Raw genomic sequence first — 60,155 nt, 5'->3', positions numbered from 1 at the left:
AAACGCAATCTTTCAGGTTTAATGTTCTTTGTTGGTTGGAATCGAACCCGTGATCATGGGTCGGACACCACCACTCCACTGATCTTCCGAGGAAGATAATTAACCATTGAACAATGGGTACGACCGCTGTAAAATTCAACAATGTTATTTAACGATTATAATGATGATGTTAATAATAATAATAATAATAATAATAATAATAATAATAATAATAATGGTGCATGGCATCTACATAGGCTTGGTGGTGACCTAATAAGGATAAAATGAATGGCGAAGACGTCATAAACACCCAGTTTCCAGGCCAGGGGAATTAACAGTATGAGGGGGTTGATTCTGAAAATTGAACCGGGGCCGTCGGACCAAAGGTAAGCATTCTATCCACTTAGCCTCAACTCGATTGATCAGCTGTTGAGTATTGGCGGTGGCAGAGGCCAGGGCAGTAGCTTGTGAAGCAGCCTTGACAACACAGCGGGTAGCTCCGTTGGCTGTTGGCTGCAACTCAAAATGCTTAAGGTTTGATGTTCCCTAAACCAACTATCGAAAAGGGGTAGCCTAAGTCTAGTGGTAGCTCACGTCTTGATACCAGCATACGCCACTGGTACATTCATAAATCTGACACAAAAACTCGTGGAGTAGTAACTTCTGAAAGGAGCGAAGGATCTTCATGCTAAAGGGGGCGTAACCAAATTGAAGTATGCAAGCATGCACTAAATATTAAAAATGAAGCATTTCCTATAGGATTTAAGAGTTTAAACTCTAGAATTACACTTATTACACATCAGTCGACGGGAAATGGAAACACACACACAAAAAAAAATCGTCTAGATTACCCGGTGGAAGGGAACTTGGTCCCCTTTTGAAGAATAAAAGTTACTTGATTTAGTGGAAAAATCACTGATGGTCATCATTACGTCGTTTTTGCAACCTATACTTGGTGTCAGTTTCAGCCTTCTTCTATTCTGATGTATCGCAACAGTCAAGATGCCTATGTAACGCATGCGTGAAACGAAATGTCTCGACCATTCATGAGAAGAGACGTAATTCCAGGTTGAGTTTTGTCTCAAACGGTCTCTGACACCAGAGTAGTGTCTCGGCTGATAAGCGGTTGATCCATAACAAACCATGTTAACTTCATTTTCGAATCAGTCTCAGACAACAATGACTCGTCTGAAGCTATCCAGTCTCTTCCGGTGTTTGGCTAGCCTTGAACTCGTAGCATTGGGATTATCAAGCCTTCCGTTGGAAAAAAAAAAAAAAAATAAATAAATAAACAAACTTGAAATCAAATCTGTGTGAAGGCCATTTCAACTTCTGAACATTTCTCACGATCGATCTTCTAAAGATAATTCGTTTAGTCGAGTATTCAAACATGAAAGTTAGCATTCAGTAGCAACACCTTCGACTTCCACATTTTTTCCGTAGCTGAGTCCGTATGGTCGGATTGCGTTTGAATTCGTCTCGGAACGAGTTGCTATCAATGGGGAAAATGTTATCGATTGAGTATAAGTCTTAACAAGACAAATTATATTATGATTTTCCATAAACTGACACACAAGGAATTACTGTACCGATAGTCACACAAACCGGTGCAGTACCTAGAGTTAGGTCCACAAAATTTGTAGGGTTAATCATTGATGAACTTCGTTCTAGGGAGGTAACACATACGAGGGCTATGTAGAAAAATTATACGAGCTATTGTAGTGCTCTATAGACTTTGGGCCATGCGGTTAGGGGCGCGCAGCTGTGAGCTTGCATCGATTTCCGTGCTTTCCCATTTTAACACCAAGCAAATGCTGGGGCTGTACCGGCCACGGCCGCTTCCTTCCCCTCCTAGGTCTTTCCTATCCCACCCTATCTGTGTCGATGTGACGTAAAGCAAGTTGTAAACATATATAGAGAGTTTGGTTCAGGCTATTAAAATTAATCTTTCATGCCTTGATTCAAAGTCATGAGACATGTTGTATCAAAGACTTATTTGAGAACGTAGAAATATTGCATAAAAGAGCGCTAATGATACTCTTTAGGCTCCCAATGTTAACTCCTACTGTGCAGTGCAATTGTGTAAGTACCGTAACATGCTATCACTCATAACACTGTCCGACTCGTTGGCTGAACGGTCAGCGTACTGGCCTTCGTTTCAGAGGGTCCCGGGTTCGATTCCCGGCCGGGTCGGGGATTTTAACCTTAATTGGTTAATTCCAATGGTACTGAGACTGGGTGTATGTGTTGTCTTCATCATCATTTCATCCTCATCACGACGCGCAGGTCGCCTACGGGAGTCAAATTGAAAGACCTGCACCTGGCGAGCCGAACCCGTCCAGGGATATCCCGGCACTAAAAGCCATACGACATTTCATTTCACTCATAATACTACGTAAGAATGCATCAGTAATTATGATTTATAAGATTAAAAAAAAAACTGGCATGATTCAACTCTACATTGTAACAGATGTAGATATCCACGAGTATAATACAAGAGAGAGAAGCAAGATTCATATTACGGCCATGAATGCTGTTAGATTTGGCAATACATCCTTGTGGTACTATTCCGTAAATATGTATAATGCACTTCCTGATCGCGTCAGAATGACTCCTTCACTATCTGTGTAAAATAAAATGTGGGCTTTATTTCCGTACTCAAATAATTTAAGGATATTGCCCAATTTAAATTTCAATACGCTTTTACTGCTACTCTAGTATGTAAAATAAAATAAAATAAAACAAAATAAAATAAAATAAAATAAAATAAAATAAAATAAATAAATAAATATGAACCCCCATCAGCAAACTTCACGAGCCGCCACTGAGTTCCAGACCATCTGGTGGGTGGGGCTGGGGTGTTGGGGGAGTGGAGATTGAGGCTCCGAGGAAATTTTACAAGTCAGAGTGACATGATTGTATAAGGCCTGTTATATACGGTTTTCCGTGGTTTCCCATTTTTACACCAGGCAAATGCTGGGGCTGAACCTTAACTAAGGACACGGCCGCTTACTTCCCATCCCTAGGCCTTTCCTATCCCATCGTCGCCATAAGACCTATCTGTGTCGGTGCGACGTAAAGCAAATAGCAAATAATAATAATAATAATAATAATAATAATAATAATAATAATAATTTTCCACAGACCTGCATTTATTGGTATCGCCCAGTTGGCAGATTCCCTATCAGTTGTTTACTTAGTCTTTTCTTAACTTCAAGGAAGTCGGAAATATATCGATAAATTATTCAATCCCTAATTCCTCTTCCTATGAACGTATATTTGTACCTCCTTCCAACTTTCCTACTTTAAAAAATTCCACTCAAGCTTATTCGTCTACTAATGTAATTCCACGCCATCTCTCCACTGACAGCTTGGTTGAGCAGCTCTTCTCCTCACTCCCAGATATTTCCAACCCAAAGACTGAAACATTTTCGTAACTCTACGCGTTTGTCCGAAATCACACAGAACAAATCGTGGTACTTTCCTTTGGACCTTTTCCAGTTCTCGTATCAAGTAATCCTGGAAACGTACTCTAATTGGGGTCTTACCAGTGAATTATATGTCCTATCCCTTACATCCTTACTACAATCCCTAAATACCCTCATAATCATATGAAAAGTTCTGTAAGCTTTATTTACAAACTCGTTAATGTGATTACCCCACTGAAGAGGCAGCACCAGAAGAAAAAACTCGAAGGAGGTAGCGGACTCTGATTGGCTCAGAGGGTGAAGTGCTGACCTTCTGAGCCCAATTTGGTGGGTTCGATTCCGTCTCAGTCCGGCGGTATTTGGAGATGGCCATTTACGCCAGCCTCGATAGAATTGCCGGCTTCATTAAAGGTCTCCTGACGAACAAAATTTTGGCATCTCGGGGTCTCAGAAAATCATAAATGTAGATAGAGGGACGAAAAAACTAGAAATATTTCAGTATTATGGAAAGGAGAAAGCGAGACGAAGTAAACGTATTGGTGTATCGAGTGTGTATGTGGACTATTTCAGTATTATTGAAAGGAGAAAGCGAGACGAAGTAAACCTATTGGTGTATCGAGTGCGTATGTGGACTACACTGAGTATATTGCGAAGTACATAAATTAGGTAATGAAAATCCACAGCCTGTTTCCAGTCATTCGACCGGGTCAGGAATGGAATTAATTAAGGAAGCCCTATCCAGTAGGGTTGGGCAGACCGGAACATTCACTTGTTCCGCAACATTAGGAACTTGAGGCGGAGTGCTTCGGTACAGAGTGCCGAGACACGGGACACAGGGCACAGGACTGTAACTGCGTCCTAGAGAGAACTTCCAGAGGCAACAGGACATGCTCCGCTTCAGCTGTAATGTGCCTGAACCGAACGTGCTGTGCCAAGACAGCACTATAGAGCGTTCCAACCTTAAATTGCAGTACAGCGTAGATGGAGCGCGCTGTTGCGAAATCGACTCGCGAGTGACTCAAACAGGGCGTCACAGTTCCACATTTTTCGTTTGTAATTTTGTAATTTTATGTTCATTCATAAATTAATATTTGTAGGATGGTAAAATAAATACAACATACTTTAATCACTGGCGTTGCTCTCAGACATTGGACGTACACCTTCTGTCATTTCTACAAGGCCTGATCTTCCCGCTTTGGAATGAACCGGGTTTGGGAGATGAACTTGAGGATGATCCGGACGATGAAGAAAGTCGCATTAAAAACTTTTCATCGTCGACATCGTCCTGTAATTCGTCTGGTTTTCACCAGTCTCTTTCATTTTTCTTTACTTCCTTCACGTAATTTGCCCAATTGCCTTATGTTTTTATGGCATAAACATGTTAATTCAGCATTTGGAACAAAACCATGTTCATTACCCGCGTGGACTAAGGCAAATCACGGTCCTCGGGTTTTCGGTGGCCTAAGTCCCGAACTCACTCCTTCAATGGCGTCCTGCCATGCACTTTTCACTGTCGTATCCTTCCATTCTTTTGTCACTGTCTGCCCAATATTTACCCACGATTCATCTGTGTAAATTATAGCTTTATTTTGTGCCCTCAAACGTTCTATCTTCCTGAGATATCTGTGCCTCCAATTAATTTCATCGGCGTCAATGAAAGCTGCTTTATTATCCCGGAAGCCTATATCATGTAAGAAGCGATACAGCGTAGTTTTGGAAAATCGTGGCAAAGAATCTTCTCCATTTACCCGACTCAAAATCACGTTTAATGTCGGTGGTATGTTAGCAAACAAAAGAGAGTGAACCACCCGACGCACTCCACTTCGCACAATTTCATCATATTTAATTTTCCTTGCATTTTTCTGCCGTCCTTCTGTGTTTTGCTTTTTTTTTACCTACGGAACGTTTCTTTTTAATTTGACGATCCATTGTACATCCTTCTGCACTTTTTCTTCGAACTAAGAACCCCCCGCACGAGCACGAGCACGAACTGACAACTACACAGACTACACAAACACAGCAGACACAATCCACTTGTCCTCAAGAACTATACATTTATCACTGACCTTGTCCGGCTCCATGGCTAAATGGTTAGCGTGCTGGCATTTGGTCCAGAGGGACCTGGGTTCGATTCCCGGCCGGGTCGGGGATTTTAACCTTCATTGGTTAATTCCAATGGTTCGGGGGCTGGGGTGTGTGTCGTCTTCAGCATTAGAATTCATCACAGGTAGGGCCCAATTCTTATAGACGCGCAGGTCGCTTATGCGTTGTCAACTCGAAAGGCCTGCACTCGTCCTCTTCGGACGCCACACGCCATTAAATATTATATATATACCACTGATCTTTATGTAATCAATCTTATAATACTGATTAAATGAACACCACTGCGCACGGCTGTCAGTATATTTAAAAGCTCAGCCAGCCGAGTCGATCGTGAAACGTAAACACACGAGACGTTCTCCCTGTCATAAATTAAGAGATAACGAGATAAGGACTTGAGGTATGATTTCATAATAACTTCCATGTCCGACGACCGTGTGCTTTGCTTTAACCACGCCATGATCCTTCTGCACTTTTTCTTCGAATTTAGATCCCCACGCACGAGCACAAACTCACGAACCACACAAACGAAATACACTTTCCCTCAAGAATTGTACATATGTCACTGATAGGTATTTAATTACTATTATACATACTACTGACGAAATGAGCACTGCACTGCATGCGACTGTCTGGAAATGTTAAAAGCGCATGTTTGGGAGATCACTACCGGCACTTCAGCCAGCCAGAGAGAGTCACGCGCGAAACCAAAATTAAAGGAGATATTCTTTCTGTCACAAATTAAGAACTAAGCAAGATAAGAACTTCGGGATTGTTTTTAAAATAACTTCCATATTTGAAGACCATTTGCCTCGCTTTGACCCCCCATACAAATTAAATAGGAAAGACGCTGGCCAACGACTGACTTTTTCGTACCTGTACATAACATTCCCTGAACATGACTGAAAATAAACGCATATACTGCATTTTTTTATCATTTAAATTTAAAAATAAACTTATCTGCATCGAGCTGAAATGCTTCTTTACTAGCAGTGAAACAATTAGGAAAGTAATGAATATAAAATAGGAGTTATGACATGATAAGTTCTATGCAATGAAGATTTTGCATTTGGCGAAACTTTCCATTATATTACCATTTTCACACTAAATTATTTTTTTACATTTTATTTGTTAACGGCATCGAATGCGCCTTGAAATTCTGTACATAACACGATATTTACCCATTTTAACCGATAACATTCTGATTTACGGATATTTGGCAAACCCGCTGCATTAGAGTAGGACAGCGCTACCCGCAAAACATGGGAGAAGGAAAGAGACGGAATTATCCCATTACTGCTGTACTGCAATTTAAGGTTGGAACGCTCTATAGATAGATTAATTGGCCTTGGCTGTGTCTGCCTGTCGATACCGGCTGTGTGCCGCCCTGTGTTGAAGTGTCAACATTTTTTCATCCAGTTATATCTTTAATTCCAAAGCGACGACCCGTATTTTTCTTGGGCTTAAAAGTTTCCTTAAAATCCAAATTAATTTTTAACATCAATCCCCGAGAAAGTGTTGAGGGAAATTTTCGAGATATTGAAGAAAGTAAATGGAAGTTGAGAGGGAAGGAATTCGAAGTGCAGAGAGCACATTGGAACGCAGGCGAAGCAGCTAAAGCAGTGCAGCGCAGAGCAGATTTTTGTAATCCACACAAATCATTGCACCATCGCAAGTTGACAGACACGGCAGGACAGAGCAGAGCAGGCCGGTTCTGCACGTACTTCCGCCTACCACGCGATGTCTTCGAAACACAGTTTCCTGCGCACGTGTCACGCAGTTAAGAAATGGAGGAGAAAATTACCACAGCCATTCAGTCTCGCCATGATTTGTAGGTACTATGTGAATCATGTGGACTGCAATGCAGTATGTACGTATACATGTATGTATGTATGTATGTATGTTCGTGAGAAAATGGCTGAACAGAATTTAATTAAAATCGGTATGTAAATTCGGGGAATAAGGCACTACAGTCCAGGCTATAAATCATTTTATTCACGCTGCGTAACAAGGTAGTTTAGAGAAAGGTCTAAAATGTAATCCAGCGAGCAAGTGGCCGTGCGGTTAGGGTCGCGCATCTGTGAGCTTGCATTCGGGAGATAGTGGGTTCGAACCCCACTGTCGGCAGCCCTGAAGATGGTTTTCGGTGGTTTCCTATTTTCACACTAGGCAAATGCTGGGGCTGTACCTTAATTAAGGCCACACCCGCTACCTTCCCAATCTTCCACCCTTCTTCCGTCGCCGAAAACCTTCGATATGTTAGTGCGACGTTAAACAAAAGCATGTAATCCTCATATATCTATGAAACAATCCATGACCCAAGTTCTCGCAACATATAGAATTTAAGACAAAGTTCTAATGTTGATTATGGAGAGCATCATCGCCGACTCCGTCGCCGTCATCCATCATCACATTTATGTGAAGAGATAAATACGGAAAATCATTTATCATGTCTTGTCAAATATAAATGCAAACGCGTTCACAACAGATTGTCAATGTCGATTGATTTTAGTATCTTGTGTCTTGTGACAACTAGATGAAAATCTAGCAGTACATTTGTAAAATCCTTTTTTTCCCTCTCCCCCACTGTGATCCTATTAATGAATTTACCATGCAAGTTGGTCGTGCGGTTAGGATCGCCTTGCTATGAGCTTGCATTCGGGAGATAGGGGGTTCGAACCCCTCTGTCGGCAACCGTGAAGATAGTTTTCCGTGGTTTCCCATTTTGACACCAGGCTAATGCTGGGGGGGGGGGCTGTACCTTAATTAAGGCCTCGGTCGCTTCCTTCCCATTCCTAGCCCTTTCCTATTCCATCGTTGCCATAAGACCTATCTGTGTCGGTGCGACGTAAAAAATATAAAAAATAATAATGAATTAAATTCTTTGCTTAGTCCATATGAACGCCGAATATCGGTAACAGAAATATTGTTCAGTCTTGTAAACTGCCGAAGGTGGTTGTTTTTATTGCGATTGTCTTAAGCTGAATAACCGCGTTGCCATCAGCACAAGGGAAATTGTGAAGATGACTAACAAAATGAGAAAAATCGCGAATGCTTGAAGAAAAAGAAAAAAGAGCCTCTTTATACTGGATGCCCCAGTATCACAGAGTCTAAAGAAAACATGTTATTTCTGAAAACCGACGAGAGCCTGCGTGGCAATGTGCGCTCACGTCCACTTCGCAATTTCGTAAGGTTCGCGGTGTTCTGCTCTGCTCTTCCCTGCTCTGCGGCCAACTGCTTCTCAATGTGCGCCCGGCCTAACAGCAGGAAAGTACAACAATGTATTCATCCAGTTATATTTTTAATTCCAAAGCGACGATCCATATTTTTCTTGGGCTTAAAAGTTTCCTTAAAGTCCAAATTAATGTTTAACGTCAATCCCCGAGAAAGTGTTGAGGGAAATTTTCGAGATAGTCTATTAATTACTCACAATACAGGCCAATACATTCAACTGGTAAAAATATTCTTGAATTGGTTACTTTTAAACACCTGCACTGCCATTGTAACCGTGTTATGAGTATTTTATATTGACCGGAAAAATCTTAACCTAATAGCAGCCTTTAACGTTGATTATTGGGCGCGAATTTCAGTGTTCCGACTGTTCGTTCACGTTCCCTGCAGCTTTATGCTGGACCATGGCCGTAACTACACACAGGCACACACCACACAGCACGTTCCCTACAGGCACACTCCCAGTTCCCACTGGCGCGGAGCATGTAATGTTGCCTCTCGAAGTTCTCTCTACACTGCGCAGTTGCAGTCCCGCGTCCCGTGCGCCCGCTGCACAGTTCAGCTAGTAGGCGAAGGGCAGTGCATAGCGGCGCTTCTGATGGGACAGCGAGTCAGTGTCTCCGGCTCGCTTGAGAATGTTTCGGAACAATTGACACTCGGTGTTCTGGAACAACGGAACGTAACTGTGCACCGGCACCTTGTGCCGAAACAGGGACATAGTGCCCAACCCTACTATCCAGCGGTGAGGATAGGAATTGTGCCAGCTGCCGAAGCCTGTTGCACTCCTCTGGGGCAATGATTAATGAATGACAGATGAAATGAAATGATACTGGAGTGTGTTGCTGTAATGAAAGATGACAGGAAAAACCGTAGTACCCGGAGAAAAACCTGCCCCGCCTCCGCTTTGTCCAGCACAAATCTCACATGGAGTGACCGGGATTTGAACCAGGGTATCCAGCGGTGAGAGGCCGGGGCGCTGCCGCCTGAGCCACGGAGACTCCGCAGGCTAATAATAATAATAATAATAATTAATACGTTCATGTCGTATCGACCAACTTTGGTTCACCTCATTTCAACTGGCTACTTCTGACTTTGATACCTGCCCAATACTTCCGCATGCGTTCTCTGTGTCGCTCTTTCCTCTCCTGCGTCCATGCCTTTCCAGTTTTTAATTTTGGCTTGTTTCGGAAACCCTGGAATGCTTGCAGTTTCTTCTTAAGTGGGACACGCTCCTGGATGTCATTATGCGTGATTCTCTCTTCTTCAAGGTCTATCCTTCTCAATGAACCAATCCCCTTTGGTTTTCTTCTGCTGAAAGAAGGTAATAATGCGGCTGGTCAGTCTTGTTGGGGGCATTCGTGTCACATGCACATAAAAGAAGATAATTATACTTTTTCGGATGGTATAGGTAATCTTCTCTATGTGGTTGTATAGTTCGTCGTTGTTCCTTCTTCTTCTTCTGACAATAATAATAATAATAATAATAATAATAATAATAATAATAATAATAATAATAATAATTACCGAGCGAGTGGCTGCGTATTTTGAGTCACATAGCTATCGGTTTGTATTTGGTAGATAGTCGACAGACTTGAAGATGGTTTTCCGTGGTTTCCCATTTTTACGCCAGGCAAAAGCAGGGGCTGTACATTAATAAATTATAGCCATAGTCACTTCCCACTCTCTTCTAGCAATTTCCTGTCCCATCGTAGCCATAAGACCTATCTATGTCGGTGTGACGTAAAGCAAATTGTTAATGATGATGATGATGATAATAATAATAATAATAATAATAATAATAATGGCGTGTTGCCTCCGTAGAGGCAGGCTGTATAGGCAACCTGTGAGGAGAGGGCCCTACCTGAGATGAAATCTAATGCTGAAAACGTCACAAAAACTCCCAATATTCCTTGGACCAAAAGCCAGCATGCTAACCATTGATCCGTGGAGCTGGGGGAAAAGATGTTCGCAATACTGGGGACCTTTGTGATCAAGGGTAGATTATTAAAATCAAGCAAAGGCATTTATGTTGACAATTGGACTGCAATGAGAATTGATGGTAGAATGAGTTCTTGGTTCAGGGTACTTACAGGGGTTAGATAAGGCTTTAATCTTTTACCTTTGTTGTTCGTAGTTTACATGGATCATCTGCTGAAAGGTATGAAGTGGCAGGTAGAGATTCAGTTAGGTGGAAATTTAGCAAGTTAGTCTGGCCTATGCTGACGACTTGGTCTTAATGGCAGATTGTGCCGAAAGCCTGCAGTTTAATATCTTGCAACTTGAAAATAGGTGCAATGAGTATGGTATAAAAATTAGCCTTTCCAAAACTAAATCGATGTGAGTAGGTAAGAAATCCAAGAGAATTGAATGTCATATTGGTGATACAAAGCTGGAACAGGTAGGTAATTTCAAGTATTTAGGTTGTGTATTCTCCCAGGATGGTAATGTAGTTAGTGAGATTGAATCAAGGTGCAGTAAAGCTAACGCAGTGAGCTCGCAGCTACGATCACCACTGTTCTGTACTAAGTATAAGTCAGCTCCCGGACGAAACCATCTTTACATCGGTCTGTTTTCAGACCAAATTTGCTTTACGGGAGTGAAAGCTGGGTGGACTCAGGATATCTTATTCGTAAGTTAGAAGTTACAGACATGAAAGTAGCGAGAATGATTGCTGGTACAAACAGGTGGGAACAATGGCAGGATACTCGGAATGAGGAGATAAAGGCTAAGTTAGGAATTAATTCGTTGGATGAAGCTGTACGCATAAACCGGCTTCGGTGGTGGGGTCATGTGAGGCGAATGGAGGAGGATAGGTTACCTAGAAGAATAATGGACTCGGGTATGGATGGTAAGGGAATTAGACGGGAGACCAAGACGACGATGGTTAGACTCAGTTTGTAACGATTTAAAGATAAGAGGTATAGAACTAAATGAGGTCACAGCACTAGTTGCAAATAGAGGATTGTAGCGACATTTAGTAAATTCACAGAGGCTTGCAGACTGAACGCTGAAAGGCATAACGGTTTATAATGATGATGTATATATATATGTGTATGTATAAAGGATAGTGTCGGTTCATGCACTTGCTCACCTTTTGATCACGCAGAGATTACGTCAGTTGATTCTCAGTAGTTTCTCTCGGTAAACTGCTGATACGCAACTCTCGAATGTAGCAGAATGTAGACGAGCAGTCAGCGGAACGCAGCTTATAATATGTAGACTGCAAGTGCAGAGTTGGCAAGTTGAGGGCTTAAACCATCAACGTACGCATTTTTTCAAAAGTGATTAAGGAATCTTCATGGGAAATTGCTGCATTTAAGAAATACATCTTGGATAACAAAGTTATTCGAAACTGCACATTACAGTTTAAAGAATAACATGTTAAAATGTACATTTAATTTATAGAAGTGTCGATTGTGAATTGCGTCACTTAAGTCATATGACTCTCGTGATTCCCCCCTTCATAAGAGAACCATGCATATTACACAAAGCAAATGCAGTGCGATAGACACAGGGCACGAGGGCACGTGTCACAATTAACTCTCACTACGTTATTAACATCAGACTCATCATCATCATCATCATCGGTTTGGCGGGTCAAGGCGTTTCCCCCACCCCCATAATGATCTTAGGGAGCAGAGTGGCATCCCCCCACCCCAAAAAAACCATTCTAGATGCTAACTCCCCTTAAAACATGGAGTTTGCTAGTCTTCGGACGCTTTTCATTGATAGAATCAGCTGATCGACCACAGTACTCCCACTAAATTGTCCTTGAAACTTTGTTTTGACCACAATATTAATTTCATTTTGTCTTTGGGTATTATTTTTTCCTTTTTGTAATTTATCAAATATTAATTCAAATGAACTAACATTGTTGGGTGCACTTCTTCAACATTCAATTGTTCTGGGTATAGTAGTGTTTACTTTTAATTTCAATCTTTTGTGCAGTTCTAAAATAGTGTTTTAACCCATTCATATTATCAAACCTTCATTTCAAATTGAACTATGCATATTATTTCATACTGGTACCTCTGTTCTATTTGCAGAAAATTACGAAAAATGGCCTATTATTAAGGCCCGGTTTCACAGTATATGCTTAAGCCTTGAATCGGGCTTAAGCGGGAGCTTAAACTCTGGACGAGTTTCACAGTGGGGAGTGCAAGTGGTAAGCCGAGCTTATCTGTGACTGGCTTAGGGCCGGTATTATAATAGTGGTTTAAACTGTTGGTTCAGTTTAAACTTCGGTTTATCTGTTAGTAGCGTATTATAAAACTTAATCTTAAGTTTAACTAGAGATTAATTTTACTGCCACTCATCTACCGTTTAAACTGAAGTTTAAGAATACATAACCTTACAACATGGCAGAACGAATGGATCTCGAAGATATTTTTGAGGTGTTTGAAGAAATACTAAGCGATGATGAAGAAGTGGTTCAAATTATCGAACGACCACGAGCACCATGAGTTTTTCGAGCAAGGGCACGTCACTTTCATACATAGAACAAAATAGAGTTTTTAAATAGTTTTAGGCTTACAAAACAGACTGTCATAACCCTATTTCAGCAAATAGGTGCTAGGATAAAATATGCAACGAAAAGTTAAGAATGTAAAAATGACTTTTTGAACTGTTTGAATGTCAAAAGTGTAAAAAATAAAGTAACTTCCTTTATATAGTGAATATTTCTGTACTAATTGCACAAGCAATTCTATTTCCTTACAAGTAAAATTAGGACAACGTTTATTGTTTTTATCCGCTATTTTACCTACAAGAAGTAAACGAAACATTATCGATAGTCATCTTTTCTTGCAAGTCACTGCAAAACATTATCGACAGTCATCTTTTCTCGCAAGTCACTGCTACCAAGACCGTATATTTCCTTCTTCACCTCAGTTTAACTTAGGCCGGCCATTATAAGACTGAACATCGGTTTAAACTCAAGTTACAGTTTAACTCAATCTTCAGTTTAAACCTTCATTATAATACCGGCCCTTAAGCTGTATGAAACTGAGGTTTAAGCTAAGGATTCAGTTCAGATGGTAGAGCGCTGGCCTTCTTATAGCCCAACTTGGCAGGTTCGATCCTGTCTCAGTCCTGTGGTGAAGGTGCTCAAATTCATAGTTAGTGGGACGTAAAACCAATAACATTAACATTAAATAAATTATATTTCTGAGTATATTTCGAGGCTCGTGAAATAATAGTTTCCGTTTTCCGATATACAGTAAAAGAGACAAAAATGTCGGTCGGTCACTTGCTTTCTTGGCTTACGCTGCGTGAACCAACGATAGACCCCAAGTGTAAGCGTACGAATTGTAGAGCATAGAAACCTCTACAAAAAAAGTCCGCGATGGTATATACCTATTCCCAATCGTTTGCTCTCTAGAAGCGATTTTATTCTATACTCAGCGGTAAAAAAATATAACTCCTTAACATTAAATAAATATTTCGATATTATCCTCGAATTCCTCATTGAAATAAATTGTTTGACCTCCTCCAGTATTTTATAAGGATTACAATAACCTTGTCAGGACATTATTTGCATGAATGGTTCAGAAGTTATGGCTATTTTAGACTGTAGTGTTAATACGTGTCAGCAGGACGGGCGAGTGACCTTTTTTAAACTTTATTTTTGTTACTATTATTATAATCACATTTTCCGTTCATTTTTCTAAATTATCTTGGCTGATAAACGATGTATAACCTACAAGTCAATCAATCATAGGCTACGGTTGTAAACAAAGATCAGAATTGAATCATTCCGCATGCGCAAGCATTACCAACTTCGGAGATGTTCAGCTTAGTAAAGCTGCACATGGTCCCCCTACTGTGAAACTCGTAGTGTTTAAGCCAAAGAGTAAGCCTTGCTTAAGCGGCGTGCGTGGCTTACTAAAGCTTCGGCTTCAACTGAAACTGTTAAACCGGGCCTAAAGTGCGGCCAGTGATCATGAAGAAGGTTTCCAATGTGGCCCCGGAAACAAACTGGAAACTCCCGTTCTAGCCACTCTACAGTTATGCCGGTGAGTTGCATAAATTTTAGGGGTTCTGATAGTTCAGATCACTAGTATTTATGCAAATAACTTTAAAGAACCGTCGTGCGGGCTAGAGGACGCTTGCGCCTTGGTTAAATACGTTTGCATTCTAACCTATTAGTGTCTAAAAATCCTTTCGCTAGAGGTTAATTCCTTTGGCTCGGGGACGAGCGGTTTGTGTTCATTTTAATAAACACCACTGCTTGTGCTTGTCTCCACTAATAGATACATTTGCCAGAATAATGGATTGTAGGATGGACTTAATTCATCCATGTTGCTTAAACCGTTAAATGGAGAGGTGGAAAGGTACGTCTGTTATTCTGTTCATGTGCATACCTGTGTATAGGGCCTATGACAGTTGCGGCTGATGGTATCTGAAGCTGGATGTTGCACCAAATTTTTCAATGTCACATTTTTTATGAAAAGCTAACAGAAATAACAGGAAAGTAATGAAGAACGTTCGTGTTAAAACTGACATATAACCGGCAATTAAAACACAGGAAATAAGAGGCTAATTATGCAGTATTAATACAGTTATCCTTACCTCAACTGAGTTGAAAATTTGCCCTCCTGTTTGTCATTGATGCAAAATGTTGGTATTATTGTGGGTTGACCGGTATGACGTACCCTGGTAGGAAAGAAATTATAGTTGCCAGAAGACAGAAAGCAGGAATTAAGACATCCCCGCCGAGTGGTGCAATCTAACGGGGAGATTTGGAGTTATTTCTCGATAGGGAGTTTGTGGGTCCTGTGCAACACCCAAGGACCGGTACTGGCCAGCGTGGTACCTGATGCTACGTACAGGCTTTGGCGTAGCGCTTGGGAGTTGCCGTAGGAAAGCAAACCCCCTGAGTTTGATTCGAAGTCGGCAGCGTTTATTGTCCATTACGAAGCATTAGTACATCTAACGACCAGAGATGGTTGATTTTAACATTTTGTAGAATATACAGTGTATTATGAAAGAGAGTAAGAGAGAGAGGGAACGTGAGTATGAAAGAGAGGAATGTTGCACACCCATCTGAATAGACCACAAGCTGCCACTGCTGGTCACTTTCTCAGGCATGACTCTCTTGTCCAGTTAAAATTATTTATTGATCACGTTGAATGAGATCACGGGGAGGACCAAAGAAATCCTGTAAGGTATTAAGAACACCGCAATACACCGATATAAAGAAGATAGCAGTGGACCGTCAGATATGGTTGCAGCGACAAGTCCTTGCTTTAAATATTTGCTTTACGTCCCACTAACTACTTTTACGATTTTCGGAGACGCCGAGGTGCCGAAATTTAGTCCCGCCGTTCTTTTATATGCCAATAAATCTACGGACACGAGGCTGACATATTTGAGCACCTCCAAATACCACCGAACTGAGCCGCGATCGAACCTGTCAAGTTCGGGTCAGAAGGGTAGCGCCTCAACCGTCTGAGCCACTCATCCTGGCAACCTTTAAATGATGATGATGATTTGTCTGTTCACATCAAGCTGGTAATCAAACGTATATTTACAGTGTCAATATATACACAATATACCCTCTACAAAATCAATTTTTCTTTATCTTCATGTGCGGCTGTTTTCTCGAAAACATTCTTCTACAGCAGTAACATAGAAGTAGGATAGGAATTAGTATTGCTGCCACGAGGGTGACTATGACATCTATCAGTAGATACTGGTACCAAGCTAGGTCCATGGCTGCAGAACGTAAATGATGTGCTCCTTTGTGTCTTATAACGTATTCACACCAGAAGATGAAGCGTTGTAGAGGATTGTCGATCTGATCTCGGAATTTTACTGATAACTCCTGCATGTTCTTTGCGTAGCTGTAACAAAAAAGACAATGGTTTATGTTTATTTGAAAAATGTTGATGACGAAGAGTACTTAAAATGTGCAGGATGGAAGGTAACGGTACCGTCATAATCCGTAAGATTTTTCCACATAGTACATGTAACAAAACAAGTATGACACTTTCCTGGGATAAAGCACCATTGAACTGGAGAAAAAAAAAATCAAATTTTTAATGTAGAAGTTGTCTTAAAAACAGTACGTCGGACTGCTGTTGTAAATGCACTTATTTAGGCATAAATAAAGTCTGAAATACTGCGTAACTTGCCTAATTACATCTTGCAACCTTGGAGCCAATGTCGTGTGCCTTGCACGAGCTCAGGCAGCGAGTGGAGGGGCCGAGATGTGCTAAGGGGAAGACGGCACTAGGCGTTGTGTTGTTTACGTATGACACAAGCACTTAGCCTCTGGATACCCCACAGCTGGCTGGCGCGAGTATACTTACAAGGGAACATCGGCAATGGGTAAGTCGCCGATCGCGATGAAACTTGGAAAACACATTGAGGTACACGTAAAAATGATGTCGGCATCAATTTTGGGTGCCAACATTCATTAGAGCGTTAACTACGGGGCCTAAAAGTTGCGACATTTCAAATTCCGCGTGATCAGCGATGAATACCTGCTGGCCAATGCTAAGCTGGCACACTGTGTACTTGGAGACACGCCTCTGCACCTCCTCCCCTGCCCGCTCCAATTGGTTCGCCACCGCACATTTCCCTTCTTCCCGCGCTTGCCGGCTGCGGTTGGAGAACCAATTGGAGCGAGGAGGGGAGGAGGTGCAGAGGCGTGTCTCCAAGTACGCAGTGTGCCAGCTTAGCATTGGCCAGCAGATATTCATCGCTGATCGCGCGGAATTTGAAATGTCGCAACTTTTAGGCCCCGTAGTTAACGCTCTAATGAATGTTGGCACCCAAAATTGATGCCGACATCATTTTTACGTGTACCTCAATGTGTTTTCCAAGTTTAATCGCGATCGGCGACTAACCCATTGCCGATGTTTCCTTGTTAGGGACAAAACACGACGACCTCACCTCACACCACTACTCTCCAGCGACAGTCCGGTGTCGATTAGCGGCTAACAGGATTTACAACGTCTACTGCAGCCGGAGTTGCCAAATCGTCGACTGCACTCGACATGAAGAAAGGATAAAGACTGAAGAGTGTGAAAAAAGTGACTTGGCAACATCTCCACACCAATCAGGGAACGCTTAGAACTCCTCATGTCAGCAGGGTGGGATCGACTGGTGGCTTCCAGCTCGCTTCCAGGAACTGAGGCTGTCATGTTTTGTCCCCAAGTATAGCAGAGAAGTTGCCGAAACGCTACCATACCCTTCCCGCCAAAAATGGCGCTGCTCAGATGACGTCACAATGCACTACACTTACAAATGTCGACGCAGTAAACCACGTAACACAGCTGCGCATTCTACGTTCGAATGTAGACAAAACTGAAATGAATCTGCATTTCTTTTCGTGCGGACAAGACCAGCGGTCTTCTTACATCAGGTCAGGCGAATGAATTACCATTTGTTTGGTTAGATTAGGACCATTGGTCTGCTTTAGTTAGTTCTGCTGAGTGACAGACCACATTTGTATGACAAGCAAAGTGGGGCCTGAAGCTATAAACCCCGTTAAGTGATGAAGAGATCTCTAGTGTCCCCTAGACAAGACCATTGGTCTGCTATGGGTAAGTCCGGCGAGTGACAAGACTATTGGTCGGCACGCGGCAGCCCTGTGGTCAGACAAGATGTGAGCTCTATGGGAGGCAGTACGAACATTGTCTTCATCACAGCCTGTCACTAGCAACACAGATAATGGTCGCATTTCGAGGTTTACACTGTCTTGCTTCTAATTCTTCTACACTGGCGGAAAAAATATCCAAACACCAAGAAGGGAGCGTGTTTATACATCTGAAAGATGACGTTGATTCACATTTCCCGCAAGTCACATTAGCTTAGTGCTAGTAGCGGCCCCGTGACATCGTACATCAGGTTCGCTTTAAATACGGGCTGTACTGTGCGAGAGCATTAGTTACCTGTGAGATTTGACGAAGTGACTGTGAGTGGATCAAGAATTCCTTTACGACGAGGAGGCCAGTATCAGCAGCTCACTGCGGTTGAACGACGCCGCATAATTGGGCTACGTGAAGGTAGATTTTCCTTCCTGTGCTACTGCAGAACGACTTAGCAGGAATGTCTCCACTGTGCATATGTGCTGGCAGCAGTGGTCCCAAGAAAGTACGCTCCCAAGAAGACCGGGCTCCGGACGTCCCCATGGCACCACCGAGAGGGAGGACCGCCGTATTTGGCGTATGGCTTTGGCGCAGCGGACTGCGTCTACAGCAGCAATTTGAGCGTCAGTTAGCACCACAGTGAAGCAACGAACTGTTCGAAATCGGTTTCTTGGAGGACAGTTCCTAGCCAGACGCCCTGCGGCGTGCATTCAATTTACCCCAAACCACCGCGATCTGCGACTTCAGTGGTGTCAAGAGAGAGCTCATTGGAGGATGGAGTAGAGGTCCGTTGTGTTTTCCGATGAAAGTCGATTCTGCCTTGGTGCCAGCGATGGCCGTGTGTTGCCTAGAAGGAAGTGAGCACCTGCATTCCACCTGTCTGCGGCGTCGACACACTGGACCTACAACGGGAGTTCTGGTCTTGGGAGCAATTTCATATTACAGCAGGAGAACTCTCGTGGTTATCCCTCACACCCTGACTGCAGATGTGTACGTCCGTCCGTCCGTCTGGTGATTCGCCCTGTTGTGCTGCCATTAATGAACAGCATTCCCGGGGGTGTTTTCCAACAGGATAATGCACGTTCCCATGCCGCTGTTGTAACCCAACGTGCTCTACAGAGCGTCGACATGTTGCCTTGGCCTGCTCGATTCCCCGATCTGTCCCAATCGAGCACGTATTTTGGGACATCATTGGAAGACAACTCCAGCGTCATCCACAACCGGCATTAACCGTTCCCGTATTGACCGATCAGGAGCAACAGGGATGGAACTACATCCCACAAGCTGACATCTGGCACCTGTACGATACAATACATGCAAGTTTGCATGCCTGCATTCATCAGTCAGGCGATTACACCGGTTATTAATGAACCAGCATTGCACATTTGCGATGGCTTTTCTCACGCGGATATTAACCTGTAGTTTTGTACCTTTAATCAATCAAATATATTGCCAAAATTTCCGTATTCTGCATTCCTTATTTCATGGTATTTGGACATATTTTTTCGCCACTCTATGAGTAGGAATTGGCTCACACGAAGTCCGCAACTTTTACCTGCTCAACACCCGAACTGCGCAACTTGCCCAAAACTACCCTTACTAGCAGTGCATAAACTTCGCAACTAGCAACAGGCCTGTGATTTTCTTTTGACCACGTCCCGCAACACATCAGTGAGTTATATAATAACGAGATTCAATTGCAAGTACTTTTATTCAGAAGATTTTTAATCTACCGCAACGATAACATTAAAACTTTGCACGAAACACATTTCAAAAAGTGCAATCCGTCCATTTCGCCATATTTCCATTGCACAATTTTCTTCTGGATGTCATTCTTTGGTTTTGCTGCCAGTTTTTGGTACGGAACCAGGGTCGACTTTATGTGGCCGAATGTAACATTCTGCTTGTACTCTACTCAAGACGGATCATGAGTGTGATTTCCCACACGTCTGGACAAAACATGATCACTCCTCAGTGTTGAAAGTTTGGCATTACAGTTCTTTTTCAAGCATCTCCAGGCCTGTTCACCAGTAGATTTCACTTTCCTATCATGTCTGAATGTGATTTTTTATGAAGTAGGAGTGTCTGACCCCTTTCACTATACATTGCATTTTCACCGTTCTCCATCTTCAGTATCACAGTCTTCCACGTGTAACAGGACTTTTCAGTATCGTACTTTCTCGGCACTAGATTGACCTCTACTATGCTCTTTTCTGCCGCCAACTACAAGCTAGCCGGACGCTCCTGTTTTTCTACCTGAAAGGCAAGTTGCGGAATTTGGGTAAGGGAGTTAGTGGACACTTCCTCGACCTTTTCTGAATTACGGAGTTCGTCCCCGTCCGTAGAAATACTTCTTGAGGAGGGCTAGTGGGTCTCTGGCAAGTATATACAGCACTACCATAAATATTCGGCCACTGATAAAATCGGCGAAAAAGTGATGACAATACCGCAGCCATGAGCAGAATGTGAAAACAAATGTGTCCAAGTCATGGAACTACATGTGGTTGCTTTTGCCGAAGAGGAATCACGGGGCATTGATGTACAGTATGCAGTAAAAGAAAGGACATTGCGCACATGGGTGAAATGACACGCCTCAAATATATTCGGTCACTCGGATAGGTCGGGATTGCCGCTGTGTTCGTTGACAGCGACAGGGCAGATAGCGTTGAAAAACGTTCAGTTCAGTAGCGCGGTGCCGCAAGACACGTCGTGCCGAAGTCATTTGCTGAAGTATTGCGGACTGGTATCAAATGGGGAGCAAAAGACAACACTATACCACGTTTGAACAACGCCAGCTCGTGATATTCCATCATGCTCGAGATAAAGATATCGCACATGCTTAACATAAGCAGAACAACAGTTGCATACATAATAAGACGATTCAAAAATGAAGACAGAATTGATTCAGTTTTCCAGACAGGCAGACCAAGAAGGTTGACAGAACGAGAGGAGCGGTTTGTGCTTCGCAATGTGAAACGAAATCCGTAAATGAGTGCCCCGAAACTGCTAGCAAGTACTTTTGAGGAGTGTGGAAAGAAAGTAGGTACTGAAACCGTGCGAAAAGCACTGCGAAGGAATGGGTTCTTTGGGAGAAGAGCTAGGAGGAAACCATACATTATTGCGATAAATAAAAAGAAGCGGCTAGAGTTCGCGAAAACCTATGTAAACAAACCCAGTGCTTGCTGGGAGGATGTGTTACTTGTTGATGAGTCAAAGTTCAACGTCTTCGAGTCCGATGGAAAGCAATATGTGTGGCGGAAACGTAACGAGGAACGGAAAACAAGCAATTTACAAGCAACGGTAAAACATGGTGGAGGAAGTGCGATGATGTGGGGATGTGTTGCATCGAACGGGGTTGGTGCACTGACTTTCATAGAATATACTTCGACAAATGAGGGCTATTTGGCTATCCTCAAAAAGAATTTGTGACAATCTGCGGAAAAACTTGATTTACAACGAGCTTTCAAATTCTACCAAGATAGTTCACCCTTTCCACACTCCTCTAAAACAGCTGCTAGTAGTTGCGGGGCACTAATTTTCGGATTTCGTTTCACATTCCGAAGTACAAACCGCTCCTGTCGTTCTGTCAACCTTCTTAGTCTGCCGGTCTGGGGAACTGAATCAATTCTGTCTTCATTTTTGAATCGTCTTATTATATGCCCAATGTTCACCCAAAGCACAAGTCGTACAGGGTCAGGGAGTGGTTGCTGTACAACTGCCCTAATGTTTTGGTGACTCCACCACAATCACCCGACCTGAACCCCTTCGAGAATGTGTGGAGTCAAATGAGGGCAGCTCTGCAATTGCGGCCGCCAAGTTCCCTCACAGACTTGAAGAGGAGACTGCTACAAGCATGGGCGGCATTAAGCCCTGATTATATAAAGAAATTTATCGCCAGTATGCCGAATCGACTGGAAGAGGTCATAAAACATCAAGGTGGCCCCACAAAGTACTGAACGTGTAACAAGGTTGTGAAATGAGTGAGTTTATGTTGCTTTTTGTATAGTGGCCGAATATTTTTGAGGCGGTACTGGAATTATTGCTTTTATTTTTGTACAACAGGTGGCGTACAAATATTTGTTTCTTGTCAGGATTAGATATGTAATATTTATTTCTCAACGTAAATATAATATTAGAATAGTTTAGATATTAGGTTATTAGACTGATTGAAACATTAAGAAAAAACATGCGTAAACATTTGCCACTGTAATTGGGATTGGAAATCCTGTAGTGCGCAGTAAATAAATAAATGTCAGAAGAGTTTGTGGAACATGTTATTATGTTTTCCTACATGTTTCGTTGTATTATACGTTGTTATTATTATAGTGTAAGAATAACTACCCAATAAAAATGTGTCACAAATCAGAGTGGCCGAATATTTATGGGGGTATCTGTAGGAGAATTCTCCTTTTTGCTACTTCAAGTATCGTATAACATTTTTTTTCTATGATTCTCCTGCTTCCCAGATATACGGGAATGGTATAGCACCGAAGGTGCAATTGACAATGCAGAGCAACCATTATTTCTTGAAAATTATTACTACAGACACGGAACTTAGTAGTGTTCATTCCTCCTGCCAAAATCTACTAGAGATGTTATCCTGGCGGCGGAGAAACTTCCATCCCGGATAATTAGTTCTTATTGCAATGACACGATCATCCACATACACCATTGCTGAGATGTTCACCTCAAATAACTCATTAGCCATTAAAATAATCGAAAGCCTGTTACAAGAGTGTTTATAATCGAACTTGCAGTACGTTTACAGGAAGTCAACATCTGCAGAGGTAACGGTACTGGCTTTAGTTTTCTACACCTAACAGTAGAGTCATGGACACTGTAAATTCATTAGTGTGATTATTTTTAAAATCCAAGAAGTAGTTCTCGGGGAAATGGAATGTCTTCAAAACATGATTCGTTCGGATAGGACGGTCCACCGATGGCAGCCAAAGCACGCGCTACACATGAAGCCTGAACCTGATGATAAATAGAGGACCTTCACTCGCTTCTGGTAACTAGGTATTCACTCCAATGCTCACACTGTGATAACACAGTATTATTTAAAACGCGACTTTTTAACCAATGCCACTTAAGTGTTTCAAAATAACCAAAATTTTATTTATTGGGGAATAACATAACATGAGTAAGGAAAACAATATTAAAGGTACATAATGACCAGGTCAACGGTTAATATTAAACGTCAAGATAATATTGTTGTCCCGTCATAACCACGTTTACGTGATTTTTTTGCTTTACGTCGCACGGACACAGATATGTCTTATGGCGACGATGGGATAGGAAAAGCCTAGGACGGTCGTGGCCTTAATTAAAGTACAGACCCAGCTTTTGCCTGGTGTGAAAATGGGAAACCACGGAAAACCATCTTCAGGGCTGCCGACAGTGAGGTTCGAACCCACTATCTCCCGATTACTGGATACTGGCCGCACTTAAGCGACTGCAGCTATCGAGCTCGGTACTTTACCTGTTATCTATGACAATATGAAAATTAAAAATAAAACAAAGAGTCCGCCTCTGCGGTGTAGTGGTTAGCGTGTTTGGCTGCCACTCCTAGAGGCCCGAGTTCGATTCCCGGCTCTGCCACGAAATTTGGAAAGTGATACGAGGACTGAAACGGCGTCCACTCAGCCTCGGGAGGTCAACTGAGTAGAGTGGGGTTCGATTTCCACCTCGACCATCTTCGAAGTGGTTTTCTGTGGTTTCCCACTTCTCCTCCATGCAAATGCCGGGATGGTACCTAACTTAAGGCCACGGCCGCTTCCTTCCCTCTTCCTTGTCTATCCCTTCCAATCCTCCCATTCCCTACAAGGCCCCTGTTCAGCATAGCAGGTGAGGCCGCGTGGGCGATGTACTGGTCCTCCTCCCCAGTTGTATCCCCCGACCCAAAGTCTCACGCTGCAGGACATTGGGCTTGAGGCGGTAGAGGTGGGATCCCTGGCTGAGTCCGAGATAAGCACGGAATAATAATAATAATAATAATAATAATAATAATAATAATAATAATAATAAAACAAAGTACCATTACCTCGACAGATATTGACACACCGGAAAAGTACTGTTTGTTTGATTATGAGCCCTTGGAAACATTGCTCAAAATTACAACGTATTTTCTATATGTTAAACTACATGTAATTTGAGATGCACATTGTAGCCGACTCACTCTGCTTATCTTAAAGAAATAAAATAATTCTGATATTTTTAATTTTCTTTACAACTTACCTTGGATTATCTAGCACAGTACGTATAGCTTTCAGAACAGTCTCTCTTGTGATATGCTTATAAGCAAGTTTTAATCCAACGCCATGCATGACGGCTTTGTGGATATTGGTCTGCTGATCAGCGAAAAATGGAATACCCACTATAGGTACTCCTCTGTAAATGGCTTCTTGTGTACTCAGTAGGCCGGAGTGAGTGATGAACAAACGTACGTTTGGATGAGCTGAAAGGAATCAACACCATTACTGTCAATGATTTTAAATATACTGTTCTACAAGAATGTAATATTTTTAGTATTCATATTGCAACCTTCAGTTATTGATATCGCACGTAGTCTTGGTGTTGTTTGTGATAATATAGACTTAATGGTAACCCAGTGGAAAAATATTAACTTACACCAAATAGCAAAATATTTGAATTTTGAGGTGGAGGAAGAAAATCCCTATCAAGAACTTGTAATCTTGGTATTTCCTTTATTAAGACTAGCATATTGAAATCCTGATGTAGAACGTGTCTTTGGTCACGTTAATATTGTAAAATCAAGAAAAAAGAATGACGACACAAACATTAGATGCCATTCTGTTTGTACGTTTTGGCCCCGGAAGAACCAATGGCTGCTGGCCATTCATACAAACTTCCTACAAGTGTGCTTAAAATAATTGGCACCACAGCAGCATACTCTTTCGCGGGTGCTTCTAATACTTCTACTGTATCCTCTGCTACCTCTAGTAGTGCCGTAGGAGACTAAGAGCAGGATGAAGAGACCATATTTTTCAATAATTGGGCGAGTTCGTCTAGCCTTTTTTTAAGCTATTTCAGTCTAAAATTTTAGCCACTTTTAGCTATATTTTGAATGCAGTTTATTACTTTTTGTGTTTGTGAATTGGCAACGCTGCTAGGCCACTCAGCTGCTGCCCATGATTCACTGACTAATATGTGACTACTGTAATCTTCATCATGAACCTGGCCATAAATTAATTTGTTTGTCTTTATTTTATTTTTCGCTATTGCTGTTGTATTAAACCCGTGCTTGTGCAGACCATAAGTTTCTCTAATCAGCATTATGTGAGATTTATAAACTATTAATTAACTGAGTGTTACTTATCGTATATCCTTCCTCACGTTCTGATGTAATTATCGGATATCCCTGTTTACGGTGACGGAGTGCTGGTTCAGTCTATTTCTTCATCCGTGTCGGGAGGAGTTGCAGTACTGCTATTAACAAAACCAATTATATATTTTTTAGAAGTGTTGAAATTAGCGTATATGATTTTCCTGAAAGTACTGTGCGTTTTATTATATTGGTGCTTTATGTGTTTATCATAATTCTTAAACTTAACGCTAAGAAAAGCAAATAAAAGCTCGGGTGGCACAAGAAAAGGAGGGAAAGTAGTTTTTCGTAGTCATTCTCAAAACATAATAATTTGGGTGTACAAAAGTTGTTTTTATTTTTTCGAATGCTTCAGTGAAGAACTCAGAACTCATTTTTCCCAGCTAAAGCGTGTGAGCGTGTGACGACTTTTTGGCCTCCTGACATGAAGGTGATATGCTGATTTTATTTACACCACACGCTGTACTTGACCGGTTGGATTAAATTGTTAAGGTATGTTGTGTTTAATAATGTATAATATTGCATTGTTTACTGTTGCTTGCGGTTCTTATTTACAGGCAGATCTGCGGACATGAAATCTATTTCTTGACAAGATCTTAGGATAATAAAGCAGATCTTAGATTGAATGCTCGCGCAAATTACCGTATTATCGTACATCGTCATGTATAACCATGTTAGCAGAAATGTTAGTGGCTTAGCAGTAAATTGTTCATGAGAAAATTTGTAGTATTCCAGCAAGATATGGCAGATATCTTGGATTCAGGAAATCAGATGGTCTGTATCGCGATTGACCTATCTAAGGCATGGGTACCGACAAAAGAGTGACTGAATGGGTGGCTGTATTTCTAAACAATAGAATTCAGAGAATTAGAATAGGTGAAGCGTTATCTGATCCTGTTATCATCATCCTAATCATTTTACAGTTTCCTGGGTACTGTTGGGGAGCATTTTCCATTCTGTCTTATTGAGATACTTTCTGTTGTTAATGACGTCCTCCAGTGTCCTTCCCCGATCTGCAATGTTCATCTTTACGATGTCCATCCAATGGGTTCTTGGTCTTCCCACCATCCGTTTTCCTGCCACATGCCTCTCCAAGTTAACATACAGTAAGCTGTCATTATTGGCTCCATCCTCATTTCATACCCAAACCACCTCAGTCTAGACATGCTGACCCGATCCAACAATGTCGTCTCAATCCCAGCTTCCTTTCTAACCACATCACTCCTTAACTTGTCCAGTTTGGTTTTTTGAATTGTGGACCTAAGGAACTTCATCTCAGATGCCTGCAACTTTGATGAGTTTTTCTTAGTGACGGGTGCAGGTTTCGATACCGTAGGTTAAGATTGGTATGAAGTACTGATTGAACATCACCAGCTTTGATTTTGTTGGTACTTTGGGATCCCAGAGGAGTGTTCGTACTTGCTGGTAAACGTGAGAGCTCTTCTGCACTCTATATGCCACCTCCTTTGTGGCTAGTGAATCTAGAGATATTACACTGCTGAGGTAAGTAAAGTTTCCCACAGTTTCTAGTGGATGGTTTCCTAGCATGATTATATGAGTATATATGATTATATAAGTAAATTCTATGCACTGATTTTCTGATATAACTATGATATCTTTAGCATGAAGGCTTTGCAAAGTTAAATGGAATATTACAGGTTGAAATGAAATTCAGTGTGTAAAACTATACATTTGGGAAACAAAATAAAGTTAGATGCCGTTTTCTTTACTGAATCGTTAACTAAGAGTTTCCAGAACCATATATTTTCAGAAAAATGACCGAAATATTTGGTTTTTTTTTTTAATTTCCAAGCTCTCTGTAAATAATCTTTGATGCATTCGGGAGATGGTGAATTCGAATACTATCGCTGGCAGTCCTGGAGATATAATAATGAAATAATGAGATCAGCTGTAGTCTCGTCGTCCGCTATAGTGAGTGCAAGTGTTTCCAGTTGATTATATCTTCAAGTTCATCTAACTACATTGAAAAACAAATGGCCAAATATGATGACTACGGTATTCCTGGTAATGGTTATTTTGCAAGGGGTAAGACAGCGGAGTTGTGAGCATTTTTCATCGTTAATCATTGGGTTGTCGAAGAAGAAGAAGAAGAGTATCGGCTAAGCAGCGTGTTTCAGCCTTTGTTCGACTTGTACTGTAGTTTCAAAATATGTACGTTCTCAGGCACTCTGAATGCCATTACTACTTAGCACTGCCCATATCTCAGGAGCTAATTATGAGATTGATTCTTCAGTGGGAGGCATTTTAAAATACATTTTGCTATAGCGTGTGGCCAGAAACAGATGCTAAAGTACTGCGTTCATCAAGAAGTAACAATGGACGATATAAAAGAGTTACTAAAAAATACGAGCCTCCGTGGCTCAGGCGGAAGCACGTCGGCCTATTAACGCTGGGTTTCGTGGTTCAAATCCCGGTCACTCCATGTGAGATTTGTGCTGGAGAAAGTGGAGGCGGGACAGGTTTTGTTTTTTCGGTTACTCCGGTTTTCCCTGACATCTTTAATTCTAGCAACAGTCTCCAATATCATTTCATCTATCGGTCAATAATCATTTCCCCAGAGGAGTGCGATCCCTGCATTGTTAACCATGCAGAGCAAGCCACATCGTATACTTTAAATGCTGTGCCAGTCAACACATGAATGAAGCTTAGTTCCCTGGACACTTACACACTAAAGTACATAAACACAACAACACACAAAACACACACATACAGCTAAAACACAATTATAATGACACAAACAGAATTGCGTATTCGCAGTTAAGCAACATCGGGCGTGGTCACTCACTGGATGGGTGACCTACACCTGCACCTTTACTGTTCACTAATAATTAACAACTTATAAAACTACCTAAACTGACTCAAAACTGCGTGATGACACACACATCACACACTCATTACAGACCGACAGAGGAGTGCAGAAAGCGCACCGGTATCTTCATCTATGAAGCAAACAGATCCCAGGAGAGAGGCTTCGGCAGCTGGCATAATTCCTATCCTCGCCGCTAGATGGGGGCTTCATTCATTCCATTCCATTCCTGACCCGGTCGAATGGCTGGAAACAGGCTGTGAATTTTCCCTTTCATTTTCACTAAAAAATACGAGGTCTACAACCCGTTAGGAGTTGTTCATTATTACCCAATAAGGAAGGATCAGCACCAACCCTGGCAGGGAGAATATAGTCCATTTAGAGCAAGGGTAATATCTACCCGTCATTTCTTTCTTAATCTGCTTACGGTCCAGGGTCGGTTTTTCACTCGGACTCAGCGAGGGATCCCACCTCTACCGCCTCAAGGGCAGTGTCCTGGAGCTTCAGACATCGGGTCGTGAGATACAACTCGGGAGGATGACCAGTACCTCGCCCAGGCGGCCTCACCTGCTATGCTGAACAGGGGCTTGGTGGGGGATGGGAAGATTGGAAGGGATAGACAAGGAAGAGGGAAGGAAGCGGCCGTGGCCTTAAGTTAGGTAACATCCCGGCATTTGCCTGGAGGAGAAGTGGGAAACCACGGAAAACCACTTGCAGGATGGCTGAGTTGGGAATCGAACCCACCTCTACTCAGTTGACTTCCCGAGGCTGAGTGGACCCCGTTCCAGCCCTCGTACCCCTTTTCAAATTTCGTGGCAGAGCCGGGAATCGAACCCGGACCTCCGGGGGTGGCAACTAATCACACTAACCACTACACCACAGAGGCGGACTCGACCCGTCATTACTCTCGTTTATTCACACACCCTTGGCAATATGTTTTCCCCAAACTATGGGGTCGGGGACGAAGCACTACAGGTTATTGACCGTGAAGCCATTAACTATTGCTAGTAAACATTGCTTACCTAGAATATCCTTCTGTGGTAGCCATTTTCCTACTTTAACATTTTTGGGTTGTCCAGGTAAAGTATCCGACTCCCATTTCAACAGAACTTTGTAAGGAAGTTGGGCAAACGCTTCCAGGAGAGCTCTTCTCTTATCTTCCTGTAGCTTGTCGCTTCGAACGTTACTGCCCAGGCTGAAGTAGATAACTCCTTCCTTGGCCTCGTCGAGGAACACTTGTAGATCCTATGGATTAATAATAATATGTACTGGCGTTCGTCAAGTTGACGACATCTCCCCTATTCTGTTTAACTTACTTCTAGGCAAAGTTATTAGAGAATAGGAAAGGGACGTCAAAGGTGTGAGCATCGGGAATTTTGGAAGCAAAGTCAAGGTGAAATATTTAGCCTTAGCAATCATTACTAAGACCGGAGATGACTGATTGCACCATGTTTGGAAAATCTTTTAGTGACATGTGGTGTCTGTGCAATAACCACAGAGTGCTAATGATTTTTTTTTATGGTGTTGGTATCCCAAGTAGTCCCTATATAGTTTCTCTTTGACTTCCTGCTATTACTTGTATTGGTCCTTTATGCTTTCTTATATATATCAATGATATGTGTAAAGAAGTGGAATCAGTGATGAGGATTTTTGCAGATGATGTTATTCTGTACAGAGTAATAAAGAAGTTACAAGATTGTGAGCAACTGCAAAATGACCTCGATAATGTTGTAAAGTGGACAGCAGGCAATGCTATCATGATAAACGGGGTTAAAAGTCAGGTTGTGAGTTTCACAAATAGGAAAAGTCCTCTCAGTTTTAATTACTACGTTGGGGGGGGGGGGTGAAAGTTCCTTATGGGGATCACTGTAAGTATCTAGGTGTTAATATAAGGAAAGATCTTCATTGGAGCAATCATATAAATGGGATTGTAAATAAAGGGTACAGATCTCTGCACATGGTTATGAGGGCGTTCAGGGGTTGTACTAAAGATGTAAAGGAGAGGGCATATAAGTCTCTGGTAATACCCCAACTAGAGTATTGTTCCAGTGTATGGGGCCCTCACCAGGATTATTTGATTCAAGAACTGCAAAAATCCAAAGAAAAGCAGCTCGATTTGCTCTGGGTGATTTCCGACAAAAGAGTAGGGTTACAAAGATGTTGCAAAGTTTGGGCTGGGAAGACCTGGGAGAAAGAAGACGAGCTGCTCGTCTAAGTGGTATGTTCCGAGATGTCAGTGGAGAGACGGCGTGGAATGACATCAGTAGACGAATAAGTTTGAGTGGTGTCTTTAAAAGTAAGAAAGATCACAATATGAAGATAAAGTTGGAATACAAGAGGACAAATTTGGGCAAATATTCGTTTATAGGAAGGGGAGTTAGGGATTGGAACAACTTACCAAGGGAGATGTTCAATAAATATCCAGTTTCTTTGAAATCATTAAAGTATGAAAGCTTTCACGGCTGGTGTCATCAATATAATAAAAATCTTCCGGGCTATTATGCCGTGGTCCACTCCTCTCGTTTCTTCCAGACGTTTCGACTACTGCTGCGGTAATTATCTTCTGTGGCGTAGTGTAGATACGCTCTCCTGTATCCCGCTGGCGACGTCTGGAAGAAACGGCATAATAGCCCGGAAGATTTTTATTATATTCTTTGAAATCATTTAAGAAAAGGCTAGGAAGACAACAGATAGGGTATCTGCCACCTGGGCGACTGTCCTAAATGCTGATCAGCATTGATTGATTGATTGATTGATTGGCATGTCAAAATGAGGAACAATTATTAACACAAACATTCCAATTTAATGACAATACTCACAAACCACAATAATAGAGCCGTCTCTCAAGTACATTTTTGAACGAGTCTTACGTTCTGAGTTGTCTATAATATTCACAAGTAAACAGAAAAATAGGACTTGATTTACAAATATTTTGAAGGAGTGTTTTTATACGAAGCTATCGAAAATAATCACAAGTAAAAAATGTAGAACTTGCTTCATAGATACATTTTCTTAATAAATGTCCTGTTACTGTATATTAAGCTTTTCATAATACGAAATGTGAAAAGCTCTGCCACCAGATGAACCGCCTGAACTGTCTCCATTGAGAAATGTAGTTCTCTGAAGGAATGCCCGCTTTCTAATCTCATTTAAAAAATATAAAACCATCTAGCACCTTCTCCAGATTTAACGCCTTAGCAGCCTCCGGAGACTACCAAACTCCACGTTTTGAGGGGACTTGACATCTAGAAGGAGATTTTATTTTGGGAGGGGGGGGGGTGTGTGTGCAAAATATCACTCTGCAGAAAACGCCTTGCTCCCTCAAAGTCGGCGCCATTGTGTATTTCTATCCAGTCTCTTTTACTTTGTTAAGTGTGTAGTCAAATACTAAATGATTTTTAATTGTATAATCACACCATACTTCTGTTTAATTGTGGTACATGTGCAACTACTGTTCCTTTGGTGAAAATTTAATTATTACGGTATTGGATGAAAATATCAAAAATATATTATTACCGTAGTTAAGTTGATAGACTGAACCTTTACTTACTATTTTGTAGCTATTTTTTTCCTTCAATTTTTGTCTACCTCCGCCTGTTATATCCCACAAACCCCGGTACTTATTGTTGTCTATACATTTGTGTGCATCCCCTCCCATTTCTAATTCCCAATCGACGCTGCTGATTTTCGGTTTGAACTGTTTCATTTGTGGAATTAGAAACCTGGGGAGAATTCAGCCGCTCCGTTGTTTCTAGGATGAACACGAGGGCGTTTTTTCAGGCTACTTCCTGCTCTTATTTCTCCCCGCATCGAATGTAACCAACAAGATTGTAAGCAAGTGTCTGCTCGTGGAACCTCTGGAACATTTACCAGGATGTACTCCTCTTCCAGCCACTGCCACGTTTTCATTGATGGTTGCCTACGGGCGTCATATCAAAAGACCTGCACCTGGCGAGCCGAACCCGTCCTGGGATCTCCGGGCACTAATAAAGCCATACGCCATTTCATTTTTTTTTCATTGATTTTCAGGAAAATATTAGTTTGTTATTTGGACTTCGGTTTCTTGTGCCCCAGCGTGAAATAAACGTTGAGTTTTTACTTCGCGTATTGAAAAATACTTTCGAGTTTTTTATAAACCCTTCATATATCGAAAACTCCACTCTATAACACCCATAAGGTCTCTGAAAATAATTACAAAACACGTAATATGCATTCGTTCGCAACAAACTCTTTGCAGATCCGAAATCTGCTTTAAATTCCCTTACTGTAATAGCAAAATGACAAAGCAGTACTTCCTACGTAATTCTCCAGTAGAGTCTACAAACAGTCTCTTTCGGCTTAATACAAGGTGTTTTTCTTTCTGTCTGTCTTTCTTTCGTAATCCGTTTATCGTCCAGGGTTGATTTTTCCCTCGGACTCAGAGAGGGATCCCGCCTCTACCGCATGAACGGCGGTGTCTTGGAGCGTGAGATATTTGGTTGGGGATCCAACTGGGGTAGAGGACGAGTACCTCGTCCAGGCGGCCTCACCTGTTATGCTGAACAGGGGCCTTATGGGGGGTGGGAAGGTTGGAAGGGATAGACAAGGAAGAGGGAAGAAAGCGGCCGTGGCCTTAAGTTAGGTACCCTCCCGGGATGGAGTAGAAGTGGGAAACCACAGAAAATAATTTCGAGGATGGCTGAGGTGGGAATCGAGCCCCCCTCTACTCACTTGACCTCCCTAGGCTGAGTAGATCCCGTTCCAGCCCTCGTACCGTTTTTCGAATTTCGTGGCAGAGCCGGAAATCGAACCCGGGCCTCTGGGGGTGGCAGCTAATCACTCCAACTACTACACCATAGAGGTGGACCAAGGTGTTTATTACTCTACCTGAATGGCTAAATTGATTAATAAAGCTCATACCGAATGAACAAACCTTAGAAACCTTTGTTTTAGGATTCCATCGCGATGCGAGGGGTGTGTCTTTGCACAAACTAATCGCTTGAATTTTGTGCACATAGGAACACTGTGCGATGTTCTCTGTTGATATCAGATATTTGGAGTTTTCTATTTTAAATTTGGATTAAATTGGTTTACAACGTAAACAACTGTAATACTTACTTTTGGAAGTGGTTGTGGTTCTTTGATGTGGATGCCAGCGATTTCAATAAATGAAGGCAGCAAAGGTCGTGGGTAATCAAAGCTAGGGTGTGTGTTGACAAACATCATGCTAATTTTACGTAATTCTTCGGTTGGAACGGCGCCTGCTGGTCCTAAGTAGCGCTTTACAATTTCTGAAAAGAAAAAAAAAAGATCAGATTATAATATTCTTCTTGATGCCATATTGTTTTCTTAGATACTAAAAATTAATCTGAGGTAGTAATATTATTCTTTCTTCCTTTCGTAATCCGTGTACCCTCCAGGGTTGGTTTTTCCTTCGGATTCAGCGAGGGATCCCACTTCTACCGCCTGAAGGGCAGTGTCCTGAAGCTTGAGACTTTGGGTCAGGGGGATACAACTGGTAAGCAGGACCAGTACATCGCCCATGAGGCCTTACTGCCTTGTGTGGGGAATAGGAAGATCGGAAGGAATAGACAAGGACGAGAGAAGGGAGCGGTGCGGTCGTGGCCTTAAGTTAGGTGCCATCCTGGCATTTCCCTGGAGGAGTGGGTAACTACGAAAAACAATTTCGAGGATGGCTGAGATGGGAATCGAACCCCCCTCTACTCAGTTGACCTGCCGAGGCTGAGTGGACCCCATTCCAGCCCTCGTACCACTTTTCAAATTTCGTGGCAGAGCCGGGAATCGAAACCTGCCTCCGGGGCCGGCAGCTAATCACACTAACCACTACACCACAGAGGCGGTCAGTATATTGTACTTATTAAAATTAATAACAGACTATATCAGCACATATTAAAATATTTTAATTGAAAACCGGTTTTCGGAATCTTAGTTCCATCATCAGTGAGTAATCAAAATTAAAATATTAAAATCCACACAATTGTATAGTTGCCGAAAAATACGATTATATACATAAAAACCACATGCAAGCTACTTTTAAGTTTCACGATTATGTGTGATTACTTGGCAGTAAATATAAGTGAATCCCTCTCGGTTGTTGTATGTGACAGCCTTCTGACGATTGGGAGAAGTAATTCTCACATGTATGTAGTCGAAGTGACCTATAATTCCATGGAAATTACTCCGTGTATATAATAACATATATCGGTTGCCAAGAATTGTATTCAATTTGACAGTTACCGGACTGTCCCTTCGTCAGTCTCAAGAAACAAGTTTCTTGAAAAGCGAAACCTTATTTTAAGATCTATCTCCCAGTCAGTACATGTCAAATGAATTGCTGCGATTTAGCAACGGGTGACCCACCGAGATGCCGTCGGACTAACCTTTCTTCCCGGAATCGTCTCAACATGATAATACAAATTACATGTTTCATGGTACATACCTCTGATTATGATTCACCCCTCTCATTTGAAGTTAGACATTGCTCTCGGCAGTGTTTAAACATGACCGGTTGAACATCGGTTTTAGACAGTGTCTAAGTGATAAATAACGTCTCTGCAATGCGGTAACCAACGCAGCCAACACCGTTTCTGCAATCGGCCCTATATTTTTAAACTGGCACTTGAAGGATTGTCATTACGAAAGATTGGACAGCTGGTCAATAGAACAGATTCTACGGTGCAATATGTGGTTCATAAATTTAAATACAAAGGCACTATTGAGAACAAGCCAAGAAAACCCAGGAGAAAGTGTTTAACTGAAAGGGAAGAACGGTTTGTCGTTCGGCTGATAAAATCTGATTCCAAATGAAGTGCACCAGCTTTGAGGCAACTCACGGAGGAACGAACTGGAAAAAAGATCAGCAACTTCACCATCCGTCGGATCCTGTATCGGCATGGGTACTACGGAAGAATACCTCGGAAAAGGCCATGCGTAATTAGAAAAAACAGACGGTTTATACTGACATTCGCTAAGGAGCATATAAATAAGTCTAGGGGACATTCCACCATATACTAACATGTTCCAGGAACCCTTTATTTTTTGTTTATTCCAAGTGTTCAGTTTGCTTGTACGAATAGGAAAGATACAAGATTATGGGCGCGCTTTTCTGTTTTAGAAGCTGTATGTTTTGTTATAATGGTTGCATACAGATATAGTAGATATATGTTTTCTGAAGGTTTTGTTGAATATACGTTCAGTGAATAAAATCATTTTTCAGTTTATTTTTTTCTGGCAGTGCGTTGAGGTTCTAAAGCAAACAGCCCGTACGAATAGAATAGCTTCATACTATGTAAATAAATGCCTTTGATCGCCTGAAATAATCTTGAGACTTGATGTATTGACGGACTGAAAGACCGCTTAAAACTGATCTTAGAAACTCGAGAATTGCGACAATTCGTTTTCAAGTGAACTTCCACTCCCAAGTCTATTGTATAATAAAATGGTGAAGAATATAAGCTGATATTTGAGAAGTGCTAACAATGCTTACCGTCTATCTCAGGTAAAGTCTTGATATGCCACATATAGTTCGTATATAAGTAAAATATGACGTTATGTAGTCTTTCAAAGAACGTCATATGATCGGTGTAGGTCAGGAATAAATGGGGAGTATACGCCGGATGATTTGGATTTGCAATGTATTCATTTAACCAGTGTGGATGGCTGAAACTGCTCACTGCCACGACAGGGGGTGACCTACAAATAGAAAACATAATTTGCATTTTAATAATGTGGCAAGACAAAAGTGGACAAGAAAGATGTATGAAGCGAAACTAAATAAATCAATATTTAAACTTTTCAGAAGAAAGATAAACTGATTATTTTAATTTGTATCATCCGTAGTAGCTGGAGAGGGGCCAGGACGGACACTGCCCGTAGCTCAGATGCAATTAGTAGGATACCAATACTGTATATATGATTGCTGGGTATGATTTAACTATGGTTTTGGCCTGTAACCGACGGAAAAATTCCAAGATGTTTTCATTTTTCAATTTTTATTCCAGGAAAATATCGGAATATGTAGGCAATTTTAATGACGATGCAGACCTTTGTTTCGAGGTATTTCGTGGCTAAACGGTAGGTCGTATCACAAAACGGATGGCACAATCTCAGTTCAATTCGGAGTGATCTACTACTTTGGCCCTATGACTTTTTTTCGTATCTCTATCCCTTACGCGTTAGATTTGGTTGTATTTCTCGACTGTGCGTAAATTTTGCAGTTTTTACACGTATAATTCATAGTTTGACACACTTACAAGAAAGACAGAACCATCAAATTTGCCACGAACATTAGCTCTCCCAGTAGCATATGTGAGCCAAATTCTAAGTTTCTAGCTGTCACATAAGTATCCGAAAAGTAATGCAGTGTGTAAAAACCTTACCCAAGTTTACCCCTGTTCCACGTTTCTAACTCAGTCTAACCCATAAATAGAGGAGATACCAGAAAATTTCATAACATCTACCATTTATACCGCTAAAAGAGGCTTCTTATGGTGCAATCAGTTTGTCGATATAACGTACCGTTTACCAGCAGTTAATCTGTAAATGAAGGTCTGCAATATTGTGAACGCGCATATACTTTCGTATGTCGATATATATGTATATTCACTGAAGTCAGTTTGTAGCGATCTGGAAGGGGTATTTTTAAGGACCCATTATATCGGAACATCATAATTAATCAAATACTGTTGTGAAAACTTCGTTAACCTCATTTTACCCTAAACAATGTATATATACCACCACACATTAATAATGTATGCAATGTATTTTTAACAAGGTATATATATACCACTGTTTTAGTTATGTGTCCAATTTAACAAGATTATCCAATGCCTATGCTCAACAAAACAAATAGTTTTCTAAAAGTTCAACCCTATTCCAAGACATAAAATAACAATAATAGGCTTTATAAACTGATACTTTAGTATTTAAGATATATGCCAACAAGGTATTGCATACTAATATTTTAATCACAAGTGTCCAAACCAATAATTCTACATTTTCATATGACTGATCAATAATCAATTAATGTAATTTAAGAACCAATTTTTAATGTATATTACTGAACTTACTACTATTAATTTACACAAATGTATGTATATCTCATTCCACATTGTACAACCCAAATTAGATAGTGATAACATGAAAAATAGCATGTAATTTCATGGATGATGTATATTAGTTAACTACTTACCTTGACACTGTATGCTGGGAAACTTAGGATTGACACATACAATAGCTCAAATGTACCAAGACATACATACCAACATTTATGATCAGTTGGACTTAATTTAAGTTTTAATCATTATATGTGATGTTTTTGTAAAATATATCTTTTATGCATGTCAACTGAAGATGACCCCCTAGGGGTCGAAACCGGTCTTGACCATATTTACTAGCTGAATGTGAATAAATTTTGTATTGATAAGGTGGTGACTTATATTTATATTGTTTTTGTAAAGGGGTGAGTCTGCCATTATAATTAACTAGCAAATGTACCCGTGCTTCGCTACGGTACTCTACATTGTATACGGATATCGAAGTAAATTAGAGCACATTAAGTGAATAAGATTTTTAAATTGGGTTTGTCTTGGCTTTATCCGAGAATCAGTATTGTGAAAACCACAGACGTTGTTTCCAATGAAAGTGTGATTTGCGGAATTGCGATGATAACGGCAAGTCCACTTGTTTACTGCAATTCACAACGAAGAAAGTAATTTTCATTTAACGGCAGACCCCATTGCCTAGTGCGCGGCCAAAATCGATTTGGGGAGGTTTCATTATAATGGCAGACCCCAATTCCTACTTTCAGATAGATTACAGTTGAGGAACTTTTATTTTATTTGCAAGGACCTTCCTTACTGCCAGTCAAAAGTGAGTTGCGTTCTTATCTTTATAATGGCAGACGCATTTTCTAATGCCAGTCAGCTTCCTGCCAGTCACACCGAGTGGGTGAGATTCCATTATAATTAGCAGGCCACTATGCCTATCGTCAGTCACATTTTAGACGGGTCAATTTATTTAAAATGGAAGACACGCTCCCTAGAGTTCTGCTAGTCCAATCGAGAAGGGATTTATGCATTAAAATAGTGCACAAGAGATGGAGGACGACCCCATTCTTATTGCCTGTCAAAGTCGATGTGGGGAGGACTGAAAACAATAGCAGAAGTCCTCCTTCTGAGAGTCACTATCGATTTGCAATGTATTTAATACCAATGGCAGACAAACCCTTTCTCGATTGCTACAAATCGACGTCAATGAAAGAATATAGTCGTCATACGGAAGTATAAGGATGTTAACCATCATTTACAGAATAACTGCTGCTAAACGGTACATCAAATCGAAAAACAGATTGTACGATAAGACGAACTTTCTGGCCATATCTTGGGGTCATCAGCTTACCCGTACCAAGTTTCACATATCCGAGATTTCTGGAAGTGCCTCATTAATTCACGTCTTTTTTCATTTTTAAATATTTATATATACATCGCTCCAGCCCGACTTGCTTTTATATATAGAGATGACGGATAAGCATGAGCACGTTGAAAAGTGCAGACTCCCACTTCGAGATTCATATCTCCTAAACGGTATATGATATTAAGAAACGGTTTGCGCCATCAGACGCCTCATTTATCGCTCTACATGTTTGTTTCTAAACCATATCCTCGTATCTCCCACATTAAGGGGGTAAATTGAGTTCAAATTTTGAATAGGGTGAAATTTGGGTGCATTTTTAACATTTTACATTACTTTTTGCCTACTCATGTATAAGCTAGAATCATGAAATTTGGTACACATATGTCCCTTAATCGTGCCAATGTGCGCACCCAACGTGATGATCCTATCATTCTTATAAGTGTGTCAAACAATGAAATATACGTGTAAAAATCACCAAATTAACGAACAATCCAGAAATACGGCCAAATTTAACGTATAAGGGAGAGAGATACGACAAAATGTCACAGGACCAAAGTTGTAGATCACTCCGAATTGAAGCGACGTTGTGCCATCCGTTTTGTGATACGACTTACCGTTTAGCCACAAAATAGCTCAAAAGGAATGTCTGCACAGTCATTAAAATTGCCTCCATATTTCGATATCTTTGGGGGTAAAAAGTGAAAAATTTGAACATCTTGGAATTTTCCCGTCGGTTAGGGACCAAAAGCTATAATTTCACCAAATTTCAATTGTCTACCTCGTCTGGCAGGTTGTGCCGCCATCTTGATTCGGGGGGATGGGGGATAAAAATGAGGAAATTCCCGAAAATTTTTAAGCCCACGAAACCTATAGGTTATCGTTTTGGATATACTATACGATTGTGTTCTTATGCTGAGTCCAAAATTTGAGCCCCCCCCCTGGCGTGCCCCCTTTAGGGAATTTTGAGAATTTCCGATTTTTCTAGGGATCCTGGGGTCATCAGTTTCTCCCGTACCAAGTTTCAAATTTCTGAGATTTCTGGAAGTGCCTCATTAATTCACGTCTTTTTTCATTTTTAAATATTTATATATACATCGCTCTAGCCCGACTTGCTTTTATATATATAGATACTGTACAAATCGATACTGACTGTCAGCAAGAGGGCGTCTGTATTGTGATCGATTCTCCCCACATCGACTTTGACAGGCAATAGGAATGGGGTCCTTCTCCAACTCCTGTGCAACTGGAATTAATAAAGAGGGTCTACCATTGTAGTGAATAATTCCCTTCTCGATTTGACTGGCAGAAGGCAGTTTTCTTCACAACTCCCTTACCAGATTGTGTCTGGAAGTAGGAAAGGGGACCTACCACTGTAAAGGAAACTCGCCAAATCAATTGTAACCGCACAGTAGACAAGGGAGCAAACTTCCAAACTCGATTGTGAATGGCAGTCGGCAAGTGAGCCTTCCGTTAACATCACAACTCCGCAACTCGCACTTTACATTAGAAACAACGTATTCTGTTTCTTGGATAACGCTAAAAGACATGCAATTTTTAAAAAATCTTATGGACTGCGTGTATAGTAATTTACTTCGATATCCGTGTACAATGTAGAATAGCGCAGCGAAACACGGGTACATTTGCTAATATTCCTATAATTCCCATGTTGTATCCCTAAATCAATGAAAGAATGCTTTATTTATTCTGTGAAACTGGGATATTTGCCGACTCGTTTTTAGTGTCTTGAGCAGTATATTCTTCAAATACTTTTGAAATAAAATCTAAAAATCGGGAAGCTGTAAATTATAGCCTACTCCCCGGAATTCCTTAAGAACCTCCCAAAGTACACGGCCTTAGTCAGTGCCGTGAGTGAAAGCAAAGTGCCGGCTTCCAAGTCATCTTTAATTAAAAGGTTACAGCAGGGTGCGAATTCGCGCGGGGGGGGGGGGGGACGGGGGGGGGAGGAAAATGCAGAACACATAAAATATATTGCTTAAATTAATGATTATACTATGCACGGGTGAGTCCATCTGAGACTCGGGTAAAAATATAACTTACTTGAAGCCCTTCTACAAGTAGCTCAAGCTTACACCACTCCTGTACTTCTTGGAGAGGGTATGTTTCCGATAGGTAGCCAACAGGACAATAAGGAGTGTACAAACTGACAAATTGACAAATTCTTTCAGTCAGCACATAGCCCTGATAGAGGAAGGATCCACTAATAAAGCAATAAATCGGGGCAAATCACGCCCTCGTCTGACCTTTCTTAATAAAGGGACAGTCTCTCAGCTAATTGGAACAAATTGTTAATATGTATCATCCTTGTTTTAACAACATAATTCAAACAAAAAGATTTAAAATATACATTTTTGTGGGGAAGAGGTTAATTTACTTACAGGTGAATTAAACACCTCTCCCGACGGGTGCTGTCTGAAATAAACAATAGTAGTTAAGCCCTATGATCCTTCTCCCCCCTCCCCCACCGCCACCATTTCTTTCTGATTTTGCACCATGGATTACAGGGGTTTTCACATTTCACATCGGCTGGTAAAATTATAAGTACTCACCCGAATTTCTTCACAACTGCTAAAAGACATTCTCCACTTGTAGGTTCAAATATTATTAAATCAAATTTGAAATCATCTGGGTAATTCATGAGAGTCTTCATTCCCTTGTTCTCCATGGAGAACTGACAGAAGCCCTTCATCCACCCTGTGAACAGTGCTAGCAACGTGTATGGAGACATGTCGCTCATATCTTCCATGACGTAGTCTTCTTGTTGCTCCAAGAACTCGTATATTCCTTCAAGCACGATGTCAGTGTGGTTAGGTACTGGTTCCTTCAAAGCCCTTGTGCTTAGAACGGTTACATTGTGGCCCCTCTCGGCTAAGGCTGTGAGGTGAACGCTGTTCCAGAGGTGTATGCTTGGTGATGGTATGTTCAAAAGTGCTAGAATGTTGGCACCATTGGCGATGGTTACTGAACATATCAGTATGGTCACTAGTGTAATTGGAAGTTCCATTGCAGTTTATCTGGAAGTATGAAAAAAACAAAACATTAAACAGTTTTTATTTTATACAGAATGGTCAAAATAAAACTTATCAAGACTGACGTGGAATTGACCCTTGTTAATGAATAGGATAACTGCCCATCACAGGAAATGCTGGAAACCGTGATATCGGTGCACCAATCGGTTGCTGTCTCATGTCTACGCGTGCGCATCTCCCCGGGTACTTCGCTGTGTCATTACATGTGAATGAGTGAGAGGAACAGGCGTGTTTAGTCAACAGTTGAATGAAACACGAAATGGTGCTCTGTTCATTGTAGAGTGTTATACGAAGCACGATTTGTGGAACTTGGTAGCAAAATGGCGTGAAGGGAAGCCTGGAACGAAGTCCGACGAAACCTCAACACCATTTATCTGTGCAAGTGGGAATTAAGAGATTGTCGTATTGAAACATTATCAGAAAAGACTTGCATCTCTATCCTTACAAATTTACTTTTGTGCATACTGTTACGTATCAGCCCCTTGGTAGCTCCTTTAGGTATTTCCAGGAAGGGGCTGGTGACTCAAACGACCTGGAATCTCCCAGCCGGTCTGTGCGATGGGGCCGGCCTTCCCGTGTATTGTTCTCGCCGGCCGGCTTACATGCGAGTTTCCTTGAGATTCAGCGGGAATGTTCTGCCTCCAGTGACATCGTGAAATTTCTCGATCAAATTAGGTGAGATATAAGACCCAGAGGAATATGAGAAAAACCCCAGGCGCCGGCTCAACTATAAAGCAGCCAACTGGGGCAAATTCGAACGCAAGCTAGACACACTCCTACAGGGAAGCGAAGGCATGCTAATAGATAGCACAGCCCAAATTGACGAAGCAGTCAAAACCCTCGTAGAAGCAATTCAAACAGCCACAACTGCGAGCATACCGCTAAGCAAACACACAGAATCACCTCTTTTCGAGATTCCAGCGCACATAAAAGAGTTAATACGCAGGCGCAACAGCCACAGACGTAACTGGGCTCGACATCACAGAGACGAAGACCGCGAGATGAAAAACGAACTAAACACGGAAATACAAACTCAACTACTGGAATACAGGTCGGAAAAGTGGAACAACCACCTCAAACTTTTCGACACCAACACCAGGCCAGTGTGGAACTTAGCGAGACACTTCACGCGAGAATCACACAACATCCCTACCATCAAGGGACCTAACGGCCCGGTATACGAGAACCGTGACAAAGCCGAAATCATAGCGGACTCCATAGAGGCGGCTTTCACTCCAAACGAAATACCATCTGACCCAGCCTTCATTAGGCAAACTGAGGCAAAGGTAGCAGAATTCCTTGAAAACGCACCTAAGCCGGAGGTTAAGAGGACAAATATACACGAAATTAAGTGGATTATAGGTCATCTTAACTCCAAGAAGGCGCCAGCCCAGACGAGATCCAGAATATAATAATTAAGAAATTAACTCACAAAGCCCTAACACTACTTACCAGCATCTTCAATGCAATGTTCAGACTCCAATATTACCCTGAACAATGGAAAAGGGCTAGGATCCTCGTATTTGGAAAACCAGGCAAAGACAAGTCAGACCCCAACAACTACAGGCCCATCAGCCTTCTGGACGCCCTCAGTAAACTATTCGAGAAAATACTACTGAAAAGGTTAATAGGGCATATCAAGGAAAAAGGTATAATTCTCAACGAGCAGTTTGGCTTTAGGAACGCACATTCTGCCCCACAACTGCTCACTCGATTCATAGAACAAGCCACCATAGGTCTCAACAAACGAAGAGACACAGGAACGGTTTTCCTCGATATCCAGAAAGCATTTGACAAAGTCTGGCACGAAGGCCTACTAGCGAAACTAATAGGCCACGAATTCCACCCAGGCTATATAAGACTTATTAAATCTTATCTGGAGGGCCGAGAGTTCAAAGTAGACGTACATAACACGCTGTCAAGTACTCGCAGGATTAGAGCGGGCGTAGCCCAAGGGTCCCTTATCGGCCCAATCCTCTTCGTCCTGTATACAAACGACATGCCTACTACAGAACTCACTACTACACACCTCTACGCTGATGACACCGCTATCACAGTTCAACATCCACAGCTAGCGTGCGCTCGAAAGAGGCTACAAGTAGCACTAATGGCCTGTTTACACGCGGACAGTAATTTAGTGGTAACTAAATTTTTAACTTAATTTTAAGTGACTTGCAGCGTGTGAACTGTGACTTTATGGCTGGTTTACACGTGGACAGTGTTTAGTACAGTAGTAAGTGGTAAGTTACTACTTAACTCACGTAGGCTTGTTTAAACGTAAGACAGCGTTTAGTACAGTGGTACATGGCAGTTTGTCACTCAAGCCACGTGATTCAGTCGTTCCTGTGTCGTCAACTAGATCAGAGATAAGATGGACGGCCATCAACAACGTGTTAGATAACATTTTAGAGGAAGTTGAGGATGAGGTGACCAAAGTTAGGAGAAAAAGAGAATGGGAGCGAAAATAGATTACCAGAAGGAATAATCTCGGGGCAAGTACAATTCTCTTTAAAGAATTAGCCGAGGAGGATCGACAGGAATATTTATGTTATCCTTGCGAATGTCACAAGCAACATTTAATGAGTTACTGCATAAAGTTGAACCGATGATACAAAAGACAGATACCATCATGCGTAGAGCATTATCAGCAAAGCTGAAACTGCATATCGTGCTGTACATGCTCGCGACGGGAAATAATGTCCGAAGCCTTCATCATTTCTTCAGAGTTTCCAAAGCCAGTATATCTAGTGTTTCCGGAAGTATATGAAGCTATATATATATACTGCTCTGAAAGATTTCATACAGGTAAGGAAAAATACAAACACATATTGGTTACAATATTGTATATAAGCAATTGTTTAGCAAAACGACTATTATCAAACGTTTATTGCTTTTAAATTTCAGTGAATACACATCAAAAACCTATCACAATAATTAGTATTGTTTCCATTCTGCAGTGACTTAAAAGCTTCTATCCATCTAGCCATTGTTGTCGCCAATTAGAACGAATGATCAAAAGAAAACAGGAACTCACAACGATGATCAGCTCCGTAGCTTTACCCACAACTTATGAACTTGACTAAATTGCGCCCGTTCGCACGTGGTAAGTTGCAAGTACAGTGCTCCCCCACTACTCCGATGGGTGCGCACGCAGCTGGTGAGAAGTCTACTTGAAAGGAAAAATAGACTGGATTCTATTCCACTTGACTAAATTGTTACTTAATCGTTTACTTACCACTTACCACTAAAGTCACAGTTCACACGCTGCAAGTCACTTAAAATTAAGTTAAAAATTTAGTTACCACTAAATTACTGTCCGCGTGTAAACAGGCCATTAGTGATAAGTGGTAAGTAAACGATTAAGTAACAATTTAGTCAAGTGGAATAGAATCCAGTCTATTTTTCCTTTCAAGTAGACTTCTCACCAGCTGCGTGCGCACCCATCGGAGTAGTGGGGGAGCACTGTACTTGCAACTTACCACGTGCGCACGGGCGCAATTTAGTCAAGTTCATAAGTTGTGGGTAAAGCTACGGAGCTGATCATCGTTGTGAGTTCCTGTTTTCTTTTGATCATTCGTTCTAATTGGCGACAACAATGGCTAGATGGATAGAAGCTTTTAAGTCACTGCAGAATGGAAACAATACTAATTATTGTGATAGGTTTTTGATGTGTATTCACTGAAATTTAAAAGCAATAAACGTTTGATAATAGTCGTTTTGCTAAACAATTGCTTATATACAATATTGTAACCAATATGTGTTTGTATTTTTCCTTACCTGTATGAAATCTTTCAGAGCAGTATATATATATAGCTTCATATACTTCCGGAAACACTAGATATACTGGCTTTGGAAACTCTGAAGAAATGATGAAGGCTTCGGACATTATTTCCCGTCGCGAGCATGTACAGCACGATATGCAGTTTCAGCTTTGCTGATAATGCTCTACGCATGATGGTATCTGTCTTTTGTATCATCGGTTCAACTTTATGCAGTAACTCATTAAATGTTGCTTGTGACATTCGCAAGGATAACATAAATATTCCTGTCGATCCTCCTCGGCTAATTCTTTAAAGAGAATTGTACTTGCCCCGAGATTATTCCTTCTGGTAATCTATTTTCGCTCCCATTCTCTTTTTCTCCTAACTTTGGTCACCTCATCCTCAACTTCCTCTAAAATGTTATCTAACACGTTGTTGATGGCCGTCCATCTTATCTCTGATCTAGTTGACGACACAGGAACGACTGAATCACGTGGCTTGAGTGACAAACTGCCATGTACCACTGTACTAAACGCTGTCTTACGTTTAAACAAGCCTACGTGAGTTAAGTAGTAACTTACCACTTACTACTGTACTAAACACTGTCCACGTGTAAACCAGCCATAAGAACTCTCGAGCCTTGGCTAACGAAATGGCGCATCAAGGTCAATGTTGACAAGTGCCAAGCAGTGCTGTTCACTAAGAAGAACAGACTCACACGCAAACCAGTCAACATAAAAGCGCTAAAGCTTTTCAACGAAGATATAGTGTGGCATCACAAAGTCAAATACCTAGGAGTAGTACTAGACAGAAAGCTCACCATGCTACACCACATCAATGATATTCAAAGAAAAGCACACATACGACTTAACCAGCTATATCCTATACTGAACAAAAAGTCCAGTATTAACACGGAAGTAGCCATAAACATGTATAAGGCCCTAATCAGACCAATAATCATGTACGCAGCCCCAGCGTGGGGGTTCACTGCAATGACGAACATGGATAAGCTGGAATTAATACAAAATAAATGCCTACGAGCAGCGACCAGACTCCCTTTCGACACACCAATACGCCAACTACGCAGTATTGCGAAAGTCAGCTCAATAAGGCACCAAATACGTAAACAGACACTAAACATGTACAGAAAGTCATGGAGTAATAAGATCAACCCGTTAATAAGCGGGATCGGACGCTACGACGTTGATCTGTACAAAAAGTATCCTACACCGAAGCACATTCTGTTCAGCCACAGGGTTGGGTGGGCGAGGGGCCGATAGCCAACCCACTCCCGCTAAGTGGACACCTATATACCACATAAACCCACACACTGCAGACACCTATGTAAATATGTAAATATGCCTCATATGTTTTAGCTGTCCTAGACCCAGGGACCAGGCGAGGAAGATTGACAAAAAGTACAACCTAAGAAGACGACGGCAACGCAGCCAGACGGCCAAGGACGTATCAATCCACCCCGCCCCCCGACAGAGACATGGGAGCGGAACACCGCCCGCGCCCTATAAACAGTTTAATAAGTTATCTCAATCCTATCTAGGTTGAACGCTGGACACGAGAGCAGGCAAACAGCCGGCACTCCAATGAGAACTTGTATATACATATGTTATTAATAACCTTAGTTTTAGATCTGCAGTGACAAGTGTGTTCAAACAACACCGCATAGAGGGACATCGACAGGAGGAAGAAGATAGCCCCTTACATCCAAGGCTTGGCTCTAATTCCCCCCTCTCCAACAGGAGACTTGGCACCAGGGACTGCTGGCTGCTGGACAATGGGACGAAGCTGTGGCCCAAAGCCCAGACGCTAGCAGACCCGAGCCGACCTGGCAGTGACAAGAAGGACTGATCCCCATAATAACAAAAATTGCAAGGAAATGGTTATGATTGCATGACACCTATTCCTAACTAACACAACCTCTGGACTTTATCCAGCCCACATCCTTGCATGTGCTATCACAAGATGTCAGGTTTTACATGTAGGCTCTTTCTTCTTTCTGCCTATGTGGTTTTTCCCTGACCCTTCAATACCATACTTCAACACCATATACCTAACACAAACTCTTGCCGTGGTAGCGAGTCTGACTCGGAAACCGGCAGATACTCCTTGTATCACCTCCCACTCCTCCCTGCTATCTCTTTCTTCTTCTTAGAAATAATAGCATGTCGGAGGCCATGTAGATTGAGTCGATGGTCACGCGGGGGGAGCGGGCTTCGCCCCCCCCCCCCGATAATAAATAATAAAAAAAAAAAAAGCGGGCAGTCAGTCAGAGTTGGACTCCGTGTGGTAGTCAGTGTTAGAGTGAGCGACAGTTGGGCTCCGAGGTGGAGCCAGTGTGACACTCAGTGAGTTGGGGTTCGGTGGCTGGGCTGAGGGCGACAGAGGTGATGGTTGTCGCTAGTGTTCCATCGAGGTCTGAACCAGGAGCTGTTGTGGTGTCATAGAGTGTCCAGTGTGTGATTTACTAGGCCATCCTGAAATAAATTAGGAGTTTTATATATGTAACAATGCGTTAACGCGTCCAGACGAACCTTCGCGTGTTGAGTTCTGCCGGTGGTTGCTGAGTGAAGCGGAGTTAAGACTTTTGGATCCTCAGTTTTTTTATTTCTTCAGATTTCCAGCGTCTTCTGCGATATTCATTAACAAGGATCAATCCCGCGCCAGCCCTATTGTAAATATGGTCCGGGCCACTTTTATTTTGCCGACCCGGTACTTTATGACATTTAGCTAAAATTACTATCTTCTTGCCCTTTCTCCAAATAACTGGAGTCGGCACTTGTCATGGATTTGGTTCTCCTAGTGGCGAGAACGGTAGAATACACCCACGGTATTCCCTGCCTGTCGTAAAGGGCGACTAAAAGGGGGACCAGTGGCTCTGAACTTATGGGTTGGCGACCACATTTCCCCTATCTGAGTCTGGTGTTGTTTCCAGTAGTATAAGACTCCACACTTTCAGCTGTCCTATCCGACCTCGCTTGGTCTCTTTTCCGTTCCCGATGGTATTATACAAGGCGTAGTAAGTCCTTCATTTCCTCACCCTTCATGGTCCTTTCCTTTCTTTTGACGATACCTTCATTTTTCCAAGTGTCGATCCTCTTCTTTTTTCCCTTTCTCATTAATGTTAATAGAGGATAGTTGCCTAGACTTCGTAGCTGTAATACTAATCTAATTGGTGTAAATGTTAGTCAGCCTTAAAGGCGGGATTCCACTGAGGCAACATTTCGGCGACATGGAGCATGCGGCTGTGTGACATGAGACATGTTGCCATCTGTCGAACACTCTCTGGTGCCGCATGCCTCAAGAATATGCTTGTTGAACGGTGTCGCCCGCGATCCAACAGTGTGTGGATCGGTGCTACAATTTCCGTGCGACAAGATGAAGTAGGCTATTGAAAACACTGCGAATTTAATTCGGGATTATCACAATGCTCTGGAATTGCGGAATGTAACATTGAGTGATTATAAAAACAGTAGAAAAGAAAGCATACGTTAAAATGGCCCCCAGAAAAATATGACTGCAGTGTCCACGAACTGAAGAAAATTTTAAAAATGCGTTCACCGAGAGCTTAAAAAATTCAGAAAATGAAAACTGGTGTTGCTTCTCCATTGAGAGGAAATCTGTGGTTCGCGTATAATCTACTTACCTTTCTTCTTGATATCGATGCTCCAAACGTCAGGTGACAATGCGGAACGTGAGGTGAATTGATTTTATGCTACCGTTTTCCTCTAACAAATTAAATAAGTTAACTGCTTATGAACTTATAAAATTGTGATTTATTCAATGCCCACCGGGCTGAGTGGCTCAGACGGTTGAGGCGTTGGTGTTCTGACCCCAACTTGGCAGGTTCGATCCTGGCTCAGTCCGGTGGTATTTGAAGGTGTTCTAGTAGACCTACGTCAGCCTCGTGTCGGTAGATTTACTGACACGTAAAATAACGCCTGCTGCACTAAACTTCGGCACCTCGGCGACTCAGAAAACCGTAAAAGTAGTTAGTGGGACTTGAAGCCAATAACATTATTGTGCAATAATAATAATAATAATAATAATAATAATAATAAACGAACAATAATAATAGTAATAATAAATTCTACATATCAGTATATTATGGCATTTCCATGCCTATCGATTTCTCGTAAATACGTCGTTTAATAGCATAACAACAAATGGTTCTCTTTTCTACACTGTTAACACACAACAATTAATCTACTTTTTATTCGGGTATTCTTCGCCGCTACTCTAATTACGCAGTCTTCCAACACTGTTTCAGCATAGTTTTCTTCTTCCTCAGTATGTCTACTTATCACCGGCCCCGTGGTGTAGGGGTAGCGTGCCTGCTTCCTACGCGGAGGGCCCGGCCTCGATTCCCGGTCAGGTCAGGGATTTTTACTTGGGTCTGACGGCTGGTTCGAGGTCCACTCAGCCTACGTGATTAGAATTGAGGAGCTATCTGAGGGTGAGATAGCGGCCCCGGTCTAGAAATCCAAGAATAACGACCGAGAGAATTCGTCGTGCTGACCACACGAAACCTCGTAATCTGCAGGCCTTCGGGCTGAGCAGTGGTCGCTTGGTAGGCCAAGGCCCTTCAAGGGCTGTAGTGCCATGGTATTTTTGTCTACTTATTGTCATTGTTGCCACGAGTTACCTTTCATTCTCCTAGTATAACTGTAAGGGGGTAAAATAATCAGAATATGGTTAGGATATTCTGCTTAAAACTAATACATTTTAATTTTGTTATCATTAAATTCTAGTGAATAAGAAGTTTCTAAATCTTCCCGTACGTCTAGGCATACAGATACTGTCATGGTACACGACCTTCATCTGGCAAAGTACTCCAAAAAATCATCACTAATGGCTTTCGCCTCTAGAAAATTCCGACGTGGTTTGTTTGCCAAGGGCTCTATGTCTTATCAGCTTGGATCACTTCGCACCATGCACATTTCCGGAATGATTCGTGAGATGATAGGTTGAGAAATTCGAAACAAGGAAGTATAGCTGTCACAAGCCGGTCAAAGTCGAGTGAGGAACTGTTGTCTTGGTTGCCTTGATGGAATAACATTTGTAGTTGGCGACAAGTCTCCACAAGTGACGCATGCTACACCCGACAACACATCTCCGCCACGAGCTGGTGGAATGAACTCCCCAATGACTTCAGGGAAGCTAAATCTAAGACAAAATTTAAAATCCTTTGCCAGCTTCATCTTTTAAGCACTTCCAGTCTTTCTTGAGTGTGAATGGGATGCATGAATGAGAGTGAATATGGTTGTTTATTGCAATGTGTTCCTGTATATAATTTAGTTATACTTTATTCACCTTAGTTTAGTTAGTGATACTTTAGTTGGTTTAGTTATACTTTAGGTTGTAAAGATTTCATATGTTTAAATTTTATGTAAAATATACATTGTATATACATGAAGTGGTTAAGTGTAAGAAAGGGCCGGGAGCCCTAACATCGCCACAATAAAGACGCTTTAATGTAGCATACCACATCTTTTGTGCACGACTGACAACAAGCCGCATGCTACAAGGAGCAACATTTATTGCCAGCCGCATGCTCCATGTCGCCCAAATGTTGCCTCAGTGGAATCCCGCCTTTATTGTGTAGCGTTTCTATCTCTTATTCGAAGAACCTGGGTTCATTTTCCGATCAGTTCAAGGATTTTAATTCTGGACTGAGGAGTAGAGCGGGATTTGCACGATACGAGATTTTTTCAAGCTCTTAGGCTTACAGGAATAAAGCGAACAGTGAGAAAATGGCGCTAATTCCAGATATACCCCTAGTCCAAGAACATATCCATGTTAATAATAATAATAATAATAATAATAATAATAATAATAATAATAATAATAATAAAATAATGTCCGCCTCTGTGGTATAGTGATTAGTGTGATTAGCTGCCACCCTAACCCCCGAATGCCCGGGTTCGATTCCCGGCTGTGCAACAAAATTTGAAAAGTGGAACGGGGTCCACTCAGCTCAGCCTCGGGAGGTCAATAGAATAGAGAAGGGTTCGATTGCCTCCTCAGCCACTCTCCGTGGTTTCCCACTTCTCGTCCAGATGAATGCCGGGATGGTACCTAACTTAAGGCCACGGCCGCTTCCTTCCCTCTTCCTTGTCTATACCTTCCAATCTTCCCATCCCCCCGCAAGGCCCCTGTTCAGCATAGCAGGCGAGGCCGCCTGGGCGAGATACTGGTCATCCTGCCCAGTTGTATCCCCGACCCAGAATCTGAAGCTCCAGGAAACTGCCCTTGAGGCGGTAGAGATGGGATTCCTCGCTGAGTCCGAGGGAAAAACTGATCCTGGAGGGTAAACAGAAGAAGAAGAAGAAGAAAAATTATAGTTAGTGGTTTAAAAGGTACAAACTTAATCTAGTGTACAGACTATCCCTCGAAGCTTTCAGAAAATGAAGAAAATATAAACGGAGTTTTACAAAGCAGCAGTGTGGGGATGGGTATGCTTTGTCCATGCACATGTCTTGTAGTTTGAGCAATGTAATACCAACGTTTCACTATTCTGGGTGTCAGACTCCATGGTTAAATCGTTAGCATGCTGGACTTTGCTCCAGGGGGTTCCAGTTTCGACTCCCGGTCGGATCAGGGATTTTGAGATGTTGACCTTCATTGGTTAATTCCTACTGCTAGGGGGGTGGATGTTTGTGACGTTTTCAGCATTGGATTTCATCTTAGGTAGGGTCTCATCCTCACAGACGCGCAGATCGCCTACGAGGTGTCAACTCGAAAGACCTGCACCAGGCTTCTTCGGAGGCCACAAACCAATAATTAATTAATTAATTAAAACTGTTCTGGGTGGATCAGAATTCTCTAAACACATTAACATTTAAGACTGTCTGATCCCGTTGATGACCTCAAATTGTGTCCGGCTCCATGGCTAAATGGTTAGCGTGTTGGCCTTTGGTCGCAAGGGTCCCTGGTTCGATTCCCGGCTGGGTCGGGAATTTTAACCATCATTGGTTAATTTCCCTGGCACGGGCGCCAGGTGCAGGTTATCTTCATCATCATTTCATCCTCATCCCGACCCGCGGGTCGCCTACGGTAGTCAAATCAAAAGACCTGCACCTGGCGAGCCGAACCCGTCCTGGGACCTCCCAGCACTAAAAGCCATACGCCATTTCATTTTTACCTCAAATTGTTATTTATTAGGTTCATTGAACTAAGTCTTCTCATAAGAAACATTTCACGCCGATGTGCCGGAATTTTGTCCCACTGGAATTCTTTCACATCCCGGTAAATCTACCGACACTAGGTTGGCGCATTTGAGCACCAAATTGAGCAGTAGTTTAATTGGATCCCAGTACCGGTGTCGCTTTAGCGATCGTAGCCTGGGCTGTTTGAGAAATAGTTATAAAAATGATAAATATATATTGTTTGTAATAATAATAGTTGTTAATTGAGATGTGTCATTCGTAGGAGAAGTCTGTTGTTAAAAATTTGGCATGACTGAACTCGCTGTGTGTAGCACCGTGGCTGTGTGTTCGTTTTAAATGAGCTTTCCTTCAGCGGCAGATGGTAGACGCAGGTTGTCACCCATCCGGATATTGACCATGCCCAATGTTGCTTAACGGCAGGAGGTAGCGGTATCAGCATCAGTGGGCCCTGTCGCTGTTTTTACACGAGAATATTATTAAATTGTCGCGTGTCGGCTGTTATTGGCACTACACATTTTGAAAAACGTACCTCAAATACAACCGGATTAAAGCGGGATTCCTCCCCTCTCCACTTCCTCTCTTCCCCCATCGCTGAGGAACAAGAAGATGAAAAATATTTATTAACCGTACGGTCACCCACGTGCTTTCAGTCGCTGGCTTAGAAGAAAGAGCTCTTGTTCTCATTTTGATCGTTTTATCTTGACAACCTTGGTAGCCTAAACATGTCAGCAGAATCGTTACGTAAGGAAAACTGGAAATACACAGACCGAATAGTAAGAACTATTAAACAGTGTCCAACACATAGCAACCAAACGCGTAATCATGAGCGGTTTTGTTCAAATCTACTCTTTCAGTCACGTAATCATAACCCCATGCCGTTTTCATCTAATGATTCCTTGGTGTTAAAATTGTGAGATATCATTGTTGGCTAGTTCTTTACACGAGAAACAATTTCACCGAGCAAGTAGCTGTGCGGTTTGGGTCACGTAGCTATCAGCTTGCATTCGGGGGATAGTGGGTTCGAACCTCACTGTCGACAGCCCTGAAGATGGTTTTCCGTGGTGTCCCATTTTCACACCAGTCAAATGCCCACTCTTGCATGCTTTGTGTCTGTCCCTTTGCCTGAATGATGAGGGAATCATTACTTGACGTAGACAGATGTAGTTCTTGGTGATTCACCCGGTATATTGTCGTTTATTACTGTAAATTATTGAAGTTCTTGGTGATTCACCCGGTATATTGTCGTTTATTACTGTAAATTATTGAAGTTCTTGGTGATTCACCCGGTATATCGTCGTTTATTGCTGCAAACTATTGAAGAATGGGGTCCGCTCCCGTTAACATGGATACCATATTGGTATTTTGTCCGTAAAGTGCGATGATACCGAAAAGCCAGACATGAATGCCCGATCACTGAAACCAAATGGTACACGTTCATGATGGCTCAGCTGACTAGGGAGAGAAGAATTGACACGATAAATCACATTGACCTTGTTTAACACAAGGCCAAGTGAAGTAGGTGTTTGATTTACATAGTAAGTGAATTTCTAAATTACTTCCAGGGTCGTTTAAAATATCTACACGAGCGAGAGACAATCCACGGCTAGTACTTACGCTACATACGTCTACACAGTAGTAGCTCAGACAATAGAGCGCTGGTCATCTGACACCAACTTGGCAGGTTCGATCCTGGCTCAGTCCGGTGTTATTTGAAGATGCTCAGATACGTCAGCCTCGTGACGGTAGATTTACTGGCACGTAAAATAACTCCTGTGGGACTAAATACCGGCACCTTGGCGTGTCCGGAAACCGTAAAAGCAGTAAGTGGAAAGTAAAGCCAATAACATTATTATTATCATTTCTGAAAGAAAGAAATAATTAATCATTGCCATTGACAACCTCAACACTGTCCGACTCGTTGGCTGAATGGTCAGCATACTGGCCTTCCGTTCAGAGGGTCCGCGTTCGATTCCCGGCCGGGTCGGGGATTTTAACCTTCATTGGTTAATTCCAGTGGCCCGGGGGCTGGGTGTTTGTGCTGTCCCCAACATCCCTGCTAATCACACACAACACTATCTTCCACCACAATAACACGCAGTTACCTACACATGGCAGGTGCCGCCCACCCTCATCGGAGGGTCTGCCTTACAAGGGCTGCACTCGGCTAGAAATAGCCACACGGAATTATTATTATTATTATTATTATTATTATTATTATACCTCAACACTTAGTTGTATAGAATGATTGGCTGTATTTTGGTGGTATTTCCTGCGTGTCGTTGGAGGGGACTAAAAGGGGGCCGAGAAACTCTCAACTCGGGAGCTTGGGTGTGCGATCACGGTTGCTATTGCTGAGCCTGGCATTGCTTCCACTTTTTCAGGCTCCTCACTAATTTCAGTTGTAATTCCTCTTAAAACATCACGAGAGCTCGTTAGAAGGCAAAGTATACGAGAACAACAGCGAAGTGTTTTCAGGCCGTCATCCATTTGCTCAGTATTATTTCAAGCCGAGCTATCAAAGCGAATCAAGTCTGCTGTGGAGTGTTGTGGACACAACAGTAGTGCTTGGATACTAAGTGACTAGCAGGATGCATTGAACTCTATAAACAAGCAAAATATCTGCTACTTTAAGATTTACATCACAGCATCCGAGGATACACCGGTTCTCCTGGAAATGAAAAGGCAGACATCCTCTCAGACTTGGTAGGTCAAGGCCCTTCAAGGGCTGTAGTGCCACGGGGTTAGTTAGTTTGTTAGACACCCTCGCAAAAGCAGCGTCATCATCCAAAATGGAAATTACCTACAACAAATCACCACCAAGCTACGGAAAAGCCCAAATCAAAGAATATCTAACAGTCAGTGGAACAACCTCTGGACGTCAAGTACAAAGAGAACTATTTCCCCCCGACATATATAGCCGACTCCAGTGCAAAACATTAGTGACCGAATTCATTCCCACTCCCGGCCGTGAACGCTTTAAAATTAATATGGTATATGAATATTTGTGCTTTTGTGGATCTTCTCAAACAGTGGACCATTTGTTGTTCGACTGTGCCTCGTTTGAAAGGACAAGATTCGACCTCGAGTGCCACCTAAACTCTCAAAGCCATTATGCCACCTTTTCAGAAAATCCTGCTGCTACAAACAATACCTGAAGTTCATTCACCACATCTTCAATTCCTAATTTTGTATCAAGGACCAATAATAATTATTTAACTGATCAGAACTCTAACCCTAATACACTCATTTTAAATGGAGTTAAATCTGTTAGAATGTTCAATAAATTAGTTACAGAAAGAACGAAAGAAATAGAATGCAGACTAAGAGCGCGGATGCATTCGATGCACGCTTGCGCAAGCTTGCATCTAGAAACTCAATAATGTGATCAAGACGTAAACAAGTGGAATCTCTCTGGCGGGTGATTACACTGTGTGAACGTTGGATGCGAGCGCGTGCTCGTGGTTGCAGCACCAATTTTATGAAACAAAATCATTTGTTTCTAGACGCAAGCGTGCTACACGTCGATTGAAGCTACGAAGTACTTTTACATTTCTAAAAGTTTTTTCAACATCTTAACAATGGATATCGAAGTGTTGATTGTCGGTATACACGAAAAACACGCAATTTTGCATGCTAAGGATAAAAAAGCACAGTAACATAGACTACATAAAGATAATGTGGCTTGGAATAGCGACTGAATGTGGAATACCCAGTAAGGTCAAATTTTATTCAGTAATAAATATCTGTAAGAATTATAAACATTTACTCTTGTCCTATTGAATTTAACTGTGCGGATATGTCATGACCTAAGGTAAATATTATGCATTAATGTAACTTTATTATTGATCCTTTTTAAGAGCGTAGGTTAAAAATAGAAGCATCTTACAAGTGCAAATATGTAATGTCACACGAAAATGGTAAACATGGCATTTCCAACATAATTTTTATACATCGACGTATTATAACATGATTTAATATTAAAACTAATGAATAATAGCACGCAAGTATTTAGCGAAATTTATTAGCTTTATGGATATGTGATTCTAGTTGAAAAACAGGTAATATTTATGATATTTAAGGAAAGATGACAATGCTAGTTGCACATTTTTAATTACTCAAAGTGCATTTTAGACCAAACAGGCTGAAAGATGTCGGCCACTTATCACCATTTAAGTTGTTTTAAAAAGTAGCAGTGTTAGAAATATTCACAGTTATTAAAGTGTTAATAAATTCAGTATAATACTCGAATATTCGAGTTTTTTTACAATCTTTTGATGTTGTATACTATTTCTTAATTTGTATAGTCATATGTAATATTCCTTCAATACACGTACAGTAAGGTATATACTTGAAAGTTAAATAACATTACTTCATGTAAACATTTAAGAAAACAACTTACTTAAAGGCTGTAGGACCGAGCTCGATAGCTGCAGTCGCTTAAGTGCGGCCAGTATCCAGTATTCGGGAGATAGTAGGTTCAAATCCCACTGTCGGCAGCCCTGAAAATGGTTTTCCGTGGTTTCCCATTTTCACACCAGGCTGTACCTTAATTAAGGCCACGGCCGCGGCCGCTTCCTTCCTACTCCTAGCCCTTTCCTGTCCCATCGTCGCCATAAGACCTGCTGTCTGTGTCGGCGCGACGTAAAGCGAAAAAAAAAAAAAAAGGCTGTAGGTAATTTTTGTAAGACTTGGTTGTCTTTGATTGTCTGAATATTAATGGAGTTATTTTTCTAGGATGAAATAAAAAGTCAAAGGCATCATTCGGAAATACCAAAGAACTTTTTCGGTTGTTTGAATAGATCAGGAAAAATACGTTTTAATTTTTTTTTCTTCTTCTCTCAATAAAATATCCATTCGCTCATTCTTTTCTTATTACAGCCGAATCCATAACAAAAATCGTTAAAATAAAAACCTGTTTTCCATTACAAAACTCTCATCGTCTGATTAATCTATTTTGGAAGCCTACTCGCGTCCGGGTTGTATACAGTATAACCACTTCACGCGCATGCAAGCCACTTGTGCACGCTCGCATCACCAGATAGTCGTGCAAGCGTGCATCCAATGTAAACGAACCCAAATATTATCCAGCCTGCTCTTCCATAATGTAGCGAGATTAACATAATTTGTAGGAATTCTAAAAGGCCGGGCCCCTAATGTTTATGCAAACCTCAACATAGAATTGTTGTTTGGGCTAGAATATACTTGTTATTCGCTTCAGTAAGTTTGCATTCTAACTTACAAAAGCTTACTAAACATCCAGTGTCTAGTTATCACCATCACCTCCTCTATTAATATTAGCTCGTGTTAATTATTTAGTTTCTACAATTTATTTGTTATACTCACACTTTGTGGCTACCCTCTCTTATCCTGCTGCACGCCCTTGGAACACGCTCTGCTCTGGCGATGAAACCTCGTATCATTAGTGAACAATTCCACCAGCGCCCAGTAGAAAATTACAGTTGCATAACATCTCTTACGCGCCATGTCACAAGGTCACTGTCGTAAGTAAGAATGGTAAACTGAAGAGCTGTACTATGCGGAACTCCCGAAGAGTAGCCCGTACTTTTAGGAAAGAACTAGGAATGGGAAGGAAACGGCCGTGGCCTTAATTAAGGTACAGCCCCAGCATTTGCCTGGTGTGAAAATGGCAAACCACAGAAAACCATCTTCAGGGCTGCCGACAGTGGGATTCGAACCCACTGTCTCCCGGATGCAAGCTCACAGCTGTGCGCTCCTAACCGCCCGGCCAACTCGCCCGGTGATAGAAAAGTTTAATATGTCTCCTGCGAGACTAAATTTCGGCACCTTGACGTCTCCGAAAACCGTAAAAGTAGTTAGTCGGTCGTAAAAACAACATTATTATAAACGGTTTTATTACTATTTGTTTTACGTCGTGACACAGATAGGTCTTACGGGGACGATGGGATAGGAAAGGCGTACGAGCGGGAAGGAAGCGCCCGTGGCCTTAATTAAGGTACAGCCCCAGCATTTGCCTGGTGTGAAAATGGGAAACCACGGAAAACTATATTCAGGGCTGCCGACAGTGGGGTTCGAAGCCACTATCTACCGGATGAAAGCTCACAGCTGCCAACTCGCCTGGTTATAAAAGTTTAAAGCATGGAGGCTGGCATGAAGAAGAGGAAACAATGTCAGACTCAGCTGGGGTTCCCGTGTTCGCTAACTCATGCTCCCAAGTTTGGAGTCTCCTGATGGTCACCCTTTTAGTAGGGCAATGTCGGGGATGAGTATGTGTTTATAAATTCGCATTTCAAATTATTCAATTATCTTTTTAAACGTGTGTCTAACCATCTTCATCTTGGTGGCCCTCAACGTCTCTTACCCTCAATGACCGAGTCCATTATTCTCCAAGGTGACCTATTCTCCTCCATTCGCCTCACATGGCCCCAACACCGAATCTGGTATATGCGTACTGCTTCATCAGTCGAGCTCATTCCTAACTTAGCCTTTTCCCCCTCATTCCGAGTATCCTCGTGCCATTGTTCCCACCCGTTTGTAGGTACTTATGTCTGTACAATACCTGCCAACTTTTCCGATTTGGACGGGAGACTCATGATTTTTGACACTTTTTCCCGCCTCCCAGTTATTCTATTATTTCTCCCAATTTTAGCTTTTTTTTTTTTTTTTTTTTTTTTTTTTGGTAAACTTCAAGCATTTGTTTTCAAGTCCCGCCATTTCATCTCTGTACGCCAGTGGCTGGAAGTCCTTCGCTCATTGGCCGCTTTCAAATGAAATATATACGTTTATTAATACGAGAAATACGCTCGAATGTGCGATGTTTATTGAAACCTGTATATCGCGACGCATATATCAATTGTCAATCTCGCGTGTTATGTTCATGTTCGTTCACATCAGTCTAGTCGAATTTAGAGACTAATCGCTAGATTTGGAGTCTTTTTTTTTTAGTAATTTAGTGACAGAATTTCAAAGATAGCGGCTAGTGACTTTTCTAGAGATTTTATAGCCATTTGGAGACAATTCTGTCGATTTTAATTTATTACTTGATAAAATAGCATTGCGCTTTGCACGCACAATGGCGCAGGAGCGTCATGCAATATATTAATCTATGCATTTGCTAAGTAATGACATCTAAGTGCATGACTGTTTCACAGGTTACGTGCCAGATGCGACCGTGCCGGATGCGACCCGGCCATTATCGTGCCAATAGCGACCGAGCGGATATGCACCGTGCCGCATGCGACCCATCAATCATTTACAATTGATCT

General features: G+C 41.8%; 1 protein-coding gene across 1 annotated transcript; it reads right to left on the bottom strand.

The window, feature by feature from the left end:
* Positions 1-16,248: 16,248 nt before the first annotated feature.
* On the bottom strand, positions 16,249-42,093 carry LOC136883122 (UDP-glycosyltransferase UGT5). The gene is made up of 6 exons (XM_068229759.1): positions 41,487-42,093; positions 35,993-36,198; positions 33,604-33,776; positions 29,529-29,751; positions 24,572-24,791; positions 16,249-16,582 (listed from the first exon to the last, which is right to left on the bottom strand). Exons 1-6 carry the CDS (start codon positions 41,939-41,941, stop codon positions 16,306-16,308), a joined length of 1,554 nt encoding a protein of 517 aa, XP_068085860.1. The 5' UTR covers positions 41,942-42,093; the 3' UTR covers positions 16,249-16,305.
* Between the last annotated feature and the right edge of the window lie 18,062 nt (positions 42,094-60,155).

Source organism: Anabrus simplex, chromosome 11 (genome assembly GCF_040414725.1).
Source record: "Anabrus simplex isolate iqAnaSimp1 chromosome 11, ASM4041472v1, whole genome shotgun sequence".
NCBI lineage: Eukaryota > Metazoa > Arthropoda > Insecta > Orthoptera > Tettigoniidae > Anabrus > Anabrus simplex.
This window is presented reverse-complemented; position numbering and strand designations above follow the sequence as displayed.

Excerpts from the sequence above, each read along its gene's own strand:
- LOC136883122 (XM_068229759.1), bottom strand. The coding sequence starts at position 41,941 with ATGGAACTTCCAATTACACTAGTGACCATACTGATATGTTCAGTAACC. Across the intron at positions 36,199-41,486 it reads GCAGTTGTGAAGAAATTCGG|GTCACCCCCTGTCGTGGCAG; the intron begins GTGAGTACTTAT and ends TTCTATTTGTAG. Across the intron at positions 29,752-33,603 it reads AACCACAACCACTTCCAAAA|GATCTACAAGTGTTCCTCGA; the intron begins GTAAGTATTACA and ends ATTAATCCATAG.